The following is a 72,089-nucleotide window of genomic DNA, read 5'->3' on the forward strand; positions in this document are numbered from 1 at the left end:
AGAAGAACTGGGTGAAGCAGGACCCGTGTATGTCCAGTGCATCCAGGAGCAGATGGAGAGAGTTCACGAGTTTGCTTGAAACCACATCCAAGAAGAATCCAATAGACCGAAGCATCAGTATGATACTCGTGCTCATGGGAAACTGTACCAGCCAAGTGACTGTGTGTGGCTATACTGCTCCCGACGCCAGAGAGAAATATGCCCCAAACTGGTGAGTCAGTGGGAGGGACCCTGCACTGTACTGGAAGTCCTGTCTGACGTAGTGTACCGGGTACAGAAAAATGGCCGGCGGAAGAAAGTGGTGGTGCACCAAGACCATCTAACTTCATACAGAGGAGGGAGAGAAGTTGAGCCAGGCTCTACACCTTCAAGACACTATAGTATGGCAGATGACAGCCAGCCAAACTTCGAAGCAGGGGCGACAGCAGCTTCAGATGGAGAGGAGACAGAGGTGCGTATGTGGACAGAAATGGATGAAGAGGACGAAGTGTCAGCAGGGGCCAGTTGGGAGGAGGAACAGGAGAAGACTTTTGAGTTGAGAAGATCAAAGTGACAGCGGCACCCAGCTCAGTGCTACTGTTGTGCAAGCATAGCTGATGACGAAACAAACTGAAAAAAAAAAAGTTCCTGAAAAGAGTACTTGGAAAAAAAGAGCCCCCAAAAAGAAAAAAAGAGTTCCTGAAAAAAAGAAAAGAAAAAGAGCTCCTGAAAAGAGAAAAGGAGTTCCAGAAAAAAAAGAAGTTCCTGGTCCCCCCCACCCACCCACACACACGCACACACACACAAACACACCCTTTTCTGTTTCTAGGTTCCAAGGGCCAGGCGTGTTCGAGATCCAGGGCATTCAGTTCAAGTTGCTGTTACATAGAACTGTCACATTCGAGGACGAATGCTTTATGTAAAGGGGGGGGGCAATGAAGCATATCAAGATTTGGTAACCTAGCAATGACTGGGGGTGAGCTGTTTGGGGGTGGTTTTGAGCGGGAGTCTAGAGGAAGGTGGGGTCATGTTTTGGTCTGCGCGGCAAGCAGCTAGTGCGAGTCATGGGTGTAATAAAGAAAGGGCAATAAAACTCACCGATTGACCTGACATTGTGTCTCCAGGCCTCATTATGGATCGAAACGCTTCAATACTATTAAAAAGACCTAGATTGTATAGTGCAAGTGAAATGTTTGTGGCTGCAGGAGTCAATACTTTTCAGGCTGTTCTAAGAACTCTCATGTACGTGTATATATTTATTTGCTGGCTCAATGATTCTGATAGTATAATCATCATGAGTTTAACTAATATAAGATTCAGTGACACATGCTACCAATTCCAGCAGTGGGACCATTGGTATGGCTGCCATCTTATAAGACACAGATTTTTTGTGTGTTTATTTTATGTGTTGCCTAGGATTTATCTTTTACCAATTGTTCTTATCTTTTATGGCTTTTTTTTAAACCATGTCTTTGTCTGTTATGGACCCTGAGTCTGCATTAAGTTTTGGTTTTATATAAAATCCAGTGAGTCAAGTAAATTCTTGATGAGACGGTAAAAGCCTGTTTCATGCCATAAGCAATCATGGATGGATGATTGCTTATGGCATGAAACAGGCTTTTACCGTCTCATCAAGAATTTACTTGACTCACTGGATTATTTTGCTCCTAATTGTTGATCACTTTCCCTACCGTTGAGTGTTTCTTTTAACAGAGTTATATATATAGATTATTCTTAATGTTATGTTAATATTCCACTCCTTATTTGTTGAGCACTTTCATCAACACCATTGACGGTTTCCGAGAAAGAAAAAAAACTATTCCTGCTTCTTATCCTGTTGAGCACTTATGAAGCTACCATGGGCCCAGTGAATTTTGGATATATACACTACCGTTCAAAAGTTTGGGATCACCCAAACAATTTTGTGTTTTCCATGAAAAGTCACACTTATTCACCACCATATGTTGTGAAATGAATAGAAAATAGAGTCAAGACATTGACAAGGTTAGAAATAATGATTTGTATTTGAAATAAGATTTTTTTTACATCAAACTTTGCTTTCGTCAAAGAATCCTCCATTTGCAGCAATTACAGCATTGCAGACCTTTGGCATTCTAGCTGTTAATTTCTTGAGGTAATCTGGGGAAATTGCACCCCACGCTTCCAGAAGCAGCTCCCACAAGTTGGATTGGTTGGATGGGCACTTCTTGCGTACCATACGGTCAAGCTGCTCCCACAACAGCTCAATGGGGTTCAGATCTGGTGACTGCGCTGGCCACTCCATTACCGATAGAATACCAGCTGCCTGCTTCTGCTCTAAATAGTTCTTGCACAATTTGGAGGTGTGTTTAGGGTCATTGTCCTGTTGTAGGATGAAATTGGCTCCAATCAAGCGCTGTCCACTGGGTATGGCATGGCGTTGCAAAATGGAGTGATAGCCTTCCTTATTCAGAATCCCTTTTACCCTGTACAAATCTCCCACCTTACCAGCACCAAAGCAACCCCAGACCATCACATTACCTCCACCATGCTTAACAGATGGCGTCAGGCATTCTTCCAGCATCTTTTCATTTGTTCTGCGTCTCACAAACGTTCTTCTTTGTGATCCAAACACCTCAAACTTGGATTCATCCGTCCACAACACTTTTTTCCAGTCTTCCTCTGTCCAATGTCTGTGTTCTTTTGCCCATCTTAATCTTTTTCTTTTATTGGTCATTCTCAGATATGGCTTTTTCTTTGCCACTCTGCCCTGAAGCCCAGAATCCCGCAGCCGCCTCTTCACTGTAGATGTTGACACTGGTGTTTTGCGGGTACTATTTAATGAAGATGCCAGTTGGGGACCTGTGAGGCGTCTGTTTCTCAAACTAGAGACTCTAATGTACTTATCTTCTTGCTCAGTTGTGCAACGCGGCCTCCCACTTCTTTTTCTACTCTGGTTAGAGCCTGTTTGTGCTGTCCTCTGAAGGGAGTAGTACACACCGGTGTAGGAAATCTTCAATTTCTTAGCAATTTCTCGCATGGAATAGCCTTCATTTCTAAGAACAAGAATAGACTGTCGAGTTTCAGATGAAAGTTCTCTTTTTCTGGCCATTTTGAGCGTTTAATTGACCCCACAAATGTGATGCTCCAGAAACTCAATCTGCTCAAAGGAAGGTCAGTTTTGTAGCTTCTGTAACCAGCTAAACTGTTTTCAGATGTGTGAACATGATTGCACAAGGGTTTTCTAATCATCAATTAGCCTTCTGAGCCAATGAGCAAACACATTGTACCATTAGAACACTGGAGTGATAGTTGCTTGAAATGGGCCTCTATACACCTATGTAGATATTGCACCAAAAACCAGACATTTGCTGCTAGAATAGTCATTTACCACATTAGCAATGTATAGAGTGTATTTCTTTAAAGTTAAGACTAGTTTAAAGTTATCTTCATTGAACAGTACAGTGCTTTTCCTTCAAAAATATGGACATTTCAATGTGATCCCAAACTTTTGAACGGTAGTGTATATGTATGTGTGTGTGTGTTTTCACTATTTGCATATCATGTTTATTTGATGAATCATAGAACTTTTTTTATTTTTACTTGATCATTTTGTCCTAACTAGAAACCTCTGAATAGACACCATCTTCGGTAAGAAAAGTATTTATTAGTTGTTTGAACAATACAGCCATAACTGTTATTAGAACACAGAACTCATACTAAGGTATTTAATCCAAGATGAGTGATATAAGATTGTTTCTGTTATTGGTACAATACAAACTAGGCAAATACAGGCCTTGATCTATATAAATGTGTACTACATACATACACAATGTAGGTACGGTGAACATTTAAATGATTAATCCCAATGCTCATGACTATTTATCCTGTGCATCTGCAGACTTGTAAATATTTTGCATTACAACAGCAAGAGAATAATGGGGAGAGTCAATGTTGAAAAGTCACACTTTTCACTCTGTAAATTCGCAACAAAATGTGATACTTCGTTTCCACACTCCACCAAAAAACGTGAAAACGTTTAAAATATTATCTATATTAAAGTTGTAGCTGGAAAATTATGAGACAGGAATGGTTAGATTAATTAAATGTGGTTATTATCTCAGCAACAAAAAATGTCAAACAGAGAAACATCTGTAGAAGTAATTTTCCAGATCATTGTTCATTTCCCCTTTTCCACCCAAACCAGAGTACAACTTCAACAAAGGAACAAAAAAAAATCTAATTTTGTACAATCCAAAAATGGTCCATTTTACTCATTTACATTAACAAAATACTCTCCAAATAAAAAAACTAAAATTAACGCATGTTGCTCTTTTATAATAAGGCATTTTTGCTTTGTGAAATGTTGGTCTTTTAGCACAAAGCAACAAATAGTAACCTAGAAAAATTAATGAACTAGGTTCTTTAAAAAATACAATAATTTCAATGTAAAAAAAATATATATACTGGTCCATAATTGATTCATTTTGTTTGTGCTTTCATGTCATAACATTATATGCCATTATATGCCAGTTAACAATAAATGTTGGTAAACTTATCTTAGTTGACATACGTCTCTATTTTGTTGAGGATTTCTGAGGCCAAATGCAGTGCTTGTACTTCGCTCTCTGACTTGAACTGCTCATTGGGAATATGAGGAGATGGGTGAAAATTGGGATACTGAGTCTTTTTGGCATCCACTCCAAGCAGGATTAGATTTTCCACAATTTGAGGCAAACCGCTCAACTGAGGGTTGTAGGTTGAAACTCTTGCGGCAATGAATGAAATGGAGCAGCTGGTGGGGCGTTTACCATTTCTTTTGTATTCTGCAGCTATGAGAGACTTTTCTACTGCTTGATGGATCTTGAACAGACACCACTCTGTACTCCCACCACCAGCGTCTTTGTAGGCTGCAGTGAGATCACAGCGAGCTTGTCTGTACCAGCGATGGGCCTCCTCTCTGTTAGGCTTTGGGAAATTACTGAAATTTCTCCAAGAGTTATAACTATGTGAACGATGGCCTCTAAAGAATCTCTCACGACCTTGTTTGTGGCGATTGGCCTCTTGATTCCACTTTTCATAAAAGTTTCTGAAATTCGTGTTCGACTCTGGGCAAGAAGACTTTGCGCCTTTGCCATTTGTGAGCTCATTAATTCTGTTCTTCAAGTACTTAAATGCCTCTGTGGCAAGCTGTTCGTAGTCTGGGTTTTTGTCAGGGTGCCATTTCAGGTACAATCGTTTAATAGCTTTTTGTTTCTCTTCCTCAGATAGAGTCCAGATTTCTGCCAAACATCTGTCAATTTCCTTTTTGGCTTCCTCAAGAGATGCTGGTAATGTAGAAGAGGGCCTTGCAGATGAGGGGCTTGTAGTAGATGTTGATGATGAGTCATGTGACTCCACGCCTGTTCGTGGCTCCAGCTCCCAACAAGATGCTTCAGCAGAGGTGTGAGTCTTCTCTGTTTGTTTTGGCTTCTTTTCTCGTACAAACTGATATAGATCAAGAGAGCTGACTTCAATGACTTCTTCTGGACTGATCTGTATTTTGTATTTGCGTGAATATAGTCCAGAAGGTCCTGGCAGCTGTGCGATAATAACTGCATGAATGTACTCGTCATTGACCATATAGCCAACATACTCCCCCTCTTCAAAGTTATTGAGGATGTCCATATCTAGAAAATCATGCCATTCTTCAGTAACGGCTGTCCCAGGGTTTGGTGGATTGAAAAGGATGTGGTCAGTTTTTGCGCTGTCAAGAATTCCATGCCTAGCCAGGGTGTTCTGAACCTCCAGCAAACTGTCACACATAAGAAGTTGCCCGAGAATTGTCAGGTGATCTGATGCAACCTTGTAACCTAAAAGTGCATTTATCTCTTTAGTTAGAGTGATGCAGACACTGTTGATCACTTTAGGAGCTGTGATATCATCACTATGTTTCAGATAGAAGATACAACCCTCTTGTTCTTTTTTGACATAAACCTCAGTTTCAGAGCTGGTGTTGCTTAATGGCTGTTGATCAAAAGAAAGTTCTGTTTCGAGAATCTTACAGCAGACTATCTGAATGCAGCCAAAAGTCTGCTGACACATGTCATCTGCATCTCCTAGTGTTAACTTGCCCTGAGATTGCTCCCTCATAAGACAGATCAGCCCATACCTGAAGGCTCTTGAGGAGAGATGGTTTTCAAACCATCCACTAAATTCACATGTCGCTTGATGCTCACAAAACTGTATGTTTGATTCCAACACATTCTCTCGAGTGTGGTGGGACAGCATTCTTGGTCGGACACCCTCAGGTAGCAACTGCAGCAGTCGGCGGTGTTCATAAATGTCATTTCCCAAATAACATGCGCTGAGTTTTTCAAGCATCAGCCATTTCCCCTCCAAAGCTCCTTCCAACCTGCTTGCCAGGAACACTGTGTCATTGTAATAGAGTGTGGTTGAGGAATATAATCTACCATCTGTAGAAGGGAAGTGCAAAATCTTTGGAAGTTTGATAACTGAATCGTTTTCTTGAGCTTTGTTGAGATTGAACAGCTGTTCAACAGCACGCTTGACAGTTATTAGTTGATTCGGGTTCAGTGTTTGTTTGTCACAGGTATCTGCATAAATTGCTGAAAGAACATTACAGTACTGCAGTGCAGTAGGCTCTTCCTGGACACCTATTGCCTTGAAGAACTCAGCAAATTTAATATACTTTGCAGGTATTTTGTACAAGTAAGGCCGGAATTCGGAGTCATGGAGGAGTCCAAGGGATGTCTCTTCAACCTTCACCAGTTTTGAGTCGTTTTCAACTAACACTATTGGGAGGCCAGTTAAATGTTGGCTGTCGAACTCTGCTCCTTGTAGGTAGGCATAACAATTGCTGAAGACAGCAGCACGGGTTTTGATTAAGTCATCAGATTGACAGGGCAACTGACAGATGTTGCTCATGTTTCTAGTGACACACTGTTGAGGTGGTTGTTCATATGCTCCAGCATCTTTCACCATTTGATGGTGCTTCTGTGTTGAGAGCACTGAAAGAGCTATGATTGGCATTGAGGTCCAGATGAGGTTTTGATTGTTAGGATCACTTTGAATCAAAGATCCTCTGATTGCAACAGTAGTCATCCCAGATGCAAATGGAGAGTGAAAGTTGCACAGTTCTTCTTTAATTTTCACCGGAAAAATGAACTTGATGTCAGCCATATTCTTCAGCAGGTTTTGAGCTTGCCTTTCTTTATCACTTGCTATTTTTATAGCTCTTATTAACAGCTTTGATGATTTTACTTTCAACTCTTCAAGGCCATATTTCTGTTTTGCCTCTGATTCTATTTGATATGCGAACTGTATTACCTCCTCTTTTGAGACCTTATGCTTCATTCCAAGCTCTTGAAGCAATGTCTTTACTTGATCCATCATGTTTTCACCACCACACAGCTTATCCCAAAATTGTGTAGGCACAAACTTCTCTTGAGGCAACATTAACTTGTATAATTCCACAGTTACATCATAGTAGTATGATGCTTTCTCTAGATCCCCATGGATACTGCGGATGAATTTTACAGGCTTCATTGCAGAGATAATAGTTTTCTGATGCTTTTGATAATTTGGAGACTGTTTTGCATTCAGAAACATTTTGATGGACTGCAGAATCTGTGTCTCTGTGAGTTTGTCTAGGACAGGCAGAAGGAACTTCAGGAAATAGTCTATATCAGTTAGGATTGGGATCTCCAAACTATCTGATAGGTTGTGGTTCGCAGCACTGCTTTTGAGAAAAATGCTGTGGTTGTCACACAAAGAGAATAAATCTGAAAATGTCTTTATTGGGTTTGTGCTCATGTCAAGGATAAATACCTGCCCGGGCCCATCAATGCTCACTCGCTCACTGTGTATCGTTTCAAATAATGGCAAGGATTTGAGCTTTCTCTCATACTCTTGTTTGTCTTCGGATGTGGATACTCCAGATTGTAGAAATTGCTGAAGCTCAGTGAATTCTTCGTCAGAAAGGTGGCGGAACTCTGCATGATTCAGTTTGCAGACTTGATTGAGCACACACGTTTTTCTACTTATATTCATAAGTCCAGGTTGTAAAAGCAAAGGTATGTGAGTACCCACTTCAGTGAAGAATGAAAGGTTTAGTTTCATGCAGCCAAGTTTGAAAAGAATGCTGGATATGTCCTCTTCTGAGCTGTAGAGTATAACACTTTCCATGTCCTTCATTGTTTGGAGATAGGGTTTGTTGTTTAACCTTGGGCACATAACAGGTAATATACCTTTGTTACAAAAGATCTCCATAACAGTACTTATACCTTGTTTGTCACTGCTTTCAAGGAACAAGGCAGGTTTTACTTCACTTACAATGAATTTCCAAAGTTCTTTCAGCCACTTCAACGTGGTCTCGCTTGGAACACGAAGGTTGCAAATTGGATCAACTTCACAGACATCAAGAGGATGCTGAGGTAAAGTTTCCAAAAGTGGTCCTGCACTGACAATTGTCAAATTGCTGAGAAAGCTGAGATCTTGTAGAACATCCATATGTTCTAGGTTGGTCAGATAATCGGCAAACTTATCTTCAAATCCAAAGAACAGATTATCATATCTTGAAATCATCTTGGGAAGGCTGGAATGGAACACTCTGAGAACTTTATCTTTTGTGAGTAGAAGAGGAAGCCCATTCACTGAACTGGAATTATCCTCGGTTACATCTTCCAAGCAGAACTTCAAGAGCTTGGAGCATCTCATCTCATCTTTAATCAGAGTGCAGGTGATGGGCAAAGGTAACCCACTATCAATTTGGTTGGAGTCATTGAGTGGTTTTTCTTTTAGAAAATCCCTTACATTTGAAGAACTGCCATGTTTTACTTCAACACCAGCCAGTCTGAAATTGGCCCAAATTTTTTCCATTTTACTGGAAATGGGAACCAATCTCATTCCAAGTTCCTCCAAAATGCAAATAATATCGCCACTCATCTTTGGGTCTGGCAGGTGAGGTGCAGTAGTTGGCTCTGTTTCTCTGATATTACACCAGTTAAAAGAGAATTCCTTAATGGACCGCTGTGCAATATTCCTTGTTGAGCTATGCAACACCGGAATAACATCAATGGCTTTTTCTTCTATTGATCTATACACAGCATGTATCATGTTGTGCCAATGCTGGTCAACATCTTTTGATACAACAGGGAAAAAGCGTAGGTAAAAGCCATCAAGATGAAAGTTATCCACATGCACTGAAGTGACTTTAACGTTAGGAATGTTGAGGCGAATATAATGAAGAAGGTCTGCATAAAGTGGCGCTATGATATTCTTTTTTAAAGAGTCGTTCCAGTTGGTTTCCAAACTCTGGCCATCTGCTTTCCAGAGGTTCTTCCTCGAAGAATCTACTTCAAAGTTTCCATTAACATGTACTGGAAGTCCAGTTTTGCCTGGCAGAGGGAGTGAGCAAAAGGCTACCCCATTGAATTCCTCCTTTCTGTGTGGCTTACAATTCATAAATGCAGCCAGCGATGCCTGAGGAACCCTGTTTGATTCTTCAATTTCTCTTCCAGTGTTGCTCTTGAATGAGCCAAACTGTTCTGCAATGATCCACTCACTTTGTCTTCTGTCAGAGGTTGAAATCTGGATATCATAAATAGCCTTGTGTGGTGTTACTTGACTGTCAGATTGCAAAGTACTTTGAAGATACTTCTGAAAAGAAACTTGTGTGTTATTGCTCTTGTCTGTGAGTCTTTTTTCAACTACAAAGAGGTCTTTGAGTTGCCCCGTTACTGGGTCGATATCATGGAATTTCATTTTCCGGATGTTTTTTAGGAACAGTATCAATCCTTCAGGGTCTTCACAAAGGGCTGAGGACAACTCTTGCATGTCAAGTTCAGTGACTCCTTGATTGGATATTTTGGAGTTGTTTGCCATGGTACCCATCCTTAGAGGTAATCTGAACATGGTGCCCTCCTCAAGAGCAAATGCATCTGGAAGAAATGATTTGTAGACATCACTGTATGTCTCTTTGAAAACCTTAGATAGTTTGTAACCACAACCAGCTTGTGATTTTTTGGATGCATTTTCTATGTACTTCTGATTGGGATCAGAAATACACAGTAATTTATCTCCAGTTAGGATTGAGGGGCAATCTGTGAGATGGTAAACTGAGTTGAATCCAATCCCATACTTTCCTGTTTTCCATGGAATGCTGTGCTTTCCACCTTCACCCAGTTGCTGAATGCCTTTAAGATCCACATCAGAAAATACCTTGTTGTTGTAGACACATAGTGCTGGACCCTGCAGTTGGTTCCATTTCTTCCCAAATGTTTTTTCTGTGCCATGTTTTCTTCTGTCCCAAACAAAGTGAATTTCTGTTGCCTCTGCATCATCAGCATTTTGGATAAGCTCTTTCAGAATATCCTTCTTTGAGGGATAGGCTGCAATGATGTTTTTGATCCTGGTGGTCAGCTGTTCTCGCTGTTCAAACTCAAAGTGAAATGGTGAGATGTTTTCAACTAAGTGATTTTGCAGAGTTTGATGTCTGGTTGTTTGTATTCCAAGATGGCAAGCTACAACACGTGGGATTTTCTCATGGCACAAAGTAATTCCTGGACCAACTGGCATCCAGGGACTGTCATTGTAATACAGCTTGCTTGCAGGTTCTAAAATGCTATGTTGATTGGGTATGAAACAATCACTCAGCATTTTCTCTTTGACATCATACCCTCTATGCAATATTGTGAGGCAAATTTTGAGATCAGAATCTGGAAGAGGGTTGTTTCCATGGAGGGCATGCAATTTCTTCAGTACAGTTAGAAACTGGCTGACAGTAAAACATTTTTTAACTCCCACACATTCCCAGAGCTTCTTGAAAGCAGTGAAGTCAGTTGGAAGCACATTGAGATATGGCTTAGCTTCAAATTCTTCATTTTCTGCCACAGAATCCACATGTACAAACTTTCCATTAATAAGGATGAATGGGAAAGAATGTGCTCTCATTGAAATAAGTCTAGCATCCCCCCCATTGTTAAGCCATTGGTTCAGAAACCTATAGCATTCATCGGCTATTCTGTGAAGCATTGTTTTGTTGCAGAACTGGGACTGGCTACAAGCTTCTTGCAGTTGATTAAGCACTGTGTCAGGATCTGGAATTTCTCGTGCTCCCAAAATTTGGAGGACTGGATCATCACTGTGTATTTTCAGATTGGAATGATCAACCACATGGTATGTCATGTTGACAAGTAGACTATGCTTGTCACTAAAAACATCAGTAGGTCGGCAAAGTGTCACCATCTCATTCCTCTTTTTGAGTGGTGGAATTGCTGGAATGAAGGCAGTCATCCTCAGTGACTCCCAAACATGTGAGCTTTTATCATGTACTTTGGGATTCCTCATTAGATCAAGGATGCATTTCAACAGTCTATATGCTGTCATTTTGTCTTTGCACCAAATGCTGGTGATTCTTTTAGTTCTTTCTGGGATGTCTTCCAATGGGAGATAGTCATTAAGCATTCCAAGCCCCAACAAACGTTGAATCCTTTTGGGGGAAAGAAAGTCATTTTTAGTTCCCCCAAGCAAGCGTACCTCCTCTTGTTCAAACAGACAGGCTACTTTTCCTGACGGATTCACAAGTTTCTTTATATACTGTAGTTCTCCTCCCTTTGTGGGGATGCATGGGTAGGACATCAATAGTTTGTCAACTGCAGAGATATTAAGGTCAATAGCATGCAGTACCAAAGTGTCTCTACTGTTAGGGTCTAGAGTGCTCAGGTTGCAGAATACTGCTTCTTTGTAAAACGTCTCCCAATTCCATATTCTGCTTTGTAAAATTTTCTCCAAGCCTGCCTGTTTGAAGCCATTTCTCAACCACAATGGGAGAGGAATGACATAGTTGGGAGCTTTTACATGATGTTGGCACACCTGCATTGCAAGCATACCAATTTTTCTGTCCTCTTCAATGCTTTGCTGTAAAAATATTGCATTGTTCATTGAGCACCAGTGTTTGCCATCACTGAAAAGCTCCAACGCATCAATGTGGTTGGCAATAGCAGCGTAAAAGGCATCCACCAAAGGTCTGAATTTTTCACTCACGTTCTCCGTGGTGGGCCAAAAGGTGTGGTAAGAGTAACATTCCAATTCATTGTTTTTAGACATGTTCTTTAGTGCCAAGAGCACAGTGATGTATGCCACCTTTGCCGGATCTTGAAGTAAAGCTTTGTTCCAGTCCGATTTCACTCCGCTATCCCATAGACCTTTTCTATTTGAAGTCACAGCAAATGCTCCATTTACATTCACTGGGAGACCTGTGTGAATGGAAAGAGGAAGGAAGCAAAACGCCTGCCCAACAAAGTCTTTTTGTGATATGACCCATTTACTGGTTTCTGGTTTGATGTGCAATGGCACAGCAATACCCCCAACTGGCAAACAAAATTTAGCCTGCTTGTTTTCTTCCAGTGCTATCTGTAAGGCCTGCTGTGTTCCAAAACAGTTGTAGAGAAGCCAGAACTGGGAATTGGATTCACTGGGATGTTGCTGAGTTATTTTGATGATGCTGACTCTAGTACAGTCGATAATGTCCTTGCATTTTTCATTCAAATTCATTAGTTTTTTCATAGCTTGACTCTGCTTTTCCTCATTCATGTGTGGAATTTTGGTCATACTGACTGTCGTTTTTGAGACTGTGAGGACTGTTTTTATTTGGTCATTACTTGGAGGAGTTGAAGCATTGTTGTGAATATTTTGTAAAGATACTGTGTTGATGTTTTTCAGAAAGAGCAGGTGAGTTTGTGAATTGTTGGTTAAGTGCTGTTGGAAAGTGATGATATTGTCTCTTTCATACACCTTTTTGCTGATTTCTGACATGAAAGCCTCCTCTTTGGTCCGGAAAGGTAGCTTGATGAGAGTGCCTGGGTAGGGTTTAGAAGTTCTTTCTCCAGTGAAATTACAGTTGAAAATGTGTTGGTATGGTCTGAATTGACCAGGAAACCAATTCAGAAGTTGTTCTTTAGACAGGTCCAGCTTTATTCCAGGGTTTGTTTTGCCCTTGATGTGCTTCTTCAGGTGGGTCACATTTGGATCTAGAATGAGAAGAGTACTGCCACTAAGGATAGAAGGAACATCTGTCAAATGGTACACTGTGTTGAATCCAAGTCCAAACTTTCCAATTTTCTCCACCATGTTTTCCTTTGAGGCAGCTCCTATTCTGGTAATATTTTCCCAATCATCCTTTGTGAATAACTCGTCGTTGAATGCCCAAAGACAAGGTCCTTGACAAAGGGCCATGCCAGGGTCAAATAGACTTTCAGGAAGATCTCGATGGATTCTGTAATCTACCATGAATTTACACGTTTTTGCCCCAGCATCCTCAGCATTTTGAATAAGCTCTTTGAAGATGTCTTTTTGTTCATCATACTCTTTGAGAATATTCTTAATCCTTGTTGTTATTGGCTCAAACTGCCCACACTGTTCTATTCCCACTAACTCTGGCCTTAGGATGCGGGTGCTGAGAAGTGGTATGTTCAGCCATTCTGCTGTTGCTTTTGGTATCTCCTCGTGAATGACATGAAACTCTTCCTTATTTTTTCTCAGGTCCTTCAAACCCTCTTTGCTTATATCACAGAAGACAGTTGTCAGCAGTGGTTTAAGGGTAGATTGTTTACTCTCTGTGATGATCGGCACAGGGATATTGTCTTTGATAGTCTTTTTCTCTTTCCACATCCAGTTAAGAATGGCTATTGACACTTCGAGCTCAGAAGAAGTTGCAAATGGCTGTTGTCTTCCTTCGATGTTTTCTTTCATATCATACAGGATCTTTATGATCTCTTCATCTGTGAGTGATAGTCTGAGTCCGAACTCCCTAAGCAATTTCTTATAAGGCAGGAATTCTTGTGGCACCTTTCCAATGTGTGCGCTCAAATCCAGATTAGGTGGGTAGTTTATGACAACATCCTTAGGTAAAGCAAATCGGTTGTTTGTCCAAATCCAGGGTATGCTCTTGCTTATCACCTTTTTGAAACTGGAAATGTGATCTTGCATGTATTGGTACATGCTATGCAACTCCCTCTTAAAATTCACATCTGTATCTGGGTCTTCCATTGTCAGTGCCAGTGATTTCAACACTGACAAATTCTCCAAAACCTTTTCAGGTGGAGGCAAGCGTCTGAGACCAAGGGCACTGCCAACTCTCTGACCGAGTTCCTCATTCATAGGCATTACATGACCAACAATGTCCATATACATTGGATGGCTCATTTCATTGGGGCAGAAGAACTGTTGTTGAGATTTCTTCTTTTTTTGCACATTCTTATAACCAGGTTTGACACATGGCACCCATTTTAGAGCTGAGAGGCTTTGAAGCTGCTGCGGAGAACATTTGGCCAGAGAATCATTGGCATCCATAAGTTTCAAAAGAACCCTAAATCGTCTGTGAGCCTCCTGGTGAGAGTGAGGATGCAATTCCTCAATCTTTGTGGCAGCATGAAGCATATGGCTTGAAGTTATATCCATTTCTTTATGTAGCAACCCAAGATCTATTAGACTGTCAATCATCTGTGGTGTCTGTGTGTACACACATGGGGGGAATAGATCTGATTCAAAAAGGACTTTGAAGTTTTCAATTCTTGGATCTAAAAAGCTTGAGGCTCTTTTCAACTCTCCATTCACATCAATGAAATTCATTTCCTTGCATCTTTTTTTCAAAGTTACACTTTGAGAGAAAAGGATATCGCCATGTTCCAAAACCCAGTTCATGATTCTCTCTATGTCATTTTGTTCAAAGTTCTTCCTCTCTACATGGTCAATTAAGAGATTGGCTGCTTGAGCTGTATTCAAGATAACAATGTTGAGCAGTTTCAGAAGTCTGCAATCAACTTCAGTAGAGCACTGTACAACTGAATCAGGCATGGGGAGTTCTCTGGGCACTCTCAGACCAGAATTTAATAATACAGCCTGCTTAGAGTGAGCAGCAACATAAGAGCCATTCATGGTTTGGAAGAGAGGCAATCTTGAGAGGACATCTTTTTCATCGACTTCAAGATAATCCAGACCAGAGAGATAAACTTTAAGATTTTGCCTTTCTTCGTAAGAAAAAGTCTTGACTGCTGACAAGACATGCTGAAAATTCAAGTTCGCAAACACTTGCATGACACTCTTTGAAGAAGGATGAAGAACATAAGAGTCAAGGTCTTCATGCTTAAGCCACTCATTTCCTCTCACAACTGTGCCACCAACTTTTTCTACCAGCTGAGCAATGTGGTCTGGCAAAAAAGTCTGTTTGCTTTTCTGAGAAATGAGTGTTGAAATATTTTGTAGTCTTGCTAGTAATATGGGATGATCCTCAAGAGGGCTGGTGGGTATTAATGGCATGCCAATAAACTGACTCAGCTTTCCGAAGTGAGAGTTGAGAAATTTCCAGAATTCTTGAAGCCACTCATAGGGAGGGTGCAGGCTGTTGTCAATATTCCAAGTAACATGCCCGATTTTCATTTCTTCCCAATCCATTGGTAAACATCTCTTAGCATATTGAGTAACCTGGTTTGCATCAATGTTGACTACATTGAACAAATCTGGAAAAAAAATTACAAAAAAAAAGTTACTACAAGCATGCGCTTGACTGCTGTACAAATGTATTGACGTAGTCGTATAATGGTAATATACAGACAACACTCTTACTTGTTGAGGCTAGTTCCCTCAGATGAGTATAGCAGGTTGTATTCAAATTTTCCGGGATGAAGAGATTCTTGCAACCTGGGAGCAGGATTCTGTACCGAGAGAAAGAATAGGTTTTTATATTCTTAAAGTGAATAACGATGAATAACATCTGCAAAACACAGTATATTACTTGAAGAAAAAAAATATTCAAATGAAATGTCAAATTTTACAAGAGAATAATTTGAAAGGTAATAGTATATTGATGTACCCTATAGCTTAAACACCAAATAAAACAGGGAAAAACGTCTTTTTTTCCCCTCCATTTTACCCCTTTTGTCTGCACCAAGTTTTCACTTGTCTGTTATTATGAACCAAAATAATTCCCCAAAAAACATCCTTTTAAGCTTCTAAATAACCATGTGTTTTCTCTTCCTGGAAAAGGCAAACTCATAGTTACATTACTTTGCACGAGTATGCAGATATTACAAAAATTGTTCATTAGTAATATGATTTGTATTTCCCTACCCTCCCCCACCTTATAAAAAATCATAAAGCTCTGCAATATCATGGGGCACATCTGCATCTTCAGTCATTCACATCCAAAAACATTTCTATTTCCTCCGAACTCCGTGGCTATGAAAACAATGGTTGGAGTTCATTCACTTCGAGGAGGGAGACGTTTTTGAAAATTATTGCCTGTGTGACTGGCATTTTAGCGTGGATCACTTTACCATCTATGCACTGGTCATGTTGGGCTTTGTTTTTGTTTTTCCTTAAGGAAACAGCAGTCCTATCAATATACACAGCTTAGAATGTCAATCATATCGACCACCCAGTGCTTATTAAATCCCACCCCAACGGTCTGTTTCTTTCAAAAATAGATCACTTTGTGGAATCCTGCTACACCCTAAATGTTGTCTCATGTGGTCTTTAAATGAAAAATGTTATGTATAAAATGTTGCCGATTTCCACAGAATAATTTTAAGTATTGGGTAATGCTTTACATTAAGTGCATGTAATAAGTGTTAGTTAAAAGGTAATAAGGCCCTTATAAGTCCTTATAAAATGATTATTAATATTATCATGTGTTAATAAGACTATATGTGTTAATAATGGTATCATAAACATGTTTTCGGCCACTAGATGGCACTTGTGAAATATGCAAAACCTACTTTTTCAAACTCGTCTTACTTTGTAAATCCAATCTGCATAATGCATGCGCATAGCATCTAAGGACCCTCGTGATTAAAAAAAAGTTAAAAGAATTTTGATAGTCTACAAAATGCAAACGTTATGACTTACAAGGGCCTACTTACCTATTAACTAATGCTTATCATAGTCTTATCATCACAAAATATTGTTAATAAGCATTTTATAAGGACTTACCAGGGCCCTGTTACCTATTAACTAACACTTGTTACATGTACTTAACGTAAAGCATTACACCAAGTAGGGCAAAGTAGTAATTTTACACTTTTATGTAATAAATGCATTAAGTTGAAAATTACCTTGGAAATTCATTGCTCTCAATGAAAGCAATGTCCTGCTCTTGCTTTGTGAAAGATCGGAAGGTGCCATCACTGAGTGGAAGCAGCTGAAGACCCTGGAGTTCTTTGTATTTTCCATCACTTAAGACATACTCCAAAACAGAAAGTTTGTCCTCTTCTGACATGTTAGGCAAACCAACTTTGTGAAAAACTGCCCTTAAATAAGAAGGAGTCACATAGATTAGGGAGCTGAAGTGTGGATACGCATCCTTGATAGCTCTTGCAATCCAATCTGGACAAGTGACAAGGTTTTCTCCACAGGACACCAAGACCCTTTGAATGGTGGCCACTATTTCAGGAGTTGTCGGACCATTGCATGGGAGTACAGCCTCTGAAGGAGTGACAAAGTTTCTCTCATTTGAAGCCAGAGAGAGGACAGCAATGTCCTCTCCAAACATATGTTGAAGGACATTTTGAGCAACAGCATGCCATCTGTCTCTGTGTTGTGTCTTGGTGAGGTCTGGCCAAAGACCATAAACAGAGGAGACAGAGAGCTCAGAGTCTTTGGCTAGTTTGATAGCATCTCGAATGATCCTTAGGTATGCATATGGGAGCACCTCTTTCATCAGCAGTTCGTTCCACACAGCAGCGTCATCGAATTTCTGGTCTTCCTCCTGCCATTTGATGTGTCTTCGGTTGTCTGTGAGTCCAAAACATGCATTAACATACACTGGTAATCCAGTTTTGTTGGATTCATTGTTTGGGAGGGGGAGAAAGCAACTCAATCTGCCATCTGTACATTCTGTCTTCCCTTCACATGGGAAGGCCAAGTCAACTTGAGGGAGAAAACATAACTTCTCTGCTAGTGAATCTAGTTTTGCTATGTTGCCCTCTTCCATGCAGCATGTTGTCATGAGCCACTTTTTTGTCTCTTCGTGATTTTGTGAGGAGACAGTTACGTATTTGAAGTGTGTGGATCCCGTGACAACTGAACCATCTCTAGTCTCCAGAATATCTGTGGAGCATAAGCATTTCACTTGAAGCATGACTTTGACAGAGTCATCTGCCTTGATATGCATCAGGGACACCGAGGTCACACTCTTCAGGAACAGTGGGGTTAATTCGGCATCTGCAATGAAGCTGTCAAAAAGCTGAAGAACTCTAGTTGAGTCATACAAGTTATCTGAGATCTCGGATAACTCATTGCGCAAGGGAAATCTGAAAAGTGTTCCATCAAAATGCTGGTCCTCATTGACAACATTCACCCATTTCTGTTTGCATACAAGTGAAACAATATCTTGAAGGGGTTGGAATTGATCATGCAAGGTCATTAAACATTCCTGGTCTTCTGAATCCTCAAGACACCATTGAAATCCTCCATTTCCTTTTCCAAATAGCTTCTCTTGGGGGTCTAGCAGGCCAATGTGCCCTGCACTGAATATGCATGGTACATCTGGGAATAAATTAAAATGGATAGAGTTAATTAAATGGAGTACTGTGACTCTTAAAAAATGAAATTAAAGATGAACTTAATGAGGGGGATGCTTTCACCTGTTATGTGGTAAACAGAGTTGAAGCCAATCCCAAACCTCCCAACTTTGTTTGGGTCATTGCGCTTGACACTCCTCCCTGCTGCCTGGATGCCTTTCCAGTCATCAACTGTGAATGCAGCATTGTTGTAGGCATAGAGAGCAGGACCTTTGCAAAAAAAAAGATGAAATGGGAAAAAAACAAATACCCTGTTCACTCTTTGCAGAGCCATTTAACCCATTCAAGTCAACCACAAAAACTTTAAATTTCCTTTGGTAAATATGTTCTCTGAACTTACCTGAAGACAAATCTGAAGACAATTTTTGAAATCAGTCAAACCATATAATTAAAATTGTGCACTTTTCATATCATACTACTTTTAGTCATTAGTCACAAGAGACTACTGTTTGTTTTTGGGTTTTTTTAGAACTTGTAGAATTTTTTTCAATAATTCGTAGTTAAAATGTAGAGATTAATGAATGAATTTTTCTTACACACATGCAAATAGGCTACTATCTTTATATGGCATTAGGCATAGATTGAGTGAAAGTTACTTGCTCAAGGAGATTACTATTGTTTTCAATGGAGGTCAGTGCAATTTCAGCAATACTGTCTGCTCACTTATATTAAACCTCAGAACTTACTTTGTGAGAACACACACACACACACACACACACACACACACACACACACACACACACACACACACACACACACACACACACACACACACACACACACACACACACACACACACACACACAGTGCTTAATGCATGGGATCAATACACTGATGAGGCCTTTTACCAAAAGGTAGGCTACTTTGAAACAAACAAACAACAAACACCACCATCACAACAACAACAACATTAATAATAATAATAATAATAATTATGATGATAATAATGATAATAATAATATGACTACATGAATACCTCAATGTTCATAGTTCATAGTCTGGGCAATCGGAGCATCCCTAAACTTTCAAGGGCAAAATTGAACTTTCAGTTTACTAAAATACTAGCTGATGCATTATGTGGCTATATCAGGACAGAATTAGTGAACTGGAGAAACTGAAACATCACTATAAACGAAGCTGTCTCATTAACGTCACAACTCCAGGAAGGGAGGGGGAGGGAATTACCTAAATCTGCTGTGCAACTAACATTATCTGTGGAAGGGATACTGTGTTTTCAAGAGCCTCTTCAGGCAAAGCAGGACAGACAATACGAAAACATACGTACAGGGTATGACAGGCATGGTAGAGTGTCTCGGGAGAAACAAACATGCTGGCCAAACACCTGCCCCACAGCAAGATGAGAACCAATTTTGACATTTTGGGGTGGCATCTGGGGTGGCCAATCAGATTGTGGGGGTGGCACAAACTACCCCGTCCACCCCTTTTTCTGCAAGGTTCAGAGGAAGTTCTTTTGATATAGTTTATATAGATATGAGCCTCTCGCATGTGTGTGTGTGTGTGTGTAACAAATATGATAGCTCTTCACTTAATTCAATATTAGTGCCAATATGTTTTGCTCAATGGTCGTGTACCACCCACTGACATATTAGCCCAATAACCGGTATCACTATTGGTGCATCCCTAGAGAGAAGTTAATAATTAATACAACATTAATAATATAACTAACAAATGTTGTATCTGTGCTCCATCTATATTTTCCGGACATTGCAATCTGCTAGCATTTTGCACACGGATCACATTTTTATAGCAAAGGAGTGGTGTACTTTTACAATAATATGCTAGTGTTACAACATGCTAGTATTATAGTGTTATTGAGTACATCATAAATTATGATTAACAGAAGAATTGTGTGTGATAAACAAAAGAAAACACCTATTTGATCCAAAAAATCTCTAGAACATGGCCACTCTCACAAACCTTACCATACCTTGGTACTTTCCCAGTTCAGCACTCCAGAGGCTCTCCTTTCCATAACTCCTCTCATCGTGGATGAAAATAACTTTTGTGGCTCCAGCATCATCTGCATTCTGGATCAGCTCCTGTTTAAACGTTGGCAAATTCGATGAATTAAGTTCTTGAGGGTTCTCCATTGCAAGTGGAAATCTCTAAATTTGAGTAACGCTATTATATGTTATATATTATATGTTAAGTATTATATGTTCCAATATTTGACTTATAAAATCTAAACAACACAATCTCAATTTAAACATTTGAGCTCAAAAATACTAAATGACCATTCATACTAGAATCAACTTGATAGACAAAGATAGGGCCCTCTTGAATTTCAATTGCAGATAAATATGAGCAGGTGCTATATATAAATTTTGCAAAACACTGCTAATGTTACATTGCTTAAAATAATTTTTAAAATGCGTATGAACAAACTAATGAACCTCCAAAGAGGAAAATAAACAGCAGGACTTTAAGAAATTACTGTCTTCAACAGCTGAATGATACAACTGCATTATGCCCACCTTCAAAATCTGTCCTCCATCTGGATATCTACGTAGGATATCTTTCAGGTAGTCAATGAAGGGTGGCGCTGTTGCCCCAAATGAGGTTCTAAATGAAACAGCAGAGTTGGATTGCAGTGAAATAGAAGCTAAAGTCATAATTTAAAAACAATACAGGGTATTATCCCCCAAAACAGAGTGGAGAAATCTCTTCTGAGGTATAGACAGAATGCTGTACCATATGGCTGTGCAATCTGCTTCAGGAGAGTCGGTCTGATTAAGCTGAGTTTCAAAAGAAAAGCCATTTCTGTTGCCTTGAATAGTGTTAGCATGCAGTGAAAAGTGACAAACAAAATGAGAAAGATGACAAGCGACAAATGTCACAAGATACACTAAATGGTCAAAAAGTATGTGGACACCCACAGTCACCAAAGACAAACATTGGTAGGAGGCAACCTTTCCAACAAGTCAGTTGGTCAAATTTCTGCCCTGCCTGACCTGCCCCGGTAAACTGTAAGTCTGTTATTGTGAAGTGGAAACATCTCGGAGCAACAACAGCTCAGCTGTGAAGTGGTAGGATGCACAAGAACGGGACCACTGGGGCAGACGTCCAGGTGGTGTGGCAGTCTATTCTGTTGCCAGTTCATTCTGTCGCCAGTTCAAATCTCCGTGTTACCTCTGCCTTGGTCAGGCGTCCCTACAGACACAATTGGCCGTGTCTGCGGGTGGGAAGCTGGATGTGGGTATGTGTCCTGTTTGTTGCACTAGCACCTCCTCTGGTCGGTCGGGGTGCCTGTTTGGGGGGGGGGGGCTGGGGGGAATAGCGTGATCCTCCCACGCACTACATCCCCCTGGCAAACCTCCTCACTGTCAGGTGAAAAGAAGTGGCTGCCGACTCCACATGTATCGAAGGAAGCATGTGGTAGTCTGCAGCCCTCCCCGGCTTTGGCAGAGGGGGTGGAGCAGCGACCGGGATGGCTCAGAAGAGTGGGGTAGTTGGCCAAGTACAACTGGGGAGAAAAGGGGGGGGGGAACAGGACCACTGAGTGCTGAAGCGTAAAAATCATCTGTCCTTGGCTACAACACTCACTACCAATTCCCAAACAGCCTCTGGAAGCAACGTCAGCACAACTACTGTTTGTCAAGAGCTTCATGAAATGAGTTTTCATGGCCAAGCAGCCACACACAAGCCTAAGATCACCATGTGCATGCAAAGTGTCGGCTTGAGTGGTGTATAGCACACCACCATTGGACTCTGGAGCAGTGGAAACATACTCTCTGGAGTGATTGATTAATCCTTCTTCACTATCTGGCAGTCTGACGGACCAATCTGAGTTTGACGGATGTCAGGAGAACACTAGTAGCCTTACTGCAGCTATAAAGTTTGGTGGAGGAGAAATAATGGTCTGGGGCTGGTTTTCATGGTTTGAGCTAAGGCCCCTTAGTTCCAGTGACAGGAAATCTTAACGCTACCTTCAGCCTACAATGACATTCTAGAGAACTGTGTGCTTCCAACTTTGTGGCAACAGTTTGGGGAAGGGCTTTCCTGTTTCAGCATGACAATGCCCCCGTGCACAAAGTGAGGCCCAAAAAGACATGGTTTGCCGAGTTTTGTATGAAAGAACTTGACTCGCCTGCACAGAGCCCTGACCTCTACCCCACCCAACACATTTGGGATGAAGTGGAAGGCTGACATGTGAGCCAGATCTCAGAAGTGGGAGTAAGTCACACATGTGCAAGTCACAAGCAAGTCTCAAGCAAGTCCCAAGTTCCTGTGGTGAGAATCAAGCAAGTCAAGTCATTCTCAGGTCAAGCAAGTCACAATTCAAGTCATATGAAATTCTGATGAGCTACCCCAGTTTTCACATTTAAATCAGTTAAAAGACAGTAGTCATGCAAAGCTGAGTTTTATTTCAACATTAACAAACACTATTTAGCTATTGCAGCCTGCTTACAATTGCTTACTTACTGCTTATTTATCCCCTTAAGGAGGGTCACACATTTTCTCCTTGGCCTATTAACGCATCTGTCTAAGGTGCTTCTCATATGACACGGTCATTGTTTTCCTACTTAACCGTTTCCATGCACAAAAAAGTATTACATCAAAGCCAAATACAACGAAATAGTGTGTAAAATAAAAACAAGTATATAAAAATATATAGCCTAAAATGTAAACATTACTGGCATCACTAGGGATCGACTGATTATCGGTATGGCCGATTATCGGCTTAGATATTTGGCATTTTTCATATTATCGTTATCGGCATATTTTCACCGGCCAGCCGATTTAAAAAAAAAAAAGTCTGCTGCGCAGCATGCGCGCCTCCGACACAGCCATCACTCTCCCGAAGCACAGCACGACACCCATTCCAACGTCACAAACAGAAGAGAAGCATCGAGTCAGACCACTTTTCCAAGGTAAGAGGAGCATGCCAGATGCCATAAAACCCACTGGTTGGGAAGAAAAGCATGCCATAATATAACGTTTGTTTCTCTGTCTCCCTCTCCCTCCCACAGACACGCCAAAGAGCATAACGTCGGTCCAACACGAACTCGACAACAGGCTGTCAATTCAAACAGAACACAATTTCCACTGTTGTCCTTAACCTTCACATGCAACTAGATTAAAAGAACAAAGCTAATGTGTGATATTTTAGTTACATACAGAGTGTTATTGTCAGTGTTGTGCAGGAACGCGCTAAAAGAGCGGCGGTCATTAAACGTGGTATCATGTACAACTTTTTTTTTAATTTATAAATTTATTTCTGATTTTTCCCTTTTTCTCCCAATTTAGTGGCCAATCAATCCCTATTTTAGTTCAAACAACCACCCTCGTACTACATGCGTTCGCCAACTGCATCTCTCCGGCCGGCAGTCTCGAAGGAGACGCCTCGCCACTTTCGTGACAAGGCGAATCCAGGCCGAACCACTGCTTTTCCGCCACACACAGAGACTCAGTTATGTGACGAACACAAGCCGACTCCGCCCCCCTCCCGAAGACAGCGTTGCCAATTATCGCTGCTTCATCAAGTCCGGCCATAGTCGGATCTGACGAGACCGGGGTCCCCAGTGGGCAACTGCATCGACACCACTGCGGACCCCATGTACAACATATTTTGATATCATATACAAACAACATCGTTAATCTGTCTGTGAATGTTCTCATTCATCCAGGTCATGGTTATCCAAAGGAGTTGAATCAAGTGCAACTGGACTTGGTATATATATCCGTGAAGACGTTTCGCCTCTCATCCAAGAGGCTTCCTCAGTTCGTGCCTTCCTGACTAGACCAAGCTAGTCTGACTGGCTGGTGATGAGACTCAGAATTTATCCTCTTGGAGTCATTGTCAGAGCTATAGATGTCCATGGCTCTTTGTGTCCCGATGTTTACCAACACCCGTCGCTAACAGAGCCATAGATATGAGTGGCTCTTTTGTGTACCGATGTTTGGCCGCGCCCATCGTTATCGGAGCTATTGATATGCGTGGCTCTCCTGTGCTCCAACGTCGGGACACAAAGAGCCATGGACATCTATAGCTCTGACAACGACTCCCAAGAGGATAAATTCTGAGTCTCATCACCAGCCAGTTAGACTAGCTTCGTCTAGTCAGAAAGGCACGAACTGAGGAAGCCTCTTGGATGAGAGGCGAAACGTCTTCACGGATATATACCAAGTCCAGTTGCACTTGATTTAACTCCTTTGGATAACATCGTTAATCTCAGACGACGACATCGGGTGGTAGCGTTGCTAAAAGAGTAGCGGTCATTAAATGTGATATCATACACAACATATTTTGATAACATATACAATATCGTTAATCCCAGACGACAAGATCAGGTGGTAATGTGTTGTTAAAAGAGGTATCATGTACAACATATTTTGATGTCACTGACTGTTGGGATAGGCTCAAGCTGTAATATACTTGAAACGGGACACATGTCTCAGTTGGGAGCCATCTTGTTTATTGCGCAATGTGAACAGAGGTACAGGTGCTGTGTAAGGACAGAACAGACTGCAGCTACGGAATGCAAACAATATGTTACATCTCCTCTCAAACAAAAATAAACATTCACTGAACTTTACTTGGGTCATTAAAATAAACACCTGTTTACGTAAATGTGATTCTACACACAATAGCTTGGAAGGAGTGTTTACCAGCGCTTCACTTTCTCAAGGTGAGAAAAACCACTCAAAACATCAAACTCAACTCAAACACTTATAGATGCAGTCTATTAGGAGGCTTCACAACTTTGCCCTGCCTAGTCGTAAGCTGTTCAGCTGGCCGGGCTTGAGTGGGGCTCAAAGGTATTTTAGGTGGTGAATGTGGCAGTTCAGGAAGAGCTGGAGGTTGTGGCTCCTTCTCAGTTAGCGGATCTGATAATTCAGTCCAAGGTTCATCCCGAACCCAGTGGCATAGACGCTTGGCGGCTGCGGTGCTTTTGTGGAGGTGTTGGCTGTTGTGGCGGTACTCTTTGTTCCCACAGTCCACAACATAGGACCGCGGGGCACTGTGTGGTTTAACTACAACTCCTGGGGACCGTTTGTGGTTGCCAGGATAGAGTTGCATCCTAACCTCATCCCCAGACTTAAAGGCAACACGAGGTTTGCCCGCTCTCTTGCGGTCATAATAAAACTTTTGGATGTCCTTACTTTTGTCCAGCAGACGCATTACTTTGAGAGGGTCATACGCTGTTGGTGCGAGTAGCACACGAGCAGTAGGCAGCTTATTATGTGGCCTCCTGCCCATGAGCAGTTGAGCTGGTGACAGTCCTACTGACTCAAGTGGAGTAGTTCTATAGTCCAACAGTGCAAGGTGTTTGTCTGGTGCTTTACTCCAAAGCCTCTTCACAGTTTGCACTGCACGCTCTGCTTCACCGTTTGAGTGTGGCGTGTCTGGTGAAGATGTCTTGTGTGAAATACCATAACTCTTGCAGAATTCTTTAAATTCCTCTGAAGAATACTGCGGACCATTGTCTGTCCATAGAGTGGCAGGGATGCCATGCCTGTTGAACTGAGCTTTCAGAGTCTCTATGGTGGTGTGACTGTGCATGTCTTTCAGTTCATTAACTTCAATACATTTTTGAGTAGTAATCCACTAGGAGGATATACTGTTTGCCTTCAAACTCAAACAGATCTGATGCCACCTCCTCAAATGGCAGCTATGGCGTTTCTGTTGGCTTAAGTGGTTGTCTGGGCAGTTTATTTTGGAAATCAGCACACTTGTTGCAATTTCTGACTATTTCTTCTATTTAAGCACTCATACCTGGCCAGTATAGCACTTCACGGGCTCACAGCATGTCAGGCAGCTCCATGTCCTTTCCTTTCCTCTCCTATACTTGACTTTAAATTATACCATTGTAGTCGAAGATACAGTCTCTGTATGCGCATGGGAGTAGACAGAGATATCTTGGAGAGGCTTGTGGTCATTGTATACTGTGACATGTGTTCCAGATATGTAGTTGTGAAACTTGATGCAGGCATGAACAATGGAGAGCATCTCCTTTTCAATTTGCGCATAGCGCGTTTCTGCATCAGTCAGTGACCTAGATGAGAAGGCAACGGGGTGACTGTCCTGCAGGAAAACCGCTCCTAGTCCAGTGCTGCTGTCATCGCAGTATATTTCGACAGGCTTTGCAGGGTCAAAAAACTTCAGCACTGGAGGATGCATGCACAACTTGAGTTGGTCAAAACCAGCTGCTGTGCTGGTTGCCATGCAAACTCCACATTGCTCTTCAGGAGCTGACGCAGCGGAGCGTCGTCTTCATCCTCTTTTGCCTGATCTCGTCCATCAATCTGTCTATCACCATTGTAAACAAGAAAGGACTCAGAGCCAATCCTTGATGTAATCCTACCTCTACCTTGAACCCATCCATCATTCCACTCACAAATGTCACACTACCCTCATACATATCCTGCACCAGTCTTATATATTTCTGTCACCCCCGACTTCCTCATACATTAATATACCTCCTCTCTCAGCCCCCTATCATATGCGTTCTCTAAATCCACAAAGACCTTCTCTCTCTCTCTCTCTCTCTCTCTCTCTCTCTCTCTCTCTCTCTCTCTCTCTCTCTCTCTCTCTCTCATTTTCTTCATTCATCAGCCCCTCAAAGTACTCCATCCACCTTCTTAACACACTCTCCTCGCTTGTCAGCACATTTCCATCTTTGTCCTTGATCACCCTAACCTGCTGCACATCCTTCCCATCTCAGTCCCTCTGTCTAGCCAATCTGTACAAGTCCTTTTCTCCTTCCCTAGTGTCCAATCTTTCATGCAACTCTCCACATGCCTTTTCCTTTGCCACCTCTCTCCGCTTTACGCCACATTTCCTTGTACTCGTGTCTACTTTCATCATCTCTGACTAGCCCACTTCTTTTTTGCTAACCTCTTCCTCTGTATAATTTCCTGTACTTTCTCATTCCACTACCAAGTCTCCTTGTCTTCCTTCCTCTGCCCAGATGACCCACCAAGTACCTTTCTAGCTGTCTCCCTCACTATATCTAGAGTAGTTGCCCAGCCATCTAGCAACTCTTCACTTCCACTCAGTCCCTGTCTTAACTCCTCCCTGAACTCCACACAAGTCTTCCTGTGGGGAGTGAATCCCCACAGCCATGTTTCAAAATCAAGTGGAAAGTCTCCCCAGAAGAGTAGAGGCTGATACAGCAGCAAAGGAGGGAAAATTCCATATTAATGGTCATGGGTTTGGAATGAGATGTTCAACAAGCACATATGGGTGTTATTGTCCAGGTGTCCACATACTTTTGGCCATGCAGTGTTGGTGTTGAAGGAGGAGAGAGCTGTTTTTTCTTCACTTCCTCATGCCCAAATTTTCCTGGCCAGAGACAGAACTGAGGACACTATAGCAAGACGCTTTCTTGTCTGTCCATTACGCTGCCAATACTGCTTCTGAGGTATAACGGTAATGGTTAGAAGAGGAGGAAGTGATAGGTGAAAGTTCAGTTCAGTTTGTTATGCGCCAACCAGATGTGAATGAGTAGAAATTAATATGGCTGAAAAAAGTCATATCGCACAGCCAACTCAGGGCATCTAAGTTACTTGGTTCCTTTTTAAAACCAACTGCAAAAAAACAACAACAAAAAAACCTTAGAGGGTTTTAGGGAAACTCAACTGAAAAATGTTCTTCATAGAAAACCCATAACATAACCCAACTCATGTTTGTACATGTGGTATGCAATGTACTGATTAAAAGATGGGATAAGGATGTAACAAAATGAGAGCAAATAAATCAGATTTATACTCCAAGCAGCTGCCTGTTAATAGGAGTGTTCACACAGAAGATGTTACATACATATTTCAGATAGGTGCATGTCAGAGCCTAGCCCCTACAATTGCCAATTCCTTCATTTTTATGGTAAGAAACATCATGCAAAACTCCAGTTTCTGATTCTGGCAGCTTAAGGTTACCCTTCTCACCAGCAAACCTTGTTGAATATGATCAATGGCCAAAGGGCTTTTGTTATATTTGGCACAGGTTACATTTGAACCACAACGCAGCACTTAACTCTAAATAAAATTTCCACATTCAAAACCATTTTTCTTGCAATCTTAGTCCAGCATACACCATGATGCAGTCACAAGCAATGGGAATCACTTTTGAAAGCACACTAACTGTGGATCAGATGTGTGCTTTTATATGAAAATGGACTCATCATCATCATCATCATCATCATTATCGGTGGTTACTCGGGTTCGAGTATGACCATCCTCCCTGTGGGTCCTCAGGTGGGTGTAGAGGCCAATCCTGGAGCCGCATAATGGGAGGACACCTGCGCTTGACAGCTACCACACGGTCCTTGGCAGGGGGTGGCCAGAGTCCAATGGCATGGAGAACCAAGACGATTGGGAACCGGCCTCTGTTGCAGCCTTCATCCATCTTCACTGCTGTTGTGACTTGGAGACATCTTCCACCAGTTCCGCCATTGAGGTCTTTGTTGGATCACTCTTTGTCTGGAACCTCCTTCTTGACCTGTCCACCTTGGGTGACCCTACCAGGAGCAAAGCTCCGGATGGCGTAGCTCTTGGGATCATTGGTACACGCAAGTTTCTCCACCACAGCAAGTTGGTGATCCAGGGGAAGAAAAATGGACTACACTAAGGTAAAACCATAAAAATTTTGTGACATGAAGTTAATGTGTGCCTTTGCTACATTGAAACACCTGCTGTCAAAATAGCATACCACCCCAGTGCTGTAGGAAGGAAATGTAAGCAAAATAATACAGTGAACTATGAAGGCTGTTGGTAAGATGGATTCAGGAGCTGAGTGCAGACATTACATTTAACTGAAATAGTTGTAATTTGAAAATGTAAATGAATCAATGAAATACAATGAATTTGAAATATGAAGAAGATAATCTCTCACCGAACTTTTCTCTGTGCCGTCAAACTCATTATTCTTTCTTTGGATCCTTCAAGAGAAAAAAAAATGTAATGAGTGACACTGTGCAACAAACAAAGATATGTAGGGGTGGGCAATCTTATCCAGAAAGGGCCCCTCTTCGTGTGTAACAGCAGTTGGCATCCATATTGTTGCATTACTACTATCCTCCGGATTTGATTAATTCCTACAGTATCCTGATTGTTGCACTTTTCCTATCACCCTTATTCTCTGAAGGTAGCTGATCAAGCATCTTCAGCCCTGTCCTCAAGCATCACACTCCATTATGTTCTTTAATTTTGTTCGGTATCCCTTATTGTTCCATTTCTTCAATCCTGTCCTTCCTTTCTGATGTATATTTATTGCAGTTAATGACAACATGTTCTACAGTTTCTGGTAGCTGACAATGTTCATAAAGACCAGTTGGATGCCGACCTATAACATAAGGTGTGCTGTGTAGATTGCTGTGTCCTATTTAGGGGTCCAAGCGATAGCTGCTCAGACCCTATTGTTTTTCTAAGTATTATTATTATTATTGTTGTTGTTCTTTCCGCAAACTTCTTCCCTAAAAGTGTCTGCGCAGCAAAAACTATATGTTGCACAGACACCAAACTTGGTAGGTAGGTTCCCGACCTGTTAACGAGCTTACAGAAGATATATTACCTCGACAATAAGCACATTTACGTTTTGGGTCATATCTCAGGCTCTATGCGATTCTTGAGAAATTATTTTTTCCTCTAATTCCTTGGAAGCTCCCGAATCTAACGCACCCGTTCCCGCCAATTTCCGCCTGCCAAATTTTCCCGCCATTTTCAAAAAACCGAAAGTGCAAGTAAAATGAACTAGTCTGAGGCTGCTCATCCGATTCGCATGAAATTTGGTACGCGTCATCTCCAGACAATGCTGATAAAAAGTTGTCGAAAGGATTTTGATATGTTCTATTTCGAAGTAAGATGTCAATCAAAAGTTAAGGTGTTGGCCCATAGTGATTCTATTGCCTATATCTAGTGATGTGATTGTCCAAATTTAACGAAACTTGTCACGCACAATCGCCACCACATTATTTGGAAGCACGCCAAATTTTGTGAAATTTCGTCCATAGGGGGCGCTACAAGTGACACGTCAATATCTCAAAAACCGCTTGAGCTAAAATCTGAAATTTGGTATACTTATACTTGGACCCATTTGGCTACATTACCTAAAGTGCCGATTGGCTAGATTACCAAAATGGCCACCAAACAGCCAATCAAAATTAAGTAGCTAATATTTGCTAGTGTGAATGGCCACCTTCATGAAACTTGACAGGTTTATTCTCTGTGGCACATAGAGGCAGCTGCAACACTGCTTGGACCCCGATAATCGCCGCTATATTCTTAATCTTGTTATTACTTATTATTTTCTGTTTGTCCCCTGTTTTTTACACTGCCTACTCTATTTTTGAATCAAATGTAAATGTCTCCCCTTATCTCCTGATCCCAGAGCTGTTGCCATTCTTTATTGATATTGTTCCATACAATGCCCTTTCCTGATAATTTGATATGGATGTCTACGTTTCCTTTTCTAAATGCTTGTTTGGCTAGTTTGACTACTTTTTAATTTCCCTTAACGCCTATGTGAGCAGTCATAAGAAAATGATCTCAGTGCCTTCTTAAATTACTCTAGAGTATATTGCCATTGTTGAATTGTAGTAAGTTCTGATTATTACTGGACACACCTGACATGCGACAAGACAGTGCAGATAGAGAATCACTACAAACAAGGATTTTGTTTGGTTCATTTTGTTCAATCCATTCTAAAGCCATGAAAATGGCATACAACTCAACTGTATATACAGTTAAGAAATCTCAAGGCAAGGCAAGGCAAGGCAAATGTATTTTGTAGCACATTTCAGCATCAAGGCAGTTGAAAGTGTTTTACATAAAACAAAAGGCATTAATTAAGAAAAGAAACATAAGGCAATAAAAACATTCAAAAACAGAGTAAAATTTACAGTGCAGTGTAAGATGATCAAAAGCTTAAAATTCTATTTAATCGTAGGCAGCGGAAAACAGGAAAGTCTTCAGCTTTGAATGAAAAGAACAGAGTTGTAACAGACGTGCAGTTTTCTGGGAGTTTGTTTCAGATACATAGTGCATAAAAACTGAAAGCTGCCTCTCCATGTTTAGTTTTGACTTTGGGGACAGAAAGCAGACCTGTGAGAGGTCTGAATGGTTCATAGTGTAGCATAAGATCAGAAATGTATTTTGGACCTGAACCATTCAGTGCTTTATAAACCCAGAGCAGAGTTTTAAAATCAATTCTTTGATGGACAGGAAGCCAGTGTAACGACCTCAGAACTGGAGCGATGTGACCCACTTCTTTGGTCTTAGTAAGGACTCGAGTGGCAGCGTTCTGAATCAGCTGCAGCCATTTGATCTATTGTTTACTGTTGGTGTTCAGCACTAGGGATCTTGTTTTAAATACTGCTGCTCTACCATGAATAGTATTGTCTAAACTCTGTAATAGTAGTGGCCGTCCACGTTTGTTGCTCTCGATGTAATTTTGCATGTGAAAAAAGGAGAGTGCAATCATCTAACTCATAGTCGCCTAATGCGTGGTATTTCTAGCTGTTGGGAGGGGGTGCTATTCTACTGTATATGTATTCACATTGAAATGCTGACATTGATTTGAGCCCCACTACTGTATGGATTAGCCCCACCGTAATTTAGCCACAAAAAAAAACACTGTGCCGCCGCCACTGGATGACAAAATAGGTGTCAAAATGTATATTTTTTGGGGTCAAGGCATCCAGTTAAATAGGTTTCAAGGCTAAAAAACCAATAGTTTTCTCCTTACCATGACAATTGGGGTAAAATGTGCACATTTTATTAAAAAAAATAAGTGTCGTCAGGGTGACTATCCATATCTTTTCTTTAAAAAACTTTATTTCTGTTTTTTAAACAGTGCAGCTACTTCTATACATTACATGTGTCCTTTAGTAGCATGAGATTTTGACCAGTCAGGAGTAGCCTATGAAAATCAGTTGCTGCTACAACAACACATCCAAGTGCCAGGCGCTGTGACAGCTGTGGCAGCTGTTGAAGATCGGAGATGGCAGAAATTTGAGATTAAAGTTAACACTTTGAGGTTTGTATTACTTTCTCATTGAATACAAAACCTTTCTAACGTTAGATAACTAATAATTAGCTAGCTAGTAACTAGGTAGCTTCATCATTCAATTGTAGCAAGCACATGTTGCTAATACCTACATGTAGCTAGCTAGTTAGTTAGCTTCATTATTTGATTGATTTTACTTTTGTGAATGCATGTTATTTATCATCTTATCTATCTCATGATGTTAAAGCAAGTTTATTTCTCATTTCAGATTAGTACTTAGATGTTGCCATCATGGAAACTCGTAACTGGAGTTTATGCTTCATATGTCAATCCAGCCTACAGAAAAGCAATGAAAAAGCTTTAGATCCCTCATCATCTGTAAAACTGAAACAATCCTGAAAGACTTTATGCATGTTACAAAGAAGTTACAGATAACATTCAGGAGCTGAAGGAATTATTGCCTGATTTTATAGTAGTGGATGACATTAGTGGTGGTGGCAATGGTGGTGGTACTCAGGATGTAGCGCAGCTGATGATGTCGAATCCAGTAGTGTGGCACAAAAGCTGCAGGAATGCCATTGACAATCAAAAAGTTGAGAGAGCAAGAAAACGAAAAAAGCAGGAAGAGTCCGTGAGCCCAGTAAAAACACGATGCACGAGTGGCAAGTCCACCACACAGGCTTTACCCACACCCTTAACATAATTATGTGAACCAGTCAACACACTGTGTCTCTTCTGTGGTGAAGTGGGCAAAAAAAAGGAACTGAGGAGGGCTGCCACCCTTGGCTTGGATAGAAAAGTGAAAGCATGTGCTCAGGTGGTGGGTGACAAGCATGTATTGGCTCAACTAGCTGATGGTGACATGGTCGCTGTTGATGCTGTTTATCATCATGCATGCCGGACAAGGCTCTATAGAAAAGCAGAAACTGTTGGATGTGACATGACTGAAAGTAATGCAACTTGGGTCATCAGAGCACATGTCCTCAATGAGTTGCTTGAATTCATCAAAGATTGTCATGGCTCAGGGGAATCACTGGCAATGTCTGACTTGACTGCCCTCTATGACAAGCGCATTGCTGATCTGGGCTTTCCAAACATCAAATGCAACATTACACGCCTTAGGGAGGATATCGAACGCCTGGTTCCAGACATCAGATCAGTACGAATGAATCGTGTCTGGTCCCTTGTTTTTGATGATGACCTAAGCAAAGCTGTTGTTGGCATGAAAAGCAACACATCTACTGGTATCTACATAATTTTCAAAGCAGCTAAAATCCTCCGGCAAGAGTATCTCCCCATGAAGCATGCTTTTACAGGTTCCTTCTCAACTACATGTGAAGCTGATTCTATCCCTCCCATGCTGAGATCGTTGCTCCACATGCTTCTTGATGGATCAGGTATTAATCAGCCACCTCCTGGACCTGAGAAGTCCGAGGCTGCAACATCCATTGGGCAGTAAATCATTTTCAACTCCCTACGACGCAGATCCAAGAATCCTGGCAGTGTTCCTCATCACTTAAAAGAGAGGGAAGCACCAACTTCGCTATATCTGGCAATGACACTACACCATCAAACTGGTAGTAGATATCTGGTGGAAGCCATGCATAAGCAAGGAATATGTGTGTCATATGACCACTTGAAAGCATTCAGCATAGACATAGCAAATGGTGGTCCCACCTCAGGCAGTCAAGGGTGTCTTCACAAATGGTGGTTTTGATAACAATGACCACAACCCATCATCGACAATAGCAATATCAGTCCTCCATGGAACATGCATCAGCATTCAGCAGCACTTCTCTTCAGACAGCCAACAAACTGAGAATCTCACTGACATCCTAGATCCAGCTGAGTTGGGAAAGAAGCATGTGAAATCCTTGCCAGCTCACTACACGACCATGGATCTGGATGTTTCACTGCCAACTGATGAGGTCTTGGATGTTCCTGTCCTGAATACAAACAGTCATCCTCATCCAGCCTCCCGTCCTCTCATCAATGTCATCGAAGAAGGCTACCAGTGGCTGGAGAGAGTCAGAAACCTTCTTGTGAAAGAGAACCTCGAAGCCAGAGAATGGATCTCATGGGCTGCATATTATGCCAGCATCGTAGAGTCTACTTCACCCCCCCCCCCCATCCAAATCATACATGCTGCCACTGTTCACAGATTCCCCTACCAGCCCCACTATGGCTTGGCATGCTATGAAAGTCCTCCAACAATCGGCTACCTAAATCCAGGTCAGACACCAGTCATGGTAGCTTATCAACCACTCTTCACACTAGCCAAGAAATTTCAGTGGAAGTTCTCCCAGACAGAGCTTGGCGAGGACTCCTTCCTTGTAATATTAGGGCCAATGCATACAGAGAAGATGCTGTGGAGTGTGTCTGGTGACTGGCTGGATGGCAGCGGGTGGACCACAGCTCTTACCAGTAGTGGTATCTCAACTAGTGGCAAAGCTCAGGCCTTCATTAGTATTCACCACATCTGCTGAACCCAATACATGCATCAGGTGTCTGTAGCTGCTCTCTAAGTGCTCATGAAGAAGTCTTACAACAAGTATGTGGAGAAGGCAAGAAGATAGTCTGTTCTGTGTGGCAGTCCCTGCCTGAGCTCACCTTACCTGTTCGGCTGCTCTCTGGCCCTACCCCCACCATTGAGGTGTTCAGAACCCACACACCCATGCTCCAGAGATTTGTCATAAAGCTCTATGGTGTATCCAAGGACAACATCACAACTGAGGATGCTGCGCGACTCTTCCTCTTCTTTCACAAAGGAAGAGACTTTGACCACATGCCACCAAGCAGTGATGCACTTCCTCAGCACCTCCTTCGAGTAGCTTATCAGGTAAGACAGCTTTGCATAGGTGCATGATGTAAAAATGGCTGATAATACTGTAGGGCCTTTATATATTACTAATCACGATATGGGCTCTAGTGTATTGTTGGCAGCCATTTTGAAAAAAAAACGCATGTATTTCAGATACAAAATGTGATCTCACTTGTGTCTTTGGATAAATTTATTTCTATGGCCCTAAGGTATTTCCATACCAATGGGGACCTTTGCATCATGGCTTGAAATCAAAAGTCGCTTAACCTCCCTACTATTCAGTTCAATAAGAAAAATGTGCTTACCAAGCTGGAGTTTAAGTTCCACCTCATTTGAGAGACTCGTGGCAGCCTTCTCTCGCAATATTCATCCAGTAATTTAGTCTGGGAGAATATGTAAAAAAATGCAGACAATGCTCCCACATTCACAAAAAAAAAAAACAACATTAACTAGATCAGCAACAAGATCCGTCAGTAGCTGTGAATGCGCTTCGTGCAAAACCCACCAAAAACTCAAGCTCAAAGTTGGTGACGACACCGGGGCAAGCACATCGCAGGGCCCTGGGGCGGTCTGTACTACACATCAAAATCTGATTGGCTGATGATACGGTCACTCAAAGTTGTAATCAGTATGCAGTTTTGGGTTTCAACAGAAGGCTAGCAATATAGTGCTGGTCCAAGGAGCTGTGATGCACTTAGATTACATAGGAAATCCCTGCTCAGCCCCGCGAGAAAACAAGTAATTGAATGACACACATTTCAGGCACACTTCAAATTAATTATGAAAAACAAATTATGATTTTGACAGGGCCAGAACAGAAGGCCCTGACAGCCCACCACTGATTAAAGCTATGTATATACATATATTTCAAGGTTACAATATCTGTTCCAGTCCAACGCTACCAGACATCTCATCACGTTTATAACTTTTTTACACTCATCCACAATATTTTAATGTCATCTTTCCACGATAATCTGGTGTCAAAGTACGCTCTTAAGAACCAAAACATCTTCGCTATATCTATATTATTTCCATACAGCTTAAAATGAAAATTTCCTCTGATCCTCCTCATAAAGAACATTACTTTTGTTTTCTCGGTTGAGAATTTAAATCCCAATTTCTTACCCCACATTTCAACTTGGTTTACTCCTTCTTGCCGTTTTTAACTACCCGATCCAAATTTCTCCCTTTTCCCCCACAAAGCCCCATTATCTGCAAATAATGGTCTCCCCATATCTAGTGACACAGCTCCAAAGATGTCATTTGTCATAAGTGAGAACAGTATAGGACTTACCACACTCCCTTGGGGTGTCCAGTTTTCTACCTCATACTTTCTGGACATTTCAGATCCAACTTTTACCTGAATAGCTCTCTATTCAAAAAGTCAAATTAAATATTTTTCCTCTAATTCCCATTTAATGCATCTTAATTAAAAGTCCCTCCTTCCACAGCATATCATAAGCTTTTTCTACAATCAAAAGAATACTGCTGCCACCGTTTTTTTTTTACCTGTGCATTCTAGATACAACAATGAATCCAAACTTCCCCCTCCTTTCCTAAATCCACTTTGACAACCTGATATTAGCTGTAGTTTTTCTGAATAATACATCAATCTTTCATTTACCATTCATTCCATAAGTTAACATGTGTGCAATGTTAAGGCAGTTGGCCTATAATTTGATGGCTTACTTGCATCTTTCCCTGGTTTCCTTATAGGAACAATAACCATTTCCTTCCAACTTGCCAGTATACGCCCATTTCACGCCGTGGCCATCTTGGATTTAAAAAAAACAAGCGGTGGGAACTTAGCCACGCCCCCTTCTTACTTCATTGAAAACACTGCTGGAAGCAACATGTCGTACTGCTGTGTACCATCCTGCAACTCCTATCAAAGAAGGGAAAGAGATAAATCCTTGAAGTTTCACCGCTTCCCCAAACGCCTGCACACCTGTAAGGCATGGGTGGTGAAAATTAAGAGGGATACAGGGCCACATTTTCAGGTAACTACCAATACCTTCACCTTTACCTAGCTAGCTGGCTGGATAGCTAGCTAGCTAGCTCCCTAGCAACGTTGTTAGCTAGCTTTCTGGTCTAACTACAACCATAACAGTTAACATGTTGCTGACAGTAACGTCAGATATCATTTGTCATTATAGATCACAGACAACACCAGGGTGTGCTCAAAGCACTTCACCGAGGACTGTTTTCGCAAGACGTTTCTTGGGCTGACAAAACTGAAACCCGGAACTCTACCGACCATTTTCCCATGGTCAAATCAACCTACGCCGAGGAGGTAGCTAAGTTTACTAACTTTACTAGCAGACAGACATCACGGTAGGTCATGCAGAGCTATAATAACGTTAGCTGGATGTTGTCATGAAAATGATTTTAGGATGTTGATGAAATGAAACATAATACCTGCCATTAATAGCTTGTATTTTTAGGGTTCCTGTTCGTGGTGGTCAACCTGCTGGGGAGGTGACACCCGAGTCAGCAGATGAGTGAGTAACGTTTACAGTTGTGCACTCATGTTTACAACTAAATTCAACATTTAGATGCCATATGGCTAAATGTTTACTCCTCCTGCTATTATTGCAACAGACATTATGTACATGTAGGCCTACTGTATGCATTTAGCTGCAGAGGTTGCATGTACATTTAACGTTACTGTATGCATTGAGCTGCAGAGGTTGCACCATGTACAGCCAGTTAAATAATATTGGGGTGGCCAGTTTCACTGTGACTAAAACATAGAAGGGAGACAGAAGTTTGACGCTGAAAAATGTTTGCTCCTGTTTGTAGTCGCGTTGGTGACTTAATAGCGGAAGAAGATGAAGAGAAACATGAAGAGGAACATGAGGGAGATAGGTGAGTTGTTACTGTCAGTACCATACAATTTTTCAAACATGTAGATTACTGCATTGTATAGTATATATATATATATATATATATATATATATATATATATATATATATATATATATATATATATATATATATATATATACAGTGCATCCGGAAAGTATTCACACCCCTTCACTTTCCCCACATTTTGTTATGTTACAGCCTTATTCCAAAATGGATTAAATTCCTTTTTCCCCTCATCAATCTACACACAATACCCCATAATGACAAAGCGAAAAAGGTTTTGTAGAAATTTTTGCAAATTCATTAAAAATAAAAAACTGAAATATTGCATGTACTTAAGTATTCACACCCTTTGCTATGACACTCAAAATTGAGCTCAGGTTCATCCTGTTTCCACTGATCATCCTTGAGATGTTTCTACATCTTGATTGGAGTCCACCTGTAGTAAATTCACTTGATCGGACATGATTTGGAAAGGCGCACACCTGTCTATATAAGGTCCCACTGTTGACAGTGCATGTCAGAGCAGAAACCAAGCCATGAAGTCAAAGGAATTGTCTGTGGACCTCCGAGACAGGATTGTATCGAGGCACAGATCTGGGGAAGGGTACAAAAAAATTTCTACGGCTTTGAAGGTCCCGAAGAGCACAGAGGTCTCCATCATTCGTAACTGGAAGAAGTTTGGATCCACCAGGACTCTTCCTAGAGCTGGCGGCCCAGCCAAACTGAGCAATCGGGGGAGAAGGGCCTTGGTCAGGGAGGTGACCAAGAACCCGATGGTCACTCTGACAGAGCTCCAGCGTTCCTCTGTGGAGATGGGAGAACCTTCCAGAAGGACAACCATCTCTGCAGCACTCCACCAATCAGGCCTTTATGGTAGAGTGGCCAGACGGAAGCCTCTGCTCACTAAAAGGCACATGACAGCCCACTTGGAGTTTGCCAGAAAGCACCTAAAGGACTCTCAGATCATGAGAAACAAGATTCTCTGGTCTGATGAAACCAAGATTGAACTCTTTGGCCTGAATGTCAAACGTCACGTCTGGAGGAAACCAGGCACCTCTCATCACCTTGCTAATACCATCCCTACAGTGAAGCATGGTGGTGGCAGCATCATGCTGTGGGGATGTTCTTCAGTGGCAGGAACTGGGAGACTAGTCAGGATCGAGGGAAAGATGAATGGAGCAAAGTACAGAGAGATCCTTGATGAAAACCTGCTCCAGAGCGCTCAGGACCTCAGACTGGGGCGAAGGTTTACCTTTCAACATGACAACGACCCTGAGCACACAGCCAAGACATGAAGGAGTGGCTTCGGGACTAGTCTGTGAATGTCCTTGAGTGGCCCAGCCAGAGCCCAGACTTGAACCCCATTGAACATCTCTGGAAAGACCTGAAAATAGCTGTGCAGTGACGCTCCCCATCTAACCTTACAGAGCTCGAGAGGATCTGCAGAGAAGAATGGGAGAAATACCCCAAATATAGGTGTGCCAAGCTTGTAGCTTCATACCCAAGAAGACTTGAGGCTGTAATCGCTGCCAAAGGTGCCTCAACCAAGTACTGAGTAAAGGGTGTGAATACTTATGTACATGCAATATTTCAGTATTCTATTTTTAATACATTTGCAAAAATTTCTACAAAACCTTTTTCACTGTGTCATTATGGGGTATTGTGTGTAGATTGATGAGAAAAAAAAGGAATTTAATCCATTTTGGAATAAGGCTGTAACATAACAAAATGTGGGGAAAGTGAAGGGCTGTGAATACTTTCCAGATGCACTGTATATATACATATATATATATATATATATATATATTCACTAATCTTTCAATAGTGGATAGCTCTGTTCTGACACATCATCTTGATAACAAGAAAATGTGTGGATTTATATTGCCTCCCACATGTATGACATACCCTCATGTGTCCAGTGAGGTTTGGGCGACTCTACCTGATCATGACTACGACGTGAAGCCCCTTTCTGTGGAAGACCAGCTTGACGCAGTAAAGAAACGCATCGCTTTCCTGGAGGACGAAAATAAAAAGCTGAAAAGTGAGCGTTTTGGTCTAGAACGCTTCCAGTGTGCGCCCAATCTGATCAGGTTTTACACTGGTTTTAAGGATTACCACACCCTCAAAGCACTTTTCCTAGCTTTACAGCCTACTGCAGAGTCCATGGTGCGATGGACTCAAATGCAAACGAACAGCCATAACCTAGAACACATTTCTGTGTCTGGCTTCCATGCAGAGCATTTATCGCTGATTGATCAGTTTTTCCTGTTCTTGTGCCGTGTGAGGCAGGGCTTTTTTGCTCTGAATTTATCTGTACGATTCAATGTGTCGCCGGCCACAGTCAGCAGGAACTGTACGACGTGGGCCAACTATTTGCTCTTTATGTTAGGGACCCTCCCAATATGGCCTAGTAGAGCAGCAGTAGACGAGCTAATGCCACCAGTATTCAGGGAATTCTACCCAAACACAAGAGTGATACTAGATTGCACAGAGATCCGCATCGAGACAGCTAGTTCGAAGGTTTTGAACACCATGACATACTCCCATTATAAAAGTAACACTACACTGAAATCCCTAATTGGGATCACTCCCTCAGGGTCAGTTAGCCTGGTAAGTAATCTATACACAGGATGTATTTCTGATGAGGAGATAACTAAGAGGTCAGGTGTTCTGGACCTCTTAGAGTCAGGTGATGAGGTCATGGCCGATAAGGGCTTCCTTATCAAAGACCTGCTCGATGAAATAGATGTAAAACTTGTCATCCCTGTATTTTTAGGCCCAAGTGGACAGTTTAGCTGTGATGAGCTCACAGACACACAGTATTGCTGGCTTGAGAATACACATCGAACGGTCAATAAGACGCATAAAGGAGTACCATATTTTTGATGGAGTCATACCCCTTTCACTAAGTGGAACAGTCAACCAACTGTGGACTGTGTGTGCTTTCCTAAAAAAATTTCAGGGACCACTGTTTTAAACCTTTGTTAAATTCAGCTGACAAGAAAATAGTGCACACAAACCTTAGATAGATTGAAACATATTTAACTTCATTTCAGTAAAGTCCCATTTTTTAGCCCACACCTTGAGATGAGCAATCACTATCTTAGTTCAGTAAACAATTGATGATTTGAGTTGGTAGCAAGTTCCAGTTTATTGCTACAACAGAATGACAGTTTACCAAACATATTTTAGTTTAAAATGAACCAACAGTTTTGTTAAAGTTAAAGGACAAAGAATGAAAATATTGTAGATGGGACAATCCAATGTATAAATATTGAATGTACAGTATAAAAATGAAATGTATCTTATTTTTTATTTTATTGTGATTAAACAGCTTCTTTGAATACAGCCCTGTGTGTGTGTCTCTCCTCACTGGCACAGGAGAGGCAGAAAGTACTCGAAAAAGAAAAGATCCAGCTTAGTTTTCATATTGTGGTAAATGACGGTAGGTGCTCGAGGTTGGTAGTCCAAACCATATTTGCTGCTGGCCCCGGCTGCATTGATTTCCGATTGAGTAAGAAGGGGGCGTGGCTAAGTTCCCACCAATTGGTTTTTTTAAATCCAAGATGGCTACAGCGTGAAATGGGCGTATTCGACCTTCCTCCCACACTTAATTATATAATATTAATCCAACAGTCCATCCATTATCCAAACCACTTATCCTGCTCTCAGGGTCGCGGGGATGCTGGAGCCTGTCCCAGCAGTCATTTGGCAGCAGGCAGGGAGACACCTTGAACAGGCCGCCAGTCCATCACAGGGCCAACACACACACACATTCACATCTAGGGAAAATTTAGTATAGCCGATTCACCTGACCTACATGTCTTTGGACTGTGGGAGGAAACCGGAGCACCCGGAGGAAACCCATGGAACATGGAAACTCCACACAGAGGACGACCCGAGATGACCCCTAAGGTTAGACTACCCCAGGGCTCAAACCTAGGACCTTCTTGCTGTGAGATGACCGCGCTAACCACTGCACCACCATGCCACCTATAATAATAATTTATTCGATCTTTATGTACTTATATGTTTTAACATAATATAGCACATTTTATCCATTCCTGGTGCAGTCATCCCAACTTTAGCAAGTGCTTTTTAACTCTCCCATAGTAAATGCTACACTCAGTACCTCTTCAGTGCTCCCCTTCAGTAAGGCCTCCATATTTTCAGTTTTCTCTCTGCCTCTCCTTCCCTCCACAAAGAATTAGAACTATGCTGCCATTTCATTTTCATTTGTTAACACAGAATAACTCCACTCCCTTCTGTCACCTCCCATCTTTCTAATCACCCCCCACACTTCTCCTACTAGAGTTGTGTTCCCAATTGTGCCACAAAACTTTCTCCAATATGTCCTTTTTGCTTGCCTTATTTTCTTCCTTACTAGTGCCTGAACTTTTTGTAACTGTACCATATGTTGAAAATTGTGAGTTCTTTTTATTAGTTTACGTGCCCTGTTTCTGTTTCTCACAGCCTCTTTACATTTCTTGCCCCCCCCCCCCCCATGGTACTGCTTTTCCTTCTTGTTTCTCCATTACTTTTAGGGACAGATCTCAGAGCAGCTGTTCTGATACCATCTGTTATTTTATTAACAAACTTTTCTGTAGACGTATTACCATTAATCTGTTTTAGATAACCATCACTCTTTCTTAAACCTCTCCTGGTTAGCTTTCCCAAAGACCTATTTTCCACCCCAGTCTACTCCAGCCACTGATGCATGGATGTTTATTTTACAAAGGATTGGATAGTGGTCACTACTTGTGGTTCCTTTTTGATATGCTTTCCAATCACATATGGAGCAGTAGTATTAGAAACCAATGTAAGGTCAAGTATAGACTTCTTTCCTGTATTGCCATCTATCCTTGTTTTACTTCCATAATTTAATCACACTAGATTCTTTCATCTAACAAGTTTTCTATGGCTTGACCATTACCATTATTTTCACTCCCCCATAATGTATTATGTGCATTGAAATCCCCATACCATACAATGCTTGTTCTACCTTGCCCTTCTATTTCTTCGAGTTTGTTCAATTATATTCTCATACATGGATTACAATAATTCACCACCACTAACTCCTTTCTTCCAACCCACACTTCCACTACCACATACTCCATTTATTTTCCCGTGCCCAGTGCTCGATAGGGAATCCCTTGTTTAACAAAAGTGGCACAACTCCCTCTTCCTCCTTCTTTCCTATCTTGCCTAATTGCTACATATCAATAAATTATAAAATCCAAACTGGGTTTCAGCCATGGTTCTTGAATACATAGAATGTCTTGTTTCTCCCTCCTACTATCTATGAATTTCTTAAACTCCTGTGCATTGACTATCAAAGTTCTTGTATTCCACTGAAGTATTAAAATTGTCATTAGTGTCAATCAATACATGATTCTTGGCTTGCCTGTATACTGAGATTGTCTCTTCCTCCCATTTCAAGACTATCATATCAACATGCTGCACTGCTGCTTTGAAAATTATTTGAATCCTTTCAGTTTCAGACTTAAACTCAGATGTTGCATTTATCACTCCTGCTATAAAGGTCACCAACTTCTTTTTCTTTGCCCACATCCTTATTTAATCATTCTGCTCTACATCCATTGCCATTTGTCCTTTATTGTGGCCTTTTTCACAAACTGCTTTTCCTGAGCAGCCAGCTTAACTGTTTCTGCATAATAAACTTTTTCTTTTACTCTTATCTGTTGGACTTCTGCTTCATGTTTCAATACTTCACAACCTCAATACGCAACACTTTTACCTCCACAGTTACATCATTTTGGTTGTACTCCTCCACACTTTGCATATTCGTGTTCTCCACCACACCTAGCACATCTTCTCTTTCCTATGCATACAGGAAAGAGAGGTTGACCAAATTCTTGGCAGTTGAAACACCTCGTAGGTTCGGTATATATTCCCTTACACTATATTTTACAAATTCAAAATATAGGTCTCTTGGGATATCCTTTATGTTGAACTCTACCAGAACTGTCTGTTTCCTTTTTCTCAACTCCTCGTCACTCTTTTAGCACTCTTAACTGCACTGTTACGTGCTGGCAAGTTCTCAACAAGATCCTACATAATAACACCAAGGGGTGCTCCAAATATCACACCCTTGCAGCCATTGAACCTCTGTTATCCCACTTTAACCACTTTAGACATTTCTGACTTTTCCAACATTGTTCAGTTTCTTTGCCTTCTTCATCTGTACTTCACTATTACACCCTATTAGCAGATTTCCGTCTCCCAAAATTCTTGTATATTTCACTTCTCTCACAAGTCCAGATGTCTGCAAATCCAAACTCAAAATCATTTAATCTTCTGTAATTGATCCCAAAACCTAGGTAGAGAGAAAGTTGATACCACAACTAACCTATTGTTTCATTTTCCTCTTCTTTCCTTTATCAATCAAAACCTCCGCTCTGCATCCATCCCCTGTACATCCTCGCCACCTCACTCCCAACGGCTCCAGAAAGGGCCATTGTGGGTACAGACTTTTGTTCCCATCAAGACGTTACACACCTGATTCCACTTATCAACTAGTAGCGTCTTCGCTGAGGACCTTACAGTTTCATTTAGCAGACATTTTTATCCAAGCGATGTACATCTGAGAGTTAATAAAACACAAGCAAAGACCTAGTCAGGAGAGAACAACACAAGTAAGTGCAAAAAACTTAGGTTCAAGTCTGATAAGACATGGGTATCAACAGGCAGTGCACAAAGGCAATGCATAGGGTGCATAAAAACGTTTTTTTTTGTTTTGTATTTTTAGTAATACTATCAGGTGTGGAGGTGTTCGTGAAAGAGCTGGGTCTTTAGCTCCTTCTTAAAGATGGAGAGGGACTCAGTAGATCGAATGGAGTTTAGGAACTCGTTCCACCAGCAAGGAACTACAGAAGAGAAGAGTATGGTTAGTGACTTAAGGCCCCGTTGTGGCGGAAGTGCCAGGCGCCTTTCATTGGCAGAGCGTAGTAAGCGGGACTGAGCGTAGACCTGAAGGAGAGAGTTCAGGTAGACGGGAGCTGTTTTAGTTGCTGTTTTGTAAGCGAACATCAAGGTTTTGAATTTGATATGGGCAGCTACTGGGAGCCAGTGGAGGGATATGAACAGTGGAGTGACATGCTGTTTTGGGTTGGTTGAAGACCAGATATGCTGCTGCATTCTGGATCATTTGCAGAAGTTTGAAAGTGTATGCAATAGACCTGGAAGCAGTGTCTTTAATGCCAGGGAGACTACTGTCTTCATAGGCCACAGGCTACTAACCCCGACACCCTGCCTAGTATCTGCTCAGCTCAGCCAGCCAATGAAGCTGAAGGCAACAGTACAAGATGCACCAGTCCAGCTGCACACCAAAACAGGATGGAGAGGGATGTGGGAAAGCCTCCCCAACCACAACAGTCTAAATCCTGTAAGATGTCGCAGCCTGCCAAAATAAACGTGTTGGATTTTCTGGCAAACTGAAACCAAACACTCCCAGGTATGATGGAAAAAAATAAGTACGTGTGTGTGTGTGTGTGTGTGTGTGTATATATATATATATATATGTACACATACACACACACACACACACACACACACACACACACACACACACACACACACACATATATATATATATATATATATATATATATATATATATATATATATATATATATATATATATATATATATATATATATATATATATATACTAGCAGAAGTACCCGGCGTTGCCCGGGGAGAATGTTCTCACCAAAACAACCAACACAATCTGATCTTTATGATAAACGCAATAATGAAATATAGGATAATTTATGATGGGATACATGTGATAAACGAATGTCGAATAAATGACCGTTATTACGGAAAATTACCAAATGTCATAATTTTCAATCCATTCATCAAGCTTCTTTGTCAATGTGTGTATTAATTGCTTAGTGCTCAAGAGCCTCAGGGTAAACCACGTTGTGTGTCTTACTATTTGGTGCTAGGATAGAAAGCTTTTCTGCACTTCCAGTTCTGGAGGCAGCTGCATACAACTGGTCGTGTGAGAAACATGGAGCAGAAACATTTGCTCCAATCGTTTTAAAAGTCTGTGTTGGTTTATGGTAAACATCAACAATCAAATGTCCCCCATCACCAATTGCAATTTCACACTCTAAGAAGCCTAACCTGTCATTTTACAAACCCACCAAATTGTGCTCCAGTATTTCAATTTCTTTTTTTTTTGGTTTTTGTCTTTTAGAAGTTGTATGTGGTCCATCTGGAGGTCACGTTTTTTTCCTTGCTTCTCCAGATGGAAAATGTTTAAAGCCGCTTAGACTAAGTTCAGTCATAATGACATAGTATTTCCGCGAGTGATGGGGGAGATGTTTTGTTTGTGGACACTACACTCCATCGCCACTCGGTGGCACCGTGAGACAATGGATGGCGGAGAGGGACTGCTGTAAGGGGACAGAAGAAGAAGAAGCAGCGCGAGCAAAATAAATTCAATTTCACAAATAAATCAAAATTTTTACTTGGTTTTGAAATATTTTTCAGTCTGTGCAATCCTTGGAAAGTGCTGATTCTAAGGATACCTTTCTTTTTGTTCTACAATGAGTATTTCTGGAGTTTTAAGCAAACATACAAACATACACTCTTGCTTTATATATATAAAAGAATATATATATATATACATATATAATTTTTTTTCCTGCATCTGTATTGATATTCTGCTCCTCATTAGTTGAGCACTTATAACAACAACATTGACGGTTTCGGGGGAAAAACGTTATATATATATATATATATATATATATATATATATATATATATATATATATATATATATATATGTGTGTGTGTGTGTGTGTATGTATGTATATATATATATGTGTGTGTGTGTGTATATATATATATAAAATCCATTAGTCAAGTAAATTCTCTGTGAGACAGTACAAGCCTATTTCATGCTATAAGCAGTCACCAGCTGATGACTGCTTATAGCATGAAACAGGCGTGTACTGTCTCATAGAGAATTTACTTGACTAACTGGATTATTATGCTCCTTATTTGTTGAGCACTATCCCTACCGTTGGGTGTTTCTTTTAACAAATATATATATATATAAACTTTGTGGGTGGCACGGTGGCACAGTGGTTAGCGTGGTCACCTCACAGCAAGAAGGTCCTGTCCTGGGTTGGAGCCCCGTTCTCCCCATGTCTGCGTGGGTTTCCTCCGGGGGCTCCCGTTTCCTCCCACAGTCCACAGACATGTAAATCAGGTGAATTGGCCGTACGAAATTGTCCCTAGGTATGAAGGTTTGTGTATGTCGGCCCTATGATGGCCTGGTGGCCTGTCCAGGGTGTCTCCCCACCTGCTGCCCAATGACTGCTGGGATAGACTCCAGCATCCCCACGATCCTGAGAGCAGGATAAGCGGTTCAGCTAATGGATGGATGGATATAATTTTGTTAAATAAAACACTCAACGGTAGGGAATGTGCTCAACAAATAAGGAGCAAAATAATCCAGTGAGTCAAGTAAATTCTTTAATGGACAGTACAAGCCTGTTTCATGCCATAAGCAGTTATCAAGCTGTCAACAGGCTTGTACTGTCCATTAAAGAATTTACTTGACTCACTGGATTTTATATATATATATATATAGAGAGAGAGAGAGAGAGAGAGAGAGAGAGAGAGAGAGAGAGAGAGAGAGGGAGAGAGTCCCTAGGTGTGAGTGTGTGTGTGTGTGTGTGTGTGTGTGTGTGTGTGTGTGTGTGTGTGTGTGTGTGTGTGTGTCCCCTCCTGATGCCCAATGACTGCTGGGATAGGCTCCAGCATCCCCGCGATCCTGAGAACAGGATAAGCAGTTTGGATAATGGATGGATAATGGATGAAAGTGCGTTCAGGGAGATCTGCCAGTAAGGAGTTGCAGTAGTCAATGCGTGATATTACAAGAGCATGTACTAGGAGTTGTGCTGCATGCTCAGACAGCTAGGGTCTAATTTTTTTGATGGTGTACAGGGCAAATCGGCACAACCGAGCAACTGAGGCCATGTAAACCTTAAAAGTTAGTTAGTCATCAATCATGACACCCAGGTTAGCAGACATAGGCGTGTAACCGCTTGGTTGGAATGAAAACCTGCCTCCACAGTGGCCCTTTCTGGATTAGATTGCTTGGCGTAATCTAATCCAGGGGTGGGGTTGGGGGTGGACGGTTCAACCTACCCCTTAAAGCAAATGGAGGTAGGTTTGATTAATGCTCAGTTCACACATACAGTACTTAATCCTGAATATGTTTCAAAAATAACTTGAATTCTGTAAAACCTACATAAATTACATATATGGCTTTGAAAGAGGATGAAAGACTTAACACTTAACATATTACATATATTTTTTTAACCTTAGATGACAAGTTATAATCTCAGATTACAAACTCCATTCAGTGACTTACTGGCCACCACTCACATCCTCTCTTTTGAGGAAACAAATTCAATGAAGAATTCTTCCATACCTTATTTAATTTTCACAATATACATGTCTAGCTGTATAATATATCCATCCATTAGCTGAACCACTTATCCTGCTCTCAGGGTCGCAGGGTTGCTGGACCATATCCCAGCAGTCATTGGGCGGCAGGCGGGGAGACACCCTGGACAGGCCGCCAGGCCATCACAGGGCCGACACACACACACACACACACACACACACACACACACACACACACACACACACACACACACACACACAGACACACACACACACACATTCATACCTAGGGACAATTTAGTATGGCCAATTCACCTGACTTACATGTTTTTGGGCTGTGGAAGGAAACTGGAGACCCCGGAGGAAACCCACGCAGACACGGGAAGAACATGCAAACTCAACACACAGGATGACCCTGGGGGTCAAATTGTGTGTGGATGAGCCCTGGGTAGTCCAGGTTGGACTAGCTGGGGCTCGAACCCAGGACCTTCTTGCTGTGAGGCGACTGTGCTAACCACTGCACCACCGTGCCGTGTATAATATATATATATTTTTTTTTTTTTCGGAATGTGTGTGTGGTGTTAGTGTAGATAGCAGGACCGAAAACTAAAGCACTTATGATCCTAATTCTTTTTGGAGGTGGTAGATACTGTTCCAGAGAGTACGGGAAAAATTCCAGAAAATTAAAATTATGCATAATTATGCATAAATATGCAAAATATGCATTTTTCTAAAAATGGCTAAAAACCACTTTTCTTGGCATTTCAGATGATTCTGAGCATCTTTGATTTTTTCACCTACAGTGCATCCGGAAAGTATTCACACCACTTTCCCCACATTTTGTTATGTTACAGCCTTATTCCAAAATGGATTAAATCCCTTTTTTTTCTCATCAATCTACATACAATACCCCATGATGGCAAAGCGAAAAGGGTTTTGTAGAAATTTTTGCAAATTTATTAAAAATAAACAACTGAAATATTGCATGTAGATAAGTATTCATACCCTTTACTCAGTACTTGGTTGAGGCACCCTTGGCAGCGATTACAGCCTCAAGTCTTCTTGGGTATGAAGCTACAAGCTTGGCACACCTATATTTGGGGTATTTCTCCCATTCTTCTCTGCAGATCCTCTCGAGCTCTGTAAGGTTAGATGGGGAGCGTCGCTGCACAGCTATTTTCAGGTCTTTCCAGAGATGTTCAATGGGGTTCAAGTCTGGGCTCTGGCCGGGCCACTCAAGGACATTCACAGACTTGTCCCGAAGCCACTCCTTCATTGTCTTGGCTGTGTGCTCAGGGTCGTTGTCGTGTTGAAAGGTAAACCTGCGCCCCAGTCTGAGCTCCTGAGCGCTCTGGAGCAGGTTTTCATCAAGGATATCTCTGTACTTTGCTCCATTCATCTTTCCCTCGATCCTGACTAGTCTCCCAGTTCCTGCCGCTGAAAAACATCCCCACAGCATGATGCTGCCACCACCATGCTTCACTGTAGGGACGGTATTAGCAAGGTGATGAGAGGTGCCTGCTTTCCTCCAGACGTGACGTTTGGCATTCAGGCCAAAGAGTTCAATCTTGGTTTCATCAGACCAGAGAATCTTGTTTCTCATGGTCTGAGAGTCCTTTAGGTGCTTTCTGGCAAACCCCAAGCGGGCTGTCATGTGCCTTTTACTGAGCAGAGGCTTCCGTCTGGCCACTCTACCATAAAGGCCTGATTGGTGGAGTGCTGCAGAGATGGTTGTCCTTCTGGAAGGTTCTCCTATCTCCACAGAGGAATGCTGGAGCTCTGTCAGTGACCATCGGGTTCTTGGTCACCTCCCTGACCAAGGCCCTTCTTCCCCGATTGCTCAGTTTGGCTGGGCGGCCAGCTCTAGGAAGAGCCCTGGTGGATCCAAACTTCTTCCATTTACGAATGATGGAGACCACTGTGCTCTTCGGGACCTTCAAAGCTGTAGACATTTTTTTGTACCCTTCCCCAGATCTGTGCCTCGATACAATCCTGTCTCGGAGGTCCACAGACAAGTCCTTTGACTTCATGGCTTGGTTTCTGCTCTGACATGCACTGTCAACATTTGGACTTTAAATAGACAGGTGTGACCCTTTCCAAATCATGTCCAATCCATTGAATTTACTACAGGTGGACTCCAATCAAGATGTAGAAACATCTCAAGGATGATCAGTGGAAACAGGATGAACCTGAGCTCAATTTTGAGTGTCATAGCAAAGGGTGTGAATACTTATGTACATGCAATATTTCAGTTTTTTATTTTTAATAAATTTGCAAACATTTCTACAAAACTTTTTTCACTTTGTCATTATGGGGTATTGTGTATAGATTGATGAGAAAAAAAGGAATTTAATCCATTTTGGAATAAGGCTGTAACATAACAAAAGGTGGGGAAAGTGAAGGGGTGTGAATACTTTCCAGATGCACTGTATATAAAAAAAAATTTCTGGGACTTAGAAATGTTTTGGCATTATGCAAAATATATGCATTTTTGCAAAAATGCACTTATGATCTTAATTTTTTTGGGAGGTGGTAGGTTTCTTCCAGAGAGGACCAGAAAAATAGCAGAAAATTATAATAATTATGCATAATTATGCAAAATATGCATTTTCTAAAAATGGCTAAAAACCACTTTTCTCGGCATTTCAGATGATTCTGAGCATTTGGGGGGAGGGAGTTGGAGTGGGGGGGGGGGGTTAGGGCCAGGGGGAAGGCGGTTAGCTGGCAGGATGAAGAGGGAGATTTAGACGGGTGGATAACCAAACCGCTACACTGTAGTGGGGTTCTTCTATATTTTCGTAATGTGTATGTGTGTGTGGTGTTAGTGTGTGTGTGTGTGTGTGTGTGTGTTAGTTTACTTAAGTGTTGATAGCGGGACCGAAAACTAAAGCATTTATGATCCTAATTCTTTTTAGAGGTAGTAGGTATCGTTCCAGAGAGTAAGGGAAAAATCCCAGTAAATTAAAATTATGCATAATTATGCATAAATATGCAAAATATGCATTTTTCTAAAAATGGCTAAAAACTACTTTTCTCGGCATTTCAGATGATTCTGAGCATCTTTGATTTTTTCACCTATATAAAAGAAATTTCTGGGACTTAGGAAATGTTTTGGCATTATGCAAAATATATGTATTTTTGCAAAAATGCACTTATGATCCTAATTTTTTTGGAGGTGGTAGGTATTGTTCCAGAGAGGACCAGAAAAATAGCAGAAAATTAAAATAATTATAATAATTATGCATATTTATGCAAAATATGCATTTTCTGAAAATGGCTAAAAACCACTTTTCTCGGCATTTCAGATGATTCTGAGCATTTGGGGGGAGGGAGTTGGAGTGAGGGGGGGTTTAGGGGCAGGGGGAAGGCGGTTTGCTGGCAAGATGAAGAGGAGGGAGATTTAGACGGGTGGATAACCAAACCGCTACATTGTAGCGGGGTTCTTCTAGTATATATATATATATATATATATATGCCATAAGCAATCAGTTATATATAGAGGAGCAGCCGAAATTAGTAGTAGTAGAGAAACTTGTGACTCGCTGACTAATATTTTTTTCACAGAAATATACTGAATTTTATGCATATTAAATGGATACACAATTACAGTATGGCAATCCTTTTTGCGTGTTGACGGTACAAAGGAACCAGTTCCAAATGTTGACCACCAGTCGGTGCTGACGCCCAAAATGACCTGACAGCTTTTTCCTTTTTCAGGTCGGAAACCTCATACTGTTTTTTTGTTGTTGTTTTTTTCTAACCAGTAACACAAATGGCCAACATGCTATCTTGATTTCCTCTACACGTAAACATTTCTGACACTTATTTGTGTCTATAGCCGCTATTTTTTAAATGTTAACACTTAAAAATGTAAAGCGCTTTGAGTGGCTGTTGCAGCGAGAAAAGCGCTATATAAAATGCAACTTGATTCATTGAAAAAGAACTTCTTTTTTAAAAAAAATTAAAGTCAATTTCGCCAACTGGCCAACATTCACAACGGTTTTACTAAACATGAAATTTGCTATAATAATAATTTACAATAACCTGAGAAACATTACGAACAATGGCTTCGACGCTTTAAACGATGTTTTATTCATAGGCAAACCGCACCGATTTCCAGACGGACTTTTAAATCAGTGACTCTTTGGTTAACATTCACAAGTCTCCTAGTTTCGCTGAAATAAATTACAAATTATATATTACGATACATTATTCTATGAGGTTCCTTCATGTATAATAGCCAACATTTGAATACAACCTCTTTTCTTTTTTTTTTACTATGTCAATCAGTCCATTTCTGAGTTAATCTCGAGAGCCGCGTTAGATCTCCTTGCATTCAGAACGTTTCCGCCCAATAGCAAAACTTTCGGCGATCAGCTTTAAAAAGCTTAGGGCTGAATAACGATTAATTTCTAACCCTGATGAAACCTCGGATCACTTTAGGGAAAGCTATCCTTACATTTATTGATTAGCCAATCATGATTAACACTAAGGCGTTGACATTGATTTTTAGTAATTGCTCAGCTGGAAATTTACCTCCGTCATGATGATGATGATGAAGATGATAATGTCAGAACGAGCGTCGAGTGGTCGTTTCGATAAAGGAGCTGCCAAATCCAAACTGATCTGACAGCAGCCTTTATATAAAGCCTTGTCCAGCCCAACTATCCGTTGATAGTTTCGTTTCACCCAATGTCAGAGCTAAAAAGAAACTTGAGCAGTGGATTTCCTCATATCCAAACAACGCGGCGGCGCATGTTTGCTTACGCCCCAGCAGAGATCAGTTTCATTTCTCATATGAATCGAAAGCTTTCTGTATATGTGAATATGGGTTAAAAACATCCGAGTCATTGCCTCTCGGACCAGTAAACGTACATTCATTGCAATTTCCAGTTGGAACTAGCTTTAATTCATTACGTAGCTCCGGTAAAAGCCTCTTGACAAATACAGTTATATGATCAGCATCATCCACGATATCCTACGTGATTTAGATATATCGCTTCCATTGTTGGTAAAGTTCAGTGGCGGCTCCTGACAAATTTCTCGGGGGGTGGGGGGGTTGTTGCGATGATGACTAAGGTGACCCGTTCAATGGGTAAATTGATAGGTAGCTAGACAATTGTCACAATTTGTTTTTTTCTGGTCAACTCACATAGCAATACGACCTGTAACCACTAGATGGCAACACACACAAAACAAATATTTCCCCTTTAGCTAGCTAAGATACATACTATCTGTAATAAACTTGTAAACTAGCTTTTGTTTATTATAAGAATGACTAGCGAGAGTTCAGTATTTTGCAATTAAAGGATGGGTTTATTCTCCATGCTCTTAGGCTCCACAACATCAGCATCCATGTGTAATGTACAGATTGCTTTTTGGCACCTCCCACTTACAGTAGCAACTGTCGTAAAACACGTCATAAAACTCACATCTATGACATCTCCCCCTTTTAGATACTGCCATTATCCATATCAACGTAACACTCAATGCTTAATATAAATAACAGCACCCTCTTGTGACCTAAACGTAACCGGAGAGAAAGAGTAAATGTTTACCAACCATTATGTCTCTCAACAAACATGCATAACCAACAATGTCATACTTTTTCCACACTAAACAACCTTGATGGTCCTGTTTTTCCTTTTTTTCAAACTCAAGTCTCTGACTAAACCTTCCCTTCACAGGTCAAGTCTCTGGACAGGTTTAACAAGCCTACCAGACCTGGTTTGTGGCAGTCCATCAGTGTTCACTTTTGGGCCAGGTGAGCTATGTTTTGGGCTCGCCTGAATGTCTGGTGGGTCATTTCTGGGGTTTGTGTTGGCCTCCACTGGGGTCCCTGCAATGAGCACCGCTTGGAGATGGCGACGGTTTCGCCTGTACAGAGCTCCTTGCACTGTCTCGATGATGTATGACCACTGTGTAGAGCTCTCACTTGCCACTACCGCCGGTGTGGCCCGGGCTTTTTGATGGTCCAGCCTTGTGAGGACATGGTCTCCTTGCTGTAGTGGTGTGATCTTTTTCACTCCATGACGCTTGTTGTAGTAAAAGGCCTGTTTACTCTTCTCCGCAGCATCTCTAGCTCTGACAAGATGTTGGCTCGGCCACTTTGGTTGCAGATTCTTGGTAAGGATGGGCATGGTCGTCCTGATTTTCCGCCCCATCAGGAGTTCGGCCGGACTGACACCTGTGCTGCTGTGTGGAGAGGATCTGTAGATTGTGAGAGCAAGGAGAGGATATTTTTGTTTCAGAATCCCCTTGGCTGTTTGGACTGCACGCTCTGCATGTCCGTTTCCTTGCGGGTTATGGGGGCCAGAGGCTGTGTGCTCCAATTCCATTTCACGGGCAAAGTCTCTGAAGACATCACTACTGAACTGTGGTCTGTTGTCACTGACAACCTCCTCCGGTATTCCGTACCGGGCAAATGTACCTCTTAGCTTCAAGGCTACCTGTGTGCTTGTCGTGGTTGACACGTGGAGTATCTCCAGGTATCGAGAGTAGTAGTCCGTTATGACCAGGTAATTTTCTCTTTCATGTTCACACAAATCTATACCAATTTTCTTCCACGGCCTGTCTGGGAGAGGTGTTGACAAGAGAGGCTCTCTGCTCTGTGCTCTCCTCTGCTCACGACAGTACATGCAGTTCTCGACCTTGTGTGCTATGTGCTATGCCAGGCCACCACACTGAAGTGTTGGCTATGTCTTGGCATTTGTTAAGCCCTTGGTGGCCCTCATGTATGCGTTCTAGTATCTGACCTCATTGTCCCTGGTATCACTATCCTACTCCCCCTCGTGACTACCCCGTCATGTACAGACAGTTGATTTCTCACTGAAAAGTAGTCTTTGACGCAGTTGCATGCGTGTGTCTTGTGTTCAGGCCACCCCCTTTGTATGTACCTGATCACTTCTTGGAGCTGCTTTTCGGCTGCTGTCTCTGCTTAAGATGCTGTCCATCTTCTGTGGCAATGCCGGAATGCTGCTGATCACAGCTGCGACGTAACACTCCACGTCTGTGTGACTGTCTCGGCTGTGCTCTGGGTCCCACTGTGGACTCCGGGACAGCATATCTGCCACGACAAGGGTCTTCCCTGGTGCATATTCTGCCTCCAGGTTGAACCTCATCAACCGCATGAGAAGTCTCTGGCAGCGGATCGGCACATTGTCGAGATCTCTAGAGTTCATCAGTGGAATGAGGGGTTTGTGATCTGTGATCAGTTTGAATGCAGGCAGGCCGTGGAAGTAAATTTCAAACCTCTCACACACCAACACGCACGCCAGGCATTCCTTTTCTATTTGAGCGTACCTCGTTTCAGCATCGCTCAGTCGCCTTGAACAGTATGCCACTGGTCTCCAGTCCTCACCATGGAGCTGCAACAGGATGCCACCTATCCCATAGCTGCTTGCGTCAGCTGAGACTACTGTGCTCTTGTTTACATCATAGAACACCAAGGTAGGTGATGTTGTGAGGTGCACTTTGATTCGTTCGAAGGCTGTCTGCTGCGCTGGACCCCACATCCACACTGAGTCGGACTTTAGCAGTCCATACAGTGGCTGGCCCACTGTAGCTGTAGTTCGGGAATGTATTTTCCCCAGGTAATTTCTCATGCCGAGCGCCCTCTTCAGCTCTTGCATGTTTTCAGGCAGGTTCAGGTTGTTTACTGCAGACACTCTGGCTGGGTTGGGTCGCATGTCGTCGTTATTGATCACCTGACGCAGGAAGTTTAGCTCCCTCTTTCTCAGCACACTTTTCGCTGTGTTCAGCTTTAGGCCTGCAGACTCTAGTCGCTTCATGACTTTCTGCAGCCATTCATCGTGCTCTCTCATGTCGCTGCCGTGGATGATGATGTCGTCCATTTAAACGGCAACTCCCTGCAGCCCCTCCAGTGTCTCCATCATCATTCTTTGAAAGATCTCAGGGGCACTGGTGAACCCAAACGGAAGACATTTAAAACAATACCTTCCATACAGTGTAATAAAGGTGATCAACCTTTAGCTGTCTTTGTCCAGTGGGATCTGTCAGAACTCCGAGGCTGCGTCTAATGATGAGAAGACTGTGGAGCCGTTGAGCTGAGCGATCATCTCCTCTGATGTCGGCAGTATGAACCTCTCTCTCTTGACAGCTTTGTTGCGCTTCTTTAAGTCGACACAGATGCGCGCTTTACCTGACTTTTTTGGGACTGGCACAACTCTGTGGGCTCAGTCACAGCCTCAATGATGTCGTTGGCTTCCATCCGTTCCAACTCGTCTTTCACTGCACCCAGGAGGGGTATGGGGACACAGTGTGCGGTGCAGACTGCATAGGGCTGGGCGTTTTCCTGCAGCACTATTTTTACAGGCTGTGTTTTAAGTAGACCAAACTCCTGTTCACTGCTGCTGATTTCATACACTCTCTTTACTAGCCCCATTGCTAAAGCTACAGGCCTGCTGAGTGGGTTATTCACGCTCGCCCCTCTAATAACATAGAGCCTGAATTTGTATGGTTTGCCTTTGTAGCTGGTCTGAGTTATAAACTGCCCTAAACAGTTCAAACCGCCCCCTTGACCACTCAGTACTTTCTTTGGCCTCTGTAGGACTCTCTTGGGCTCGAGTGTTTTGTACACTGCTTCACTCATGATGCTACAATCAACCCCTGTGTCAATTTTAAATTCTATGGGCACACTACTGATGTTCAATGTAACTGTCTCATCATCATTGTGTGGTGTGCTTAACTGAGCCCAGATAATAGTGTCCATCATGTTCCCCACCCTCAGTCACTTCACTCACCAGCCTGCTTTTACATACCCTCTCCCAGTGTCCACTTTTCCCACATTTGTTGCAAGTAGACTTCCTTGCTGGGCACTTATCCTCCTGCCTTGGTGGTGTTTTGCCGCACCGCCCGCACTTTCTGCGGTCACTGTCACGGTCCCTGTGCTTGTCTCTATGTGAGCGCCGCCATTTTGCCTTTGCGCCGTTGCTGTGTTGCTGTGCTACCTCCTGTATAGCACAAGCCCTCTCTCCCTGCTGATTGACCTGCGCTTTCATCTCCTCTGACTGCCGCGCCTCTTGCACAGTCGTCTCCAGAGTAAGGTTCGGGATCAGCTGTAGCCTCTGTGACAGGTCTTTATCCCGAATGCCCACCACTATGCGGTCCCTGATGTGTTCCTCACGGTTTGTCCCGAAGTCGCAGTGCTCCGACAGTTCGTACAGAGCACGAATGAATGTGTCTGCACGCGCTGGTTAAAGCATGCTCTTTCGTGAATAACGTTGCGTCTCGGGATAAAATATGCATCAAACTTCGCCAATACAACCTCATATTGCGACTCATTTCCCCCCTCACTCCTGAGTGCATACACCAGCGTGCTTACTTGAACTGGGCCGTCCTCTTTGTCCAGTTTAGTAGTCGTTCTGTAGCGGGTAAACCGTTTTTTCCAGTCGGGCCACTCGGCGGGCTTCTCAAAGCAAAAGCTCTCTGGGGATTGAAACTTTGCCATCCTCGACCGCTTCTGACACCATGTAAGAAACTAATAAACTAGCTTTTGTTTATTATGAGAATGACTAGCGAGAGTTCAGCATTTTGAAATTAAAAGATGGGTTTATTCTCCGTGCTCTTAGGCTCCACAAGAACATCAGCATCCGTGTGTAACGTACTGGCTGCTTTTCGGCACCTCCCACTTACAGTAGCAACTGTCGTAAAACATGTCATAAAACTCACATCTATGGCACTATATGCTAGGCCTATTTGTGGAAAGTTACATCCAGGAGTCATCATAAATTTAAAAAAAAAATCTTGGCTCTACTATGAATATGATCAATCCACTATGGTCATCAACAGATAAATTGTCATCAGTCAGTTCACCTTCAAATACCTTTGAACATATATCTGCTTTACCATTAATACAGAAGGTGATTACATAGAAGTCAAAAACATTAGAAGTATTTATTAACAGTTCTTGAAAGTATTGGGTTGTTATTTTTTTCATTACAAATGGCTTACAAAAGCACTGGCACAATAACTAATTATCAGATAGAAAATATTTAGTATCTATTGCTAGTAAACTGCATGGAGTGAACATTCATATAAATGTCACCTATGAAAAGTGACAATGGTATGGTATGATTGTAAACATGATAATAAAAACATAAATAAACTACAAGTACACAATAATTTATAAAATGCAAGTAATAAAGGGGTAATTCAAATTCCTCAACATTGCACAAACAAAAATCTGTATTTACAGAAACAAACAGTAAATAAATTCTGGTTATTTGAACAGGTTGCCTGAACATTTTAAAGATTTTGTGCAGCTTAATTATCTTCAAGTGCAAATGAAAGTGCACACATTCAACAATGAACTATAAATAGTAATAGAATGGAAATAGCAATAGGATAGAATACAAAATAGAAAAGTGAAGTGGATCTTCACATCTTACAATTTCTGTTATTTATCAAGGATACCACCAGAGGGCTATTTACTGTAACAAAAGCAGAATAAAGAAATCCCAAAAGAGAGAAAAAGTGAGGCTTGACCTGGTGTTGTCAGTGCATCTTGGCTTTACACATTTCACAAAGACCAAACCAGAATGATGAGGCGCTACTAGGTCAAACCAGGTATAAGCAATTCTGATAGTTACACATTCACAGCTTTTTTCAAAAGACCTCATGGTTGAAATGGAAAAGACATGCACCACAGCCTAATTCACACCAACAGCTTTTGATGAAGACCAATGAACTGAAGAAAAAAATTTTGATTGAGGAATATCAGAAAAAGAACATGTATACTGAACTATATGGCATTTATGAAATCTATGGAAAAAAGACATAAAGAAAGCAAAGAAGACGCAAGTAATCAAATAAAAAAAAACATAATAGGAAAAAGTCATAGCAAAAACGAGAACAAAGAAGAGAATGAGGAAGTACATTTGAACACACCAAACATAAATTACATGAGAGTAAACTATGGCGACGCATCTGTGAAACAAATAAAGTCCTGGATAACTGAATGTGGGTTTCCAGTAGGAGGAAGTTTAAGCGTAAGACAACTAACAAAATTAAGGACAGTGTTAGAAACAAAGAGAAAGAGGAAGTTGATGACAAGAAAGTCAAGTAGGGATAGAAAGAATAAAGTTGTCATAGATTGGAAATCATACAGTCTATGGATGGAAGAAACACAAAGAAGGGAGAGAAAAACACAGACAGGGAGGGTCTCATCTGTGTCTCAGTGTGTGAAAATGCAGGACTCTGATCTCGACTGTGCTCTGCCGAGACGACGTCAGCCTCAACGGCCCATTTCCACAGAGATGACAGCAACTCCACCCCCATATGCACCACCAGCACAAACATCTCCAGCATCAGGACCAGCATTGACTACAGCACCAGCACCAGTACCACCGACACAGACACTACCGGGAACAGGTGGAAGTACACGCTACCCAGATTTATCGGCCCAAGGAGGGAGAGGTGAGGACAGTGGTAAGGGGTCTCTGCTCCATATGCTCAGAAGTAAGATGGTGTACAAACCTGTAGCACCCCACCAATGCTCAGGCAGCCCGGTGCAAGGAGATACCTACTGACAAGCACATGAGGTACACACAATCCTAAATGGCATGAAGCCTGACGTTGCTGACCATTGCAGAATCCAGAGCTCGAATTGTTTGTTGACGGCTCAGCATCTCGCAATCCTGAGACCAGCAGGAACCAAGTTGGTTTTTCTGTGGTAACTGCACATGACACATTGCTCGCCAAACCACTCCCAACTTCAGTATCTGCACAAGCAGCAGATGCAGCAGAATGCACAAGCAGTGTCCTCAGGCAAACCTATTGCACATCACACTCTGGTTTCACAACTGCTAGATCTATTCTGCTCCCTAAGCAAATTGCTGTATGCGAATGTGAAGCTCACACTCGTAATAATGACCCTGTTTCACAGGGTAACGCCAGAGCGGATGCCGCTGCCAAAACAGCAGCTCAGCAAGAACTAACCAGCACTGATGTTTTTCTATGTGATGACTCTAACACTCCTCACACTCCCACAGTTGATTTACAGGACTTAAAAAACAAGCGGACCAGATGGAGAAAGCTCAATGGCGTAAGCACGGCTGTGCTGTCAAAGATGGGGTATGGTACGGCCCCAATGGTAGACCATGCTTGCCTAAATACCTGTTTCCCCACTATGCCAAATTGACATGCGGTGCAGACCACGTGTCAAAAGGAGGAATGATGGAGGCTATTTCACAACATTGGTTTACCAAAGGCTTCACAAATTATTCTCAAAGATGGGGTATGGTACGGCCCCAATGGTAGACCATGCTTGCCTAAATACCTGTTTCCCCACTATGCCAAATTGACATGCGGTGCAGACCACGTGTCAAAAGGAGGAATGATGGAGGCTATTTCACAACATTGGTTTACGAAAGGCTTCACAAATTATTCTCAAAAATCTTGCCAATCATGCATAATTTGTGCCACGAATAACATTGGACGGGGTGTTAGCACACCTCAAGCAGCGCACCCTCCACCAGAAAAACCATTTGACCACCTACAAATGGACTTCATTGAATTGACACCTAGCGAGGGGAAGAAATATTGCGTCGTTACTGTAGACATGCTCTCAAAATGGGTCGAAGTGTTCCCTACTGCCAACAAGATGCTAGTGCTGTGGCAAAGGCTCCAGTCAGAGAAATAATTCCATGATGGGGAATGGGAATTCCAGCTAAAATTAGCAGTGACAATGGGGCACCCTTTGTAAGCGCTGCCCTTAATCAAGTAGGTGAATATTTTGGCATCAACATGAGACAACACTGCGCCTACCATCTAGCTAGCGGAGGTGCGGTGAAAAGAGAAAACGATACTCTCAAAAACAAATTGGTAAAGTGCTATGAAGAAACAGGCCTACCCTGGATAAAGTTACTTAGTGTTGTCCTGATGCTAATGAGGGCAACGGTACGGTCAAGGAATGGACTTAGTCCATTTGAAATTTTGTTTGGAAGACCATTGAATACAGGCATAGGGCCTACAAAAGGGACTGGAGACTGCAAGGTGGTGACAGGGGCGAACATAGCTTGGCAACATCGGATGGTGGTCTGTAGGATGACCTGGCGACCAATAACAGGAAGCGAGTGAAGGCAGAGCGGAAGATCAAATGGTGGAAGTTGAAGAAGGAAGACTGTTGTGTGGAGTTCAGGGAGGAATTAAGACAGGCACCGGGTGGTAGTGAAGAGCTGCCGGATGGCTGGGCTGGCACTGCAGAAATAGTGAGGGGGACAGCTAGGAAGGTACTTGGTGGATCATCAGGACAGAGGAAGGAAGACAAGGAGACTTGGTGGTGGAGTGAGGAAGTGAAACAAGTTATTCAGAGGAAGAGGTTGGCAAAGAAGAAGTGGTATAGTCAGAGAGATGAAGAAAGTAGACAGGAGTACAAGGAGATGCAGCGTAAAGCAAAGAGAGAGGTGGCAAAGGAAAAGGTATATGGTGAGTTGTATGACAGGTTAGAAACTGAGGAAGGAGAAAAGGACTTGTACCGATTGGCTAAACAGAGGAACTGGGATGGGAAGGATGTGCAGCAAGTTAGGGTGATCAAGGATAGTGATGGAAATGTGCTGACAAGCGAGGAGAGTGTGCTGAGAAGGTGGATTAAGGGAATGAAGAAAATGAGAAAGGCTGGTGAATGAAGAAGATGAGAGAGAGAGAAGGTTGGATGATGTGGAGATAGTGAATCAGGAAGTGCAGTGGATTAGCAAGGAGGAAGTGAGGAAAGCTATGAAGAGGATGAAGAGTGGAAAGGCAGTTGATTCTGATGACATACCCGTGGAGGCATGGAGATGTTTAGGAGAGATGGCAGTGGGGTTTTTAACTCGATTGTTTAAAACAATCTTGGAAAGTGAGAGGATACCTGAGGAGTGGAGAAGAAGCATACTTTCAAGAACAAGGGCGATGTGCAGAACTGTAGCAACTACAGAGGTATAAAGTTGATCAGCCACAGCATGAAGATATGGGAAAAAGTAATAGAAGCTAGGTTAAGAGAAGAGGTGACGATTAGCGAGCAGCAGTATGGTTTCATGCCACGAAAGAGCACCACAGATGCGATGTTTGCTTTGAGAATGTTGATTGAGAAGCTTAGAGAAGGCCAGAATAAGTTACATTGTGCCCTTGTAGATTTAGAGAAAGCATACGACAGGTTGCCAAGGAAGGAGGTGTGGTATTGTATGAGGAAGTCGGGAGTGGCAGAGAAGTATGTAGGACTGGTGCAGGATATGTATGAGGGAAGTGTGACAATGGTGAGGTGTGCGGTTGGAATGACAGATGGGTTCGAGGTGGAGGTGGGATTACATGCTCTGAGCCCTTTCTTGTTTGCAATGGTGATGGACAGGTTGACGGATGAGATCAGGCAGGAGTCTCCATGGACAATGATGTTTGCGGATGACATTGTGATCTGTAGTGAGAGTAGGGTGCAGGTTGAGGAGAGCCTGGAGAGGTGGAGGTATGCACTGGAGAGAAGAGGAATGAAAGTCAGTAGGAGCAAGACGAAATAACTGCGTGAATGAGAGGGAGGACAGCGGAATGGTGAGGATGCAAGGAGTAGAGGTGACGAAGGCGTATGAGTTTAAATACTTGGGGTCAACTGTCCAAAGTAACAGGGAGTGCAAAAGAGAGGTGAAGAAGAGAGCGCAGGCAGGGTTGCATGGGTGGAGCAGAGTGTCGGAGTGATTTGCGACAGAAGGGTACCAGCAAGAGTTAAAGGGAAGGTTTACAAGATGGTTGTGAGACCAGCTATATGGTTTGGAGACAGTGGCACTGACGAAAAGACAGGAGGCGGGGGTGGAGGTGTCAGAGTTGAAGGTGCTAAGATTTTCACTGGGAGTGATGAAGAAGGATAGGATTAGGAATGATTATATTAGAGGGACTGCTGAAGTTAGACGGTTTGGAGACAAAACAAGAGAGATTTTTTTTTACTCGTTTAAAAAAATCTCTTTCTTGCACTTTACTTTAGCACTGGTTTTGCTCTTAGATGCTTGTTTATAGAGAAGATACACTTATGACCTCTGATGACTAGTAGTTCTCCCGATTTCCTGTGTTAAATGCACTTATTGTAAGTCACTTTGGATAAAAGCATCGGCTAAATGACTGTAATGTAATGTAATGCAATGTAATGTAATGAGAGGCAAGCTTGAGATGGCTTGGATATGTGTGGAGGAGAGATGCTGGGTATATTTGGAGAAGGATATATTGAATATGGAGCTGACAGGGAAGAGGAAAAGAGGAAGGCCAAAGAGGAGGTTTATGGATGTGGTGAGGGAAGACATGCAGGTGGCTGGTGTGACAGAGGAAGATGCAGAAGACAGGAAGAAATGGAAACGGATGATCCGCTGTGGTGACCCCTAACAGTAGCAGCCGAAAGTAGTAGTAGTATAATATATACTATATATATATATATATATATATATATATATATATATATATATATATATATATATTTGGCATGAGCTGTCTCTACAGGGTGACTGTGTGGTACATGGCATGTACCGACTCATGGTGCTGGATAGTCACCCCCTAAAATTGATCTCCCTGGCTCATGACACACACCATGGAATAGTGAGAACAAAACAGAGACTCAGAAGTATATTGGTGGCTTGGCATGGATGTTCAGGTTGAGGCTGCCATCAAAGCATGCATCACATGCCAGTCACATGACAAGTCCAAAACAGTCTGTGCTACACCCTTAAGGGGCATGGGAAAAATTGGCCGTTGATGTGGTGGAGCCCTTTGATAAAGCTCCCATAGACTGCTTCTATGCAGTCACACTCATTGATTATCACAGCAAGTGGCCTGAGATAGTCTTTGTGCCACAGGTCACCTCACGGACTGTCATACAGTTCTTATCTACAGTCTTCAGCAGAGAATGTGACCCCAATGAGCTGGTCTCAGACCACGGCTCTCAATTTGTATCATGGGAGTTTGAAACATTTCTCCAAGACCATGTCCTTGTGGATAGGAAGTCATCTGTCTACTATTCAAGTGCGGATGGTGAGATCAAGCCCTTTGATCACAGCCTCAAGGACAGTTTACAGACTGCCTTGCTGGAAGGGAAGCAATGGAAATCGTTTACAAGGGATTTCCTATATGTCTGTCGTGCAATGCCACACTCTACGGCTCAGCATTCACCAGCAAAACTATTGCATGGCAGACCTATGTGCACCAAACTTCATCTCCACTTCAACGGACCAAACCACTGTCATCTAGGCAGGTGGACTTCAAAGTAGGAGAAAAATAGAAAAAGAGCAAGCTGTACACAGTTCACAATCAAGGGGCCAAAGGTGTGTCCTTCCAGTTTGGGTCATAGTATGTCTGGTTGAGGAAACCTGGCATTCTTCCTAAGACCCAATACAAGTTTTCTAGACCACTCAGAGTGGTGGGAAAGAAAGAAAAGTATACCTATCTGCTGTGGGATGGACACTTGGAGGATTGCTCTGTCTCACTCCTCTTGGCGCTCACAATGTCTACAATCCTTGCAGGGACGACGGGAGAGGGCATCTGCATTGCTGTGCAGGCGCCGAGCTCGGTGCTGGGTCTCGAAGTCGTAGCTCTGCAGCTCCTCAATCCACCTAGCCACCTGGCCTTCGGGCTCCTTAAAGCTGAGCAGCCAGATCAGGGCCGCATGATCCATCCGCAGGAGAAAGGTCTGGCCATAGAGATAGGGGCGAAAATGATTGAACGCCGCGACCACCGCCAGGAGCTCGCGTCGTGTAACGCAGTAATTGCATTCAGGGCAGCTCAAGACACAACTGTAATAAGCCACCACTCTCTCTCCCCCAGCAACTTCCTGAGACAGGACGGCCCCCAGCCCCACATTGCTGGCGTCTGTGTCCACGATGAAGCGGCACTTAGGATCAGGAAGGGCCAGGATGGGTTCAGTGATCAAGGCGGTGCGGAGCCGGGCAAAGGCGGCTGCACAGTTGTCGTCCCAGTGGAACTCCCGTCCCTTCTCGGTGAGACAGTGTAGGGGACTGGCAATGGAGGCAAAGTTGCGGACAAAACGTCGGTAGTAGGAGACGAGCCCCGTGAAGCTGCGCACCTCGCTGACGTTTCGCGGAACTGGCCATTTCTCGACTGCCTCCACCTTAGTAGGATCAGGGGCCACACCCTCTGCCCCCACCACATGGCCCAAAAACTTGGTCTCACGTCGAAGGAGGTTGCATTTCTTGGGGTGCAGGCGCAGGCCCCCCCCCCCCGAATGGCTTGGAAGACCTGACGGAGGTTCTCTAGGGCCAGCTCGAAGTCAGCGGCATGAACCAGAAGGTCATCAAGGTAAACCACGCACCGGTTGCGGGGAATGTGAGCCAGCACCCTCTCCATTAGTCTCTCGAACGTGGCGGGGGCATTGCAGAGACCAAAGGGCATCACACGAAACTACCAGAGTCCCTGACCGATGGTGAAGGCTGTCTTGGGTCTGGCTTCTGGTGCCAGCTCCACCTGCTAGTAACCGCTCCGTAGGTCAAGTGAGCTGAACCACTGTGACCCTGCGATGTGGTCCAGAGCGTCGTCAATGCGGGGCAAGGGGTAGGAGTCCTTGCGAGTTGCATTGTTCAGCCGACAAAAGTCCACACAGAACCTCCAGGTGTCATCTTTCTTTTTGACCAGGATGGCAGGGGCGGCCCAAGGGCTATTGGATGGCTCTATCACCCCGGCCGCAGCCATCTCTAGAATCATCCGCTCTGCAGCTTCACGCTTGGCCAGCACTAACCGGTAGGGTCGCAGTCTAATGGGTGGGGTTGTACCAGTGTCGATTGTGTGCTGCACCAGGTTGGTCTGGGTGCACTCCTCTTCGCGTGCAGCGAAAATCTCAGCGAACTGTTGGAGCAGGTCTTTCAGCTGTTGACTCTGCTGAGGGTCCAGCCCTTCACTGCTCCGCTGATACAGATCCTGGATGGCGGCAACAGTGTCCGGCGAGGGTGTCTGAGGAATGGTAGCCTCAATGAGGGTCGTCGTCATTGTTGGTGGGCTGAGCAGTGTCGTCATCCCCTCGGTTGGCAGTGGAGGTGGGGGCGGCGGCGGCGGCATGGTGACAGGTGGAGTTGGCTGGATGTGGATACGTCCCACCTTCCTCTCTGGACGGCGCCGGAGGGCCAGGGTCTCTGTGCCAAGGTGAATGGCATGACTCGACACATGGACCAGAGCCCCCCAGCGAGTCAGCAAATCCAGCCCGATGATGCAAGGGTCTTGTATTTCAGCCAATCAAAACTCGTGGGTGGCTGCAACTTTCCCTGCCCGCACCTGCAGTGCTCTCTTCCCCAGCATGCTGGTTAGTTCCCCAGTCACAGTTCGGATTTTACAGGTGGTGGGCCTCCACTCTGTCTCTGGCAGTACCCCTGGACGCACAATGGAGATGGTGGACCCTGTGTCCACAAGGGCCCAGCAGCGGTGTCCACCAATGGAGCAACAAAGATCTGGGAAGAGTTCTTAATAGTGGATATGGTCGGTTGGCTGGGTAGCAGTCTCCCCGCGGTGCCACCCCATTCTAGTTTTCTGACTGGGGAGTGCTACGGCGTCGTGGTGCAGGGGGAGGGCAGTCACGGGCCTTGTGCCCCGCTTCTCCATAGCGGTAGCATGGATCACGAGGCGACCAAGGTCTGAAGGGTGGTTGGCGTCGGCCTGGTAGCTTTCGGCGTGGTGACGGACAAGCCTGGCAGACGACCCCTCTTTCGACGTCTCCTTCATCTGTGTGGACCTCAGCCTGACGCACTCGGGGTCTTGGTTGGTTGTGTGGGGCCATCACAGCCTCCACCCTCTCTGCCTCTTCCAATGCAGTCTTGAAGGCTGTAGGTGCTGTGATGCGGAGGTGCTCCTTCAACCTCTCTGGGGTGAGCCCCTGGATGAAGGCACTCAGGGCTAACTCGTCACGAGCTGCTGGATCAAAGGTGGGGTAGCCACGATGTGCAAAGAAGTGCACGTCTGCTGCATAGGTTCCCAGGGTCTCGCCCTCTTGGCGGCGCCGGCGGGCCAGTCGGTCTCGCATGCTGTCAGTAGAGACCCGTTGACCAAAGCGTCGGTCTAAAGCAGCAGCCAGCGTCTCGTAATCCTGCTGTTCTGACGGCATAAGGTCGAGCAATACCTGCAGCGCATTCCCTTCGAGCGCCAGGGCAACATGAGCAGCAGTGTCTTGGGTGCTCCACTGGTTGTGACTTGCAACCAGTTTCACTTGAGCTAGGTATGGCTCCAGGGCCGTGATGTCCGCATACCGTGGGAGCTTGAAGATGCTTGGGGATGGCAGCATCACATTAGCAGGGGGTGCTGGGGTTGTAGTGACGTTGGTCAGCGAAGTGGTGACGGTGACCGGTGACGTAATGGCGGCGGCCGGCGGCGACATGGCGGCTGTTGATAGTGGATGGGCGGCGGCCGGCACCGACGATGAGACGGCGGTGGAGACGGCGGCGGCTGGCGGCGGCATGGCGGCTGTTGATAGTGGATGGGTGGCGGCCGGCGCCGGCAATGAGATGGCGGTGGAGACAGCGGCGGCCGTCGCTGGCGATGAGACGGCGGTGGAGACAAAGGCGGCCGGCGATGACATGGCGTCGGCCGGCGGCGGAATGACGGCTGTTGGTAGTGGGTGGGTGGTGGCCGGCGGTGACATGATCGGTGTAGAAATCAGAGTAGGCCGCGACTTCTCGGCGGCAGTTGCCGCCTCCGAATCGCTGAACCGGCCGGCCGTGTCGGGTCCTGAAGGAAGGGGGGCGCTGGCTCCGTCGGCCCTTCCACCGCGGGACATCTTCTTCCGAGCGGCGATGCTCTCTCCCCGGAAAAGCTCTTTTTCCAGACACTCGATGAAGTCCTCAATCTCCCGGAGCTTTACATCGAAGCTTCTTCTTGACGTTGCCATCTTCGATTTGTGGGTATTGGCTGCAATCCTACTTCTAACACCAGTGTGGCGAACGTAGAAGCAACGACAAAGGTAACTTTGCAGCCCCTTTATTGAATTCACACAGAAACAAGAACTCACAGAAATGTGACACAACACATGCTGATGATCTACTCGAACAACAAAGTTGTTCAGGGTTTCAGTTCCAAGGTTACACAACACAACGGAATGACAACTACAATTACACCACAACAAATAGTAATCACATAAACACATAAAACCACATAAAACACTTACAAAAACATTTAATAACAACTGACAATCTGCACGCAGTGCCTGATGGGTAAAACAGGACAATTGGCACAATTCTGACGGGGTAGCAACTTCGCTACAATATTCTCCATGCCCTTGTACATATTCTCCGAAAAGACAACAATAAAGAAAAGTGCCTTTGAAGCGTTGAAAGATACTGCTTAGTCCTGCATGTGTTTCCTTAAGGGACTTCATCCTTAGTCGCTATGTAGAGCTACTATTTGTGAATAGGAGTTGAATTGACCCTAGTTTTGGAGTAGGAAATAAAAAGTAAACGAGTCTTGCAGTTAGTACATGCGGTACATGTCTGCTTGTTTGCTAACTAGCCTGTTTTGTTGTTTAGTAAGTCAAAAACGTCGACAGTGTATTTATTTGGCGACACAACAAATGTTTGTTCCCTTGATTAAATAGATTTATGTTCTGAGCATCAGCAATTTCTCCTAGTATTTTTTAATTCACTGTAGAAATTCAGAATGTAATAATTATTTGCCGACCCATACGCCACAGCCGAAAGGTTACAGCGCATACCACCGGCGAAGGATTCCAGGCCCCCCCCCCCCCCCCACCACACACACAAACACACACACACACACACACACACACACTTTTTGTCTACCTCTCTACTTCCGCTTCAGCAAAGGCGTCTCTATGGACATTTTTTCGAAAACCACGTGAATAGACGACAACGCCCTACCCGCCACCTACATTTAGGAGATCGCTTGCCTAGATCTTAAACTTAACTAAAACTTTATGTACTGTCACTGCTGGCCGAACGTCCATGCTTTTGTATTGCGCGATATTTTCAAAGCCATTCGCTGAAAATGTGACTCGGGAGTCCGTGGCGGCCACATGGTTTCCGTGAGAATGTCTATGGAAATGCGAACCGCTGAGACTTAAAGGGGAAATCAGGAAACTTGGAGTTGAAGAACTGAGTCTTAAAAACGTATTTGCAATCGGGTTAGGGAATAGATTCCATTATTTGCAAGAAAAGAATTGTGTTCGGTGAAATATGTTTTTTTCCTTGTTTGTTTGTCGGGGTAGATAACGCTGGTTCACGCTCCAACTGGTAGGTGGCGGTAATGCACCTTAACACGGGAGCCACCCGGCATAAAACGGAAAAGAAGAAGACGAACTGCGAGACGTCAAAGTGCTGTGAAATAATGATTTAACAACTGTTTGTTGTTGTTACCGGCTCTCTTCGTGAGATATATATTTACCCGATGTTAGCCTGTTTCCTTCCAGAAGTTAAGTCAAACGTGCATGCGTTTACATTTCATCGTTAAAAAGAGTACCTTAAGTACCCGGAGATGCATTGTTGTCACGTCTTCGAGCAGCCGACCCGCTTTACGGTTTCGCATGGTATTTATGATTTACAGTCTAAAAGATACAAATTACATGATTATAGTTTGTCTAGTGCTTATTAGATTTAATAGAATCATGCTAAGCTGGAGGCACGAATAGCTATCAGTGCCCCAGTGTTGTGTATTTGCTGCCTACTCGCATAGACGTAGGCCCACAATTGTATAAAACGTCCCAATTTTATTTTATGTATTTACTGTCGTTACTTACAGACACCTATGCCCCTGTGATGGGTCAAGGAAAGGACGCCCCTGCTCTCCCATTATGGTTGTAGATAGAATCATGCTGGACAAATCAACTGATAAACAGGGACAGGCCAGGCGGTGCTCTGACTGTGGATGTAATTTCAGTCCACCACAGACTGAGTCTAAGACGCATGTTGCTGACTCGCAGCCTCCACCCACCATCAGACAGCGGCGTCTACAAAAGGCAAGAGGACCCTCCAAATGTAGGTCTTGTGAAGGACGTCCCACTCACTCTAAGCGCCTCCGCCCAGAACCTCACCAATGTCCTCTGTGCACCAAAACCTTTATATCTTCCTCTCACCTCGCTCTACACATAACATCTCATAGCAAGGAGCGGAAACACAAGTGTGGGATCTGTGGGAAGTACTTTAACCAGTCCTCCCACCTGATGGCACACAAGAAGATCCACAGTGGGGACAGGCCGTTTAAATGCCCAGACTGTGGTAAGACCTTTGGCCGTGCCTCACACCTGAAAACCCACCAGCGGCTCCACACAGGGGAGAAGCCCTTTAAGTGTACCTTCTGTAACAAGGCTTTCACCCAGAAGGCAGGACTCATGGCACATGTTCCTGTCCACACCAGGGAACGGCCGTTCAAATGCGAGCGATGCGGGGAGACGTTTCGCTCATTGCCACGTCTGATCTCCCACAAGTCGCAAGAGTCATCCAAGCAGATTGGGTCGGTATCGGATGATGACCAAAACACACACGGCAACCCGGAGGATCTAAAATGCGGCATATGCTGCCGAACATTTGTGCGCTCATCATACTTGCGGCTGTACGTGCGTCTCAAAAACGGGCAGCGGCCCTACCACTGCAAAGTGTGCAACAAAACTTTTGTCAAGATGGATACATTTGTGAACCACTGTGAAAAGCACTTGAGGAAAAAAAATGTTAAGAGTGAGCGTGCCGAGGAGAAGGTTGTCAAACCTTCTTCATTCATTCCACTGTCGGGGCCCTCTGCTTCTCCATCCTCTGTGGCTCCACTGGCCTCCTCAGAAGTCAATACACGCTCCAGAGCAAGAGCCAAGACTAAACTGGAGACGTGACCCCTAAGAGCAAACCACCAACAAACAACCGGTCTAAAATCTCATAAATGTTGCCGTCACCATCTGTTGGGTAGATGTGTAACTGTTGCAGTTTTTTCAACTGCACTAAGCTTAAAAGAAGCCCCTCTGAAGGAAGTATATGTGAGGTGGGGTGGGGGGGATGCATCCAATAGCAGATAAATCAAGGATAAGTTTTGTGTTATTGTTGAATATCACTAAAAAAAAAACTTGTAGATTTATGTGAACTATTTTTTGAATTGTATGGATCATTCTTGTGTTAGAGGTCCCTCTGTATACACAGCAAACAAATGTGTGACGCATGCCAGAGGTGGACTTTGCTTTTCTCTTTAGATGTAATCTTCTACTGCAATGTCTGTATGACTGACAGCATGTTGGCATGAGCATATTATCTGACTGGCATTTCTTGTTGATCATAATTATTTCTTTAAATCCTTTATAGTCCTATTGGAAATGTACAGCACTAATACAAATGCTTGGCATCACCATTTAATGCCCTATTGTAATAAATACTTTTAATTTCAAATAAATTTAAACATAGCATGGAAAAACTTTTTACCGTACTACCATGAGACCAGAAGGTTCTGCAGGGAGAAGAATATATCATCTGCCAAACTATCAACATTATTCAAACTA

The 72,089-nt window shown here is 42.9% G+C and overlaps 2 protein-coding genes across 3 annotated transcripts; one reads left to right on the forward strand and one right to left on the reverse strand.

Moving 5' to 3' along the window:
* Positions 1 to 3,611: 3,611 nt before the first annotated feature.
* Positions 3,612 to 53,326, reverse strand: si:dkeyp-118h9.7 (sacsin). Of its 2 annotated transcripts, XM_056289605.1 has the most exons (8): positions 53,180 to 53,326; positions 29,392 to 29,437; positions 21,032 to 21,119; positions 20,485 to 20,596; positions 18,600 to 18,746; positions 17,070 to 18,501; positions 15,583 to 15,671; positions 3,612 to 15,476 (listed from the first exon to the last, which is right to left on the reverse strand). In XM_056289605.1, exons 2-8 carry the CDS (start codon positions 29,418 to 29,420, stop codon positions 4,519 to 4,521), a joined length of 12,855 nt encoding a protein of 4,284 aa, XP_056145580.1. In that variant the 5' UTR covers positions 29,421 to 29,437; positions 53,180 to 53,326; the 3' UTR covers positions 3,612 to 4,518. The 2 variants fall into 2 exon arrangements, 1 of the variants encoding a protein (XP_056145580.1); XR_008811010.1 differs by lacking the exons at positions 3,612 to 15,476; positions 15,583 to 15,671; positions 17,070 to 18,501; ... (1 more) ...; positions 20,485 to 20,596; positions 21,032 to 21,119 and adding an exon at positions 27,718 to 29,123.
* Positions 53,327 to 69,903: 16,577 nt separating this feature from the next.
* On the forward strand, positions 69,904 to 71,984 carry LOC130121199 (zinc finger protein 436). Its single transcript, XM_056290069.1, has 2 exons — positions 69,904 to 70,142; positions 70,355 to 71,984. Exon 2 carries the CDS (start codon positions 70,407 to 70,409, stop codon positions 71,433 to 71,435), a length of 1,029 nt encoding a protein of 342 aa, XP_056146044.1. The 5' UTR covers positions 69,904 to 70,142; positions 70,355 to 70,406; the 3' UTR covers positions 71,436 to 71,984.
* The last annotated feature ends 105 nt before the right edge of the window (positions 71,985 to 72,089 follow it).

The sequence above is a fragment of the Lampris incognitus genome, chromosome 11 (assembly GCF_029633865.1).
Source record: "Lampris incognitus isolate fLamInc1 chromosome 11, fLamInc1.hap2, whole genome shotgun sequence".
In the NCBI taxonomy this organism is placed as follows: domain Eukaryota; kingdom Metazoa; phylum Chordata; class Actinopteri; order Lampriformes; family Lampridae; genus Lampris; species Lampris incognitus.

Bases quoted from the DNA above. Each gene is read 5' to 3' on its own strand.
- si:dkeyp-118h9.7 (XM_056289605.1), bottom strand. From the start codon at position 29,420: ATGAGTTTGACGGCACAGAGAAAAGTTCG. The intron at 18,747-20,484 runs GTATGGTAAGGT...TTTTTTGCAAAG, and splicing joins TGAACTGGGAAAGTACCAAG to GTCCTGCTCTCTATGCCTAC. The intron at 15,672-17,069 runs GTAATTTTCAAC...CTCTCGGTACAG, and splicing joins GAGAGCAATGAATTTCCAAG to AATCCTGCTCCCAGGTTGCA.
- LOC130121199 (XM_056290069.1), top strand. From the start codon at position 70,407: ATGGTTGTAGATAGAATCATGCTGGACAAATCAACTGATAAACAGGGA.